At 43.0% G+C, this 61,593-nt stretch overlaps 3 protein-coding genes across 3 annotated transcripts; 2 read left to right on the top strand and 1 right to left on the bottom strand.

Moving 5' to 3' along the window:
* The first annotated feature begins 1,715 nt into the window (after positions 1-1,715).
* LOC116879103 (olfactory receptor 2A12-like) lies at positions 1,716-2,663 on the top strand. The gene has a single exon (XM_032877033.1). The coding sequence runs from the start codon at positions 1,716-1,718 to the stop codon at positions 2,661-2,663; it is 948 nt and encodes a 315-aa protein (XP_032732924.1).
* Positions 2,664-9,293: 6,630 nt separating this feature from the next.
* LOC116879102 (olfactory receptor 2A12-like) lies at positions 9,294-10,242 on the bottom strand. The gene is given in 2 exon segments (XM_032877032.1): positions 9,294-10,172; positions 10,174-10,242. Coding segments are annotated over 2 exon segments (948 nt in total).
* Positions 10,243-29,068: 18,826 nt separating this feature from the next.
* Positions 29,069-35,295, top strand: LOC116879101 (L-amino-acid oxidase-like). The gene is made up of 7 exons (XM_032877031.1): positions 29,069-29,099; positions 30,735-30,949; positions 31,381-31,493; positions 32,582-32,783; positions 33,300-33,368; positions 33,585-33,721; positions 34,218-35,295. The coding sequence occupies exons 1-7, from the start codon at positions 29,084-29,086 to the stop codon at positions 35,041-35,043; spliced, it is 1,578 nt and encodes a 525-aa protein (XP_032732922.1). The 5' UTR covers positions 29,069-29,083; the 3' UTR covers positions 35,044-35,295.
* Positions 35,296-61,593: the final 26,298 nt, after the last annotated feature.

The raw sequence follows: 61,593 nt of genomic DNA, 5'->3' as shown, positions 1-61,593 counted from the left end.
TTTTTTTAAGATTTTATTTATTTATTTGACAGAGAGAGAGAAAGAAAGAGATCACAAGTAGGCAGAGAAGCAGGCAGAGGGGGAGTGGGGGAAGCAGGCTCCCTGCTGAGCAGAAAGCCCGATGCGATGCGGGGCTCGATCCCAGGACCCTGAGATCATGACCTGAGCCAAAGGCAGAGGCTTAACCCACTGAGCCACCCAGGTGCCCCCCTGTACTTATTTGTATTAGCAATTATCATTTGACTGCCATTCATTGCTTACCAGTCTCCTTCCTATGCGTGGTCTTTGAGGGCAGAGAGTTTTATTATTGTATTCCTAGTGCTTAGCAAAGAGGTTTGACTGCTAGCACATATTTCCATCATAGTGCTTAACACATTAGAATATGGTTTATGTCTCTATTCCTCTATTTCTCCAACCAGATTCTAAGCTCCTTGAGAATTCAGAATATAATTTGTTTGTCCTTGTCTCTTTGCCTCCTAGAACAGAACCTGGTACGTAAGACTTGCTCAATTAGTGTTTATTGACCATTTGATGAATGACACCATGAGGAAGGGAATTTGATGGGAACTTACATTACTAAGCTCCTGCTCTGTCCTAGTCATAGTGCTAGAGGCTTCACACCTATTATGTACTCCTTCTCACAAGATCTCTTCCTGGTAGGATTACACAGAACTTACAAAGAAGGAAATGGGTTCAGGGAGATTAAATTACTTGAATAGAGTCATAGTTGAAGTACCAAGACTTGAAGTCAAGTCTTCTGACTCCAAATCCCATGCTCCACTAGAACACACCACCTTCTATGCACCACAATCAAGGAAACAGCCCCAACTTTTAAGATATAAACTAAATCCATGCACAGTCTTTAAGTGTGTCTCTCTTCCAATCATAAACCTCAACTGCAAGAAAGAAAGAACTCCAAGGGATAGATTGGGAGGGGCATTCCCACCAGGCTTCAAGGATTCAGAGATACTGAAGCTGCCTTTAACCAAACAAACAAATAAACAAAAACAACAAAAACCTGGTTATTATTCTACCTCTCTTATAGTTTTAGGGTCAATCAGGCAGATTCCTCCCTTAATTCATGGGTAAAGCCAGGAGAAGACAGAGTGGTGAACAACTTCATCTCAAATAAAATCACATGTGAAGAAGCTTCCAGAGACTCAAAAGATTCAAGAAACACAGACATGGGTAAAATTTTCTAAAAACTTTTAACATTTCTGGATTCATATATCCTCCCATATTTCTGACTCACCCCCTTTATATATCTGTAATGATCAGAACGTTAAAGGACCAAAGAAAAGTGTTCTGAGTGTTTGGTTTTTGAGAAGACGGATGGGAGAGGTCCAGATCATCATCCCCCTCTATAGCCAGGCCTAGGGGAGAAGAACCCCAATGTACTATGTGATGGTAGCTCCTGAAGGACAAGAAAGCAGGTGGCCTTGCTGGGGCTGATATAATAAAATGAGTCTCTGGCAGTCTTAAAAAAAAAAAGATTTGGGCCTGAGAAATAGAGAATTCCAAGAAGGTTTCCTTCCCTTTACCCTCCCCAAAGTTAGCCTCATTCTGGCTAGACCTCAGTCTCTGACTTCATTTTACTTCCAAGTAGTATGCAAGTAATCACTGACTTTGTCAGCAAGTGATCGTCATAGTACCTGAATGTGCACCCTACACTGGGTTACTAGTAGTTCTCTTTCTCTTCCTGCAGCTGAAGGAGAATGCAGAAATTCCCCTGGGACAACCACAGCTTCGTGTCTGAATTCATCCTTCTGGGCTTCTCCAGGGATCCCTACATTAATGTAATCCTCTTCAACATCTTCTTCTTTCTCTATCTCTCTACACTTGTGGGCAATGGGCTCATTGTCACCTTGATCCACATGGACTCCCACCTCCACACACCCATGTACTTCTTCCTCAGTGTCCTCTCCATGTTGGACATGAGCTATGTCACCACTACTGTGCCCCAGATGTTGGTACATCTGATATGCCAGAAGAAAACTATCTCCTATGTTGGGTGTGTGGCCCAGATGTACATATTTCTGGTGCTGGGCATCACTGAGGGCTGGCTGTTCTCTGTCATGGCCTATGACAGATATGTAGCCATCTGTTATCCACTCAGGTACAAGATTATCATGACCCCATGGCTGTGTGGGGCAATGGTGGTCTTTTGTGGATTGTGGGGAATCAGCTGTTCCCTAGTCTACACTGTCTTCACAATGCGTCTGCCCTACTGTGGCCCCAATGAGATCAATCACTTCTTCTGCGAGGTCCCTGCTGTTTTGAAGCTGGCCTGTGCAGACACATCCCTCAATGACCAAGTGGATTTCATCCTGGGCTTCATCCTTCTCCTGGTACCCCTTTCCTTCATTCTGGCCTCTTATGTCTGCATCTTTGCCACCATCTTGAAGATCCACTCAACCCAGGGTCGACTCAAGGCCTTCTCCACCTGTGCCTCCCACATCACTGTGGTCACCATGTTCTGTGGACCTGCCATGTTTATGTACATGAACCCCGGGGTCAATGCCTCCCCAGAGAGGGACAAGAAACTGGCTCTGTTCTACAATGTTATCTCTGCCTTTCTCAATCCCATCATCTATAGCCTTAGAAACAAAGACGTGAAGAGGGCTTTCCTCAAGTTAACAGGCTGGGGCAGGGCCTCTGAGTGAGGCCACCGAGCACAGGAGGCCACAACCAGAACTGAAACCACAAGGGCCACCCATTCCATCCCATTACCCACTGGATAGGCAAGAATCACTGACTGAAGGGAGATAATACATAAGGAAGGTGCCTGGCTGTGACTTGTTGATGGCTGCAGCAACTGAGCTACCTTCAAACATTAAGAAACCCAACTTTACTGTAGACAAAGTGCCGATCAGGACTTATGTCTGATTCATTTCTCTTTCCCAGGGCTTAGCCCAGGATCTGGAACAAACAAAGCATCATTAACATTTGCTAATCAAATGGCAGATTTCCTAAGGATTGAGCCTATTAAATCAACTCAAGATGGCCAGGACAAGAAGACTGACAGGACCCATATCAGTGACTTTATTTTATCTCAATCAGGAGCATGAACAGATAGATCAAAGAAACACAGTCTCAGGAGAAAGGAAAAGTGGTCTTAGAAACAGGGTTCAGAAATCGGTCATTGTTCATACAGCACTTCCATGGGAGTATGGGTCCAAGGTACACAGAGAGTCCCTGCTGTGGCGAAGAGATATTTTGAGGGGCCCCCTTGTATACAGATAAAACATCACCCAAACCATATCACACTAGGTCAGAGTGCATACTTTGCAGCAAACCCTCACCTTGTAAGATTGCTGTGAGAAGTTAATGCAAGTAAAGTTCTCAAAATAGTGCTTGATGCATTGCACACTTTACATAAACATTGCCATTCTTTTTATGCTCTACTTCTCTTTCCTAATACCACAATTACCAAGCAACTGATCAAGACCATTTCAGCTTCAAAAGAGGGGCCACATGGCTCTCTGGAAAGGATAGCTAACATTATAAATGAAGAGGTTGGCATTTGTTTATACTTCATTCTGGTGTGGATTTAGTAAGTCTGGGTCTGTCACCAAGAAGCTCATGAACTCTGAATTGGCAAAACTACAGAAAAATTATGACACCCTTTCAAGATACCAAATGAAGAGAACATGATTACAAACAGCCAGCACTCCTCAAAAGATACCTTTACTGATATCCTCACATGGTAGAGCTTTTTAATTTTTTAAAAGATTTTATTTATTTATTTGACAGAGAGAGAGATCACAGGTAGGGAGAGAGGCAGGCAGAGAGAGAGAGTGGGAAGCAGGCTCCCCGCTGAGCAGAGAGCCCAATGCAGGGCTCAATCCCAGGACTCCTGGATCATAACCAGAGCCAAAGGCAGAGCCACCCAGGTGCCCCGGTAGAGCTTTTTACTTTTTTTTTTTTTTTTTAAGATTTATTTATTTATTTATTTGATAGACAGAGATCACAAGTAGGCAGAGAGGCAGGCAGAGAGAGAGAGGGTGGGGAAGCAGGCTCCCTGCTGAGCAGAGAGCCCAATGCGGTGCTCGATTCCAGGACCCTGGGATCATGACCTGAGCCGAAGGCAGAGCCTTTAACCCACTTAGCCACCCAGGCACCCCTGGGTAGAGCTTTTTAAATAAACATTTCTTCAAATCTAAACTGAGTAATAATGGTGTTACAAGAGTACTCGATTCAAGAGGATACTGATGGGAATGGCAGGATATAATGATCTTAATGGTGCTGGCTTGTTCTACCAGTGTCAGAACTCTTTGCCTATAGCTGTGGCCCCATAGACTGCCCAGCACCTTGGAGGAGGCACAGAAAAGTTGCTCCACAGAATCTCAGCAATTGAACTGACCACCCAGTGCCTATCAAAAGAGGCAGGCAATACTCCAGAAGCAAGAAAGTAAAGCAACACTTCAGTGAAGCCTGGATTAGAAAGGTAAGCTTTTATGAGGAGTCCCTACCGACCTTCACAAAATCTCCAAGTTTTGCCTTCACTCTTTCTACCACCAGGAAAAAAAAAAAAAAAGGAAAGAAGCAGGATTTCCTGGCATTAATTTTATCCTTGTCATGATTCTGAATTCCCATAGTCCACAAAACTATCCCAGCTTTTCCTGTTCCAAATTTGGCTTTGAATTTGAAATCTAAATCACCTAATGGATAAAAGTGACAGGTTATTCAGTGTAATGATGCCATGGAAAAGTACTGTTAGATTCTCGCTTTGAACACAAAGGAAATTTGAAACTATTAAGCCACCTTGTGATTAATATCAGGCCTCTTTAACCTCAGAATTATGGAACCGCCATTAACTGATAGTCCTCAATAAAACCATATTGGTTCCAACAAAAGTTATACAGAGGGGCACCTGGGTGGCTCAGTGGGTTAAAGCCTCTGCCTTCTGCTTGGGTCATGATCCCAGGGTCCTGGGATCGAGCCCGACATCGGGCTCTCTGCTCAGCAGGGAGCGTGCTTTGCCCCCCGCCACCTACTTGTGATTTCTGTCTGTCAAATGAATAAATAAAATCTTAAAAAAAAAAAGTTGTACAGATTCAACCCAACCAGATATCACTGAAGGTGTTTTGAACTCAGCAAATCAAGTAGTAATAATTGTGGTATTAATGGCAGTTATTACTATAACTTGAATTTGGGAGGATAATATTTGGCCTCACATTTCACAGCTGGTTATAAGACATTTACTGAACATATTTCAGAAAGCAGTAAGGAAGGGGGCTTGAGGAGAGATGCTGGGCATTGAGAGAGAGCAAGCAGATACCACACAGAAGGATTGACAGGACACACCAAGCCCCCAGATTACATGGGCAAAGAATGGATAGTAGAGCTATTACAGGAGTTAGTTATGCTTTCCAGGCTACTTCAAGATAATAGTGGTACAAAATGGGAGGAAATGGAAGGACGAAGGGATTCAATTAGGCCAGAGAACAGTGTCATGCTATTAAGGGTTAGAGAGAACTGGGGGAGTTCTGGAGGAGAGGGAGAATACGGGAAATTTAGACTTCAAGGTGCACAATATTCCAGGTGATTAGGAAAAAAATTAATGCAAGAGTGTCAATTTTTAAATAAACATTTATTTAGGGAAAATTCAAGGAAACTTGACTGGGAAGGCAGTAAAAACCAAAGCAAAAACCAAAAAACAAAAACAAAAACAAAACCTAATTCATTGATACCCAAATTAACAGAGAATTTATTTAACAATAATTTCTTTTCCTAAAGGTTTTGTTTATTTATTTGACAAAGAGAGTGAGTGAAAGAGGAAACACAAGCAGTGGGAGCAGCAGGCAGAAGGAGAAGCAGACTTCCCACTGAGCAGGGAGTCCAATGCAGGGCTCCATCCCAGGACCTCAGGACCACGACCCTATCTGAAGGCAGATGCTTAACCAACTGATTCACCCAGGCATCCCTAACAATAATAATTCTAACTCCATCCCTGAATATACATCTGCCTCCTATGAACTGTGGTGGTTTGTAGACCAAATTCCAAGAGGACAGGGGCTGTGACTTCTTTCTGCAGTGCCAGGGATCTGGGAATGACAATGGGCAATCAACTGGCTCCCATCCACGAACTATAGGGAAGCAGAGATGGAGGTGGCTGGCTTAAGTAAAACCTTGCTAGCTTTCTTGATTTCTCCATTTCACCAACACACCAAGGCATCACGTATCCTCCCTTCTTCCTTTGTCACATCTTTCAGCATCTCCCCATTCACTGCTGCCATCCACTACAAGTACCTTCACAAACCATGCCGAGATCTCCCTCAGTAAGTGCTCTTTAATCCAACCCCTCATCAGGTATCCCAAGCCATTCTTCTGAAAATATTGCATCACCACCTCTCCTCCACCCCATCCCTCACCCCTGATGCTTAAAAATATAGGTTGTTCATCATTGTTAAAATAAAATCCATTTTCACCCTGAATTACAAAACTGTAGCAATCTGTCCTTGTAGAAAAACTAATAAAACCTCATCACACTTTAGTCACAAGACTCACCTCTCCACTACCCTGATCCCTGACTGTCTAGTTGTAAAAGAGCCACCAGGTGGACATCCCACCTTCTAGAAGGAACTCCAACAGCCACGAAGACTTCTCCCCCATTATGGAGGTAGCCCACTTCCCCACAAGGCCTGAAGCAGGAAGCTCTCATCAGATACCAAGTTCCCTCCACCAATGCCATAGCTTCCTACCCCGTCCCCAGATGGGGGAAGGAAACACTTCAAAAACCCACGAGACCCTTCACTTTCTGCCTGAAGCCCTCTGGAACTGCTGCCCAGCTCTTTGTCATGCCAGATACTGGAGCCCATTGGTGCAGCTGTACCCACCCACCCAAATGCCCTGCCTAGCCCAGCACTCTTTCATCATTGAGTAAATGCTTTTGGACAATACTAGCACCCAAATCTGCACCTAAGTACCAGAGACAAAATCTCTATCACCCCAAAACCCTGAACTCTCTAGTCATTCATTATTCCCAGACTCTGCACAGCTCCCCCTCCATTTACCCAAGTCCCCACTTCTCCCTTTCCCCAGTTCTGCCTCTCTTTGCTATCTTGGCCTCATATTCAGCCACTGTGCCCACAGTATCTTCAACCTGGAATTCTCCCTGGGGACACCACACCCCCTGACGCTTTCTAAGAGAGAAGTGCTTTGTTCTCATTCCTAACCTGTGAGTTCCCAGACATTCTCAACCCTATGACCTCTTCTCCCACTTCCTTTCTGGTCATCTCAAGCCACACCCACAATGGAGTTCATCACCCCTAAAACTGCACTGCTCCTCAGTAAGAATCCAAACATTCCCACTGCACTGAGCATAAAGTAAACACTTTCTATAGGGCTCATTAGGACTATCTCTTTCCTACTTCTCAATGTCATCTCTACCTCTCCTGCTCACTTTATGGTGACCATGGGAGCCTTCTTCCAGTTCTTCAGAAAATGCAAAATCCTTTCCTGACCTGAGGCCTTTGTACCGAGTATCCGCTTGCCTGAAATGACATTTTCTTGGCTCTTTGCAAGGGTGACTCCTCTCATCCACAGGTATCAGCTAAACCTTAAACCTTACCAGGGCCTTAACCTGTTAGCTTTCAGTAAGTAGATTTCCCTCCATTTTTCTCTATTACAGAAACTACTTATGTCCAGAGACAACTGTAACTTCATTTCTCAATAACTGAGCTTATTTTCCATTTTGAGCTATCACTCCAGTGGTGAGAAAAACAATACTCATTTTCTAGGGATTTCTATCTCCCTCTCCCTGACTCCAAGTTCTGGAGAACTTACAAAGTGTTGGGGTATACAGTGGTGAATAGGAGTGGGACAAGAGGTAGTCTGATCTTCTGTGCCTGGCACCCATTGAGAGAACCTCATTCCTATGAGGTCATCAGCCCTTCAGAGTCACTATGGCATTGGGTTTGGCATTGTCATTTCATGACTGTAAATCTCTCCACATATCTGTTTTGGTTTCCCCAAGGCTTGATACTGGGCCAAAATGGATGCTCAAGAAATACTGGAAGTGAATCGACTCATCCCTGAGGCCTTTGGGCCACCACTGAGGCATGAAAGGAATCTGCATGTTCATGCTAACTCTGAGTCCCCATGCCAGGTTTCTTAGCTTCATATGTCATTTAAATCCCTTGAAAGAATGAGAGTCACTGCTATGTGTGCTGCCCACTGTAGTTTACAAAAGACAATGCACGTGCAGTGACTTTTATTCTTCTAGGTTCTCTTAACCCGTTTTGTGGTTCAGAGAGGATTCACAAGTTTACCGCATTCAAGTTTCATTTACTCCACCTTCTGTGGCATAGAATTTTAGAGATACAGAGGTCTTGGATACCATTACATTTAAGATGATCATTTTATAGATGAGGAAAGTGAGATTCAGAGAAAGAAAGTGAATTGCCCAGAGTCATAAAATAAGTTACAAGGTTGGAACTAGAACCCAGGTCTCTTAATATCAGATTCTGTGTCCTTCTGCAACACAATGCAGAATATACCATTGGCTCCATGAACCACATTGGTTCTGTACACCAAGTCAGGTATCGGGCTACCTTGGTTCCATATACCAGTGGCTTAATTTTCAATGTTGGCTACATATATTCACTGTTTGCATGTACCACTTTGATCGCCTACATCATCTTGGCCCTCTACTGTGTCCATGTACCATGTCATTTACAATTACCATGTTTCATGTTGGTTACATGTATCCTATTCCTATACCATTATGGTAGATTATATTACCACCCCCATTATTGCTGCTTTCACTATAGAAGAATTCTATATCCATACTGCTGCCACATGACATGCATTACTTTTCTGTGGGAAGAAAATACTTCCTGCCCTTTTGCTATTGGGTTTGACCATATGATTTGCTTTGACCAGTAGGATATCAGCAAAGAGATGTGTTTCACTTCTGAGCAGGAGCTTTAAGAGCCATCATGTGTCTTTCTCTTTGTCACAAGAATGGGATATTCCAGATAGAGCCTCCCCTTTCAGATTGGATCCAAGAATCCAATGGCAGAAGGCCAAAGTCCACCTACAACAGACAAGGAAAATGAGCAATAAATGAGCTTCTGCTATTGTGAGCCAGGAAGATTCGAAAGTTCTTTGCACTGTACCACAATGTAGCAAGTTCAGCAAGACGGCCCTGTTGGTTTCATGCACCACATTCGTTCCACTGACTAGGTGCTATATTTGTTCCAATGTGCAGTACTGTTTGCAGACATTATAAATGCTGTCCTTTTCCTTAGCACTGGACACTTTACTTCAGGCCTCTCCTGTCTCCTAATTTACCATGCCACCCTACCCCACCCCATCACTTTGAAAAAAGCCCCTTTAATGTCCTTGTTCCTCAGACTGTAGACCACAGGGTTGAGGAAGGCAGTAAAGACATTGTAAAAGAGTGAGATCTCCTTGTCTCGCTCAGGAGAATAGCTGGAGTTGGGCTTCATGTAGATGTATATGGCTGGAGCATAAAAGAGTGTGACCATGGTCAGGTGGGAAGCACAGGTGGAGAAAGCCTTGCAGCGGCCCTGAGTAGACTTGATCTTGAGAATGGTCTGGCCAATACGGATGTAGGAGGCCAAAATGAGGGACAGTGGGACAAGAACCATGAAGATACTGATGACCAGGTCCACCGTCTCAATGAAGTGGGTATCCATGCAAGCCAAGCTTCGTACTGAGGGGCCTTCACAGAAGTAGTGGTTGACCATGTTGGGCCCACAGTATGGCAGCCTCATGGTGAGGAAAGTATGGATCAGAGAGAAGAAGAAACCACAGGCCCAGGTCCCAGCTGTCAGCTGTGTACAGAGGTCCCAGCTGAGGATGACAGTATAACGCAGTGGGTGGCAGATGGCCACATATCGGTCATAAGCCATGACTACAAAGAAAATACACTCAGTTAGGCCCAGGGCACCAAACACATACATCTGCAGCCAACAGCCAGCGAAGGAGATGGTCTGAGAGTGAGCGAGGAGATGCACCAACATCTGGGGGATGGTGGTGCTGACATAGCCCATATCTAGCAGAGAGAGGATGCAGAGGAAGAAGTACATAGGTGTGTGGAGCTGCATGTCCAGGCAGATCAGGGTGATGATGAGCGCATTGCCCAGGACTGAGCTCAGGTAAAGGAGAAGGAAGGCAATGAAGAGGACTCTGTTAGATGTGGGGGTCACTGGAGAAGCCAAGAAGAATAAACTCAGAAACCCAGCTTTGGTTCTGCCGTGGAGGTGTCCACATGGTGGGGCCTATAAGGGAATCACACTCGTTTAAACATCATCTGAATCCAGCAAGAATGTCAGCCCTCGAGGCAGGGATTTTAATTCTGACCCCCATGACTCTACTGTCTTGAACAAATTACTTAACATCTCTGAGCCTCAGGCTCCGCATCTGTAAAATGTCGCTCGCAATATTCATCTCTCAGGGGCTTTATGAGGAGTAAAGGATATATATATATATATATATATATATATATATATACACATCTCAGAGGATATATATTATATATCTAAAGCATCTGATACAATGCCTTCAAAGAATACAGAATGCCAAGTGCTCATACGCAATCACCCCAGTCTTACTCCCCACCCCTCGACGGACAAATTGGTTGCCCGTGTCTAGCGACAATCGATGTACATCATATCAGCTCCAGCCCTCAAACCTTTAGAGGTGGAGTTCGCCTCTGCCCTAGTGATCCTTTGTCTGGAAGTGCTGCTACAAGCCTCTCCTCATTCCGCAAACCTTTCTCCTTGGCTGGCAGTCAATGTGAGGCTTTGTCAATAGAGGGCGCTAGAGAGGCACTGTGATGTGCTAACCCCGGGAAGGCACTGAGGTTGGGACTTCAGTCCTTCACTCAGCTTGAGAGCCAGTGGACTGGTGGAAGGGCCAGTAGCACTCACCTCAACTGACCTCAGTGGACCAACTGTAGTCACACACTCAGGCCACACGCTCCCCATCCAGTGGCCACTCCTATGCAAACCCTGGCCACAAGCAGCTGACAGGTATCCCTGTGGTAGCCACACCCTCTTTGAAAAAGTATGAAATCCATCTTTTGGGGGGGGGGCAGGAGCGGGGGTGGAAGAGAAAGAGGTTCTAAATAGTCAGTTCCCCCTCCGTGTGTCCTTTCGTTCAGCCATGAGATAGGAGCTGCTTTCCCCCCCACCCCACTTGCTATTTCTGGATCTCTTTCATCCTTTTTAGTAGTTACCCACGTTTTACCAGTTAATTATTCTTTATATTGAATTTTCCCTGTTCACACGACTGATGTGTTTTGTTTCCTGACAGCACCCTAACTGGTATGGATGCTAACTCTATGTCAAGTGAATTTGATAAGGAATGGAATGGGACATAGTTACAGGCTCTCTATCTAAAAAGTATTATTAACTACCTAAGTAAGAAGTAGTAGCTCTCAGTGGAGAAACTGGGCAATATCTTAACTGAGCGATTACAGTTAACATCACCAATAAGGAACAGATAGACACACTGTGTCTCCATATCTGAAATCCTAACAATATAGCATCTATATATTAGTTCAGGCCCAAACGCAAAATCTGAATCTAATTATGAGGAAACATCAAAGAAACCTAAATTGAGGGATACTCTATAAAAATAACTAGCTTTTAATCTTCAAAAATATTTTCATCACAAAAGACAAAAAGAGGCTGAGAATCGGGGTGCCTCAACGGCTCAGGCCGTTGAGGCTCTTACGCTCAGGTCATGATTGGAGGGTCATGGGATCAAGCCCCAAGTTCCCCTCAGAGCTGAGCAGGGAGTCTGCTTAAGACTCTCTCTCTCCCTCTGCCTCTCTCCTCACTCATCCTCCCGCCCCACACGCGCCCTCTCGTGCTCTCTCTTTAAAAAAAAAAAAAGAAGAAAGAAAGGAAAGGAAAGGAGAAAGGAAGAAAGAAAGGCAAGCCGAGAATCAATATAGGTGGAAGGATACTGAAAAACAAAGCATAACAATTAATGCAATGTGTAATTTGGGACGGGACGAATGGCATAAATAACATTACTGTGACAACTGATAAAATTGAAATATGAATTAGATTAGATAAATGTGTCATTAAATTTCCTGAATTAGACAACTACTATATAAGAGAATATTCCTTTATTCTCAGGAACTATTTACGAAAGTATTAAAGGGTAAAGGAATGTGATGTCTGGAAATTAATCTCAAATCATCTGGAAATTATAACATTAACATGACAAATTATTAAAAATTAATAAATCTGGGTGTGGGGCATACGGGATTTTTTTGTAGTATTCTTTCAGCCTTTCTATAAATTTGAAATTATTCCCAAAAAGTCTTTTAAAAATTAAAAAAAATATTTAAATGTGAAATAACTTTTTCAGACAAACAAAAAGTAAGATTATGTGAAGGGAGTTCTTCAGGCAAAAAGAAAGTGATAGAAACATGAAAATGCAAAAAAGAAGGGCAAGTCCTGCAAGGAAAGGATAAATATGTGGGTAAATATAAATTTAAAATGAACATAAAACAATAAGAAACTCTTGTGGAATTAAAAAAAATGAAGGGCAAAGATCATGATAACAATAACACAAGAAATTGAGGGGGAAATAAAGTCAGAGTTTTCTAAGTATGCAGTGTAACTGGAAAAATGGTAAAATTAATTATTTGCATTAGACTTTAATATGCAAGATTTAGGTTGTACCTCTAAGGAGATCATTAAAAGACTAAATAATGTGGGGCGCCTGGGTGGCTCAGTGGGTTAAAGCCTCTGCCTTTGGCTCAGGTCATGATCTCAGGGTCATAGGATCGAGACCCGCATCGGGCTCTCTGCTCAGCAGGGAGTCTGCTTAACCCCCACCCCGCCTGCCTCTCTGCCTACTTGTGATCTCTGTAGGCCAAATAAATAAATAAAATCTTTAAAAAAAAAGAATAAATAATGCATTACTAACAATCGAAAGTAGTAGAAAATGGACAAAAAAATGTTTACTAATCCAAAATAATGCTCTTTTGAGAGAGGGAAAAAAATCAAACAGAAAAGAGGTAGACCAAATAGAAAATAAATAGAAAGATGGTAAATATGAACTTAAGTACTTAAGCAATTACTTCAAATGCAAAAGGACTAAATATTTTAATAAAAGTCATATTTTCAAACTGAGTTTTAAAAAACCCTACATATTGCTTACAGGAAAAGCACCTTAATCATTTTCCAATATTTCAATGTATCGAATCAATGCACACCTTAAACTTACACAATGCTATGTCAATTATAGCTCAATAAAGGTGGGATGGAGGAGAGGAACACATTTTAAGGACACCGGTGCACTAGGAAGAAAAGAACAGAAGAATATATACCATGCAGAGACTAATCAAAAAAACATGTCGCTTCATGAAACATTTATCAAAATTGACCATATGTTGCATCAGAAATGTAACATCTGGGGGTGCCTGGGTGGCTCAGTCAGTTAAGTGTCTGCCTTTGGCTCAGGTCATGATCCCGGAGTCCTGGGATTGAACCCCACACTGGGCTCCTTGCTCGGCAAGAGCCTGCTTCTCCCTCTGCTTCTGCCTGCCCTTCCCCCTGCTTGTGCTCACTTGTGTGCACGCTCGCTCTCTCTGTCAAATAAATAAATAAAATCTTTTAAAACAGAAAAAGAAAAGAAATGTAAGGTCCCAAAATCCAAAGGATGGAAGTCATTTAGAGTATATTCTCTGATTATCGTGAAATTGGCTAAAAATCAATTTCAAAATAAATACAATAGGAAGCACTGTTTCTCCCCTTACTAAAAATCCTTTAATCGTTCCCCATGACCCCTCACTTTAGACAGATTCACAGAGCCCTTCCTGAAAGATCTGTCCCCCACCCCTGACTTCTTCAGCCTCAGGACCCAACCCTCTCCCTGCGCATCTCCTTCCCTACAAGTCTAGTCTCCATACAGGTGTGCCCAATTTCCTGTATGTGTCTACCTCTGTCACACCTTCACAACTTTGCCGAGGTCTTCAGCGTGGAGGAGTACCACCTGCTGCGTCCCTCCACCCACATGCACTCTGATGTGGTCCAGCCCTTATTCCTACATCAGGTTTCAACTTAGGTGTCATCCCACCAGGAAGCCTCCGCCGCTGACCTACACCGCCATCTCCCACTCCTAAACCTCCACTAGATGCTGCCTCTATTTCTCCCAGGACGCCTGTGCTTACCGGCAAGTTATAATCCCAGCAATCCTAGAGGGTTCTGATACGCAGCTGGAGATCTAATACCTTGGGAAATCTTTCTCCTGTTAACTTAATTCCCACCAATGGAGTTGGAATACCTGTAATAAAGTATGGATATATGGGTGAATTTATAACCTCCTTTTCAACAACAATAATAATAGATAATATTTAACTAATTAACTAATAGATAATAATTAACTAATTTCTGTGTGCCACGCACTGTTACACTACCTCATCTTCACAACAGCCCCTTGAGGTAAGTACGATGACCTCCATTTTACAGAGGGAAAAATAAAGGCACACAGAGAGAAGTGATTCAGTCCATATAACGGGGTCTGTGTGGTGGAACAGGGTTTGAGTAGAGGCAATGTGGTTTCAGGGCCAACTCTTAATTATTAACTTCACTTGCTTCCAGCAAACAGGCTGTACGTGGGAAGGGTGAAGAAAGCAAACTTCCCCATCAATGCATCAGTTTGATCTTGAGATTTGTCAGGAGCTGCTCAATGGAATCATGGCCTCAGGTTCAGACAGCCACCGGACAAGACTGGATCGGAATCCTCCAAAGGCAAAGGGCTAAAGTGGCAGCCACAAGCTCTCTCTCATCATAAAGCTCCCTCCATCTGCTCCCATCATATGGGTATGAGGAGCCACAGGATTGCACTAGAAGCAGACAGAATCCATGGAAGAGGGGGCGCCTAGGTGGCTCAGTGGGTTAAAGCCTCTGCCTTTGGCTCAGGTCATGATCTCAGGGTCCTGGGATCGAGTCCCACGGCAGGCTCTCTGCTCAGCAGGGAGCCTGCTTCCCTTCCTCTCTCTCTCTGCCTGTCTCTCTGCCTACTTGTGATCTCTCTCTGTCAAATAAACAAATAAAATCTTAAAAAAAAAAAAAGAACCCATGGAAAAGGACTTGGGAAAGTATTGCCATTCTGGAATTTAGCAAATCTTCATAAAAGCCTCTCTCAGAGTCATAGTTGATTTCCATGGGATGGGGGACATCATTTAGTTTCAAAAAAAAAAAAACAACAAACTTCTGAGATTCTGTCAGCCCAGTAGTCTCTGTCTTAATAGACAATACCCAAGCCAGACTTGCGAGAGCACAGAGGGGGGTCCTAGTCATCATGGCGACCCCTGGGATCATTGCAGGCTTCTCCCAAGATAACTATCATATTGTCCTTTCATGGATATAGCTCTCAGGTAGACTGGGAGATCCTTAAGCTTAGGAAATTATATGATTCATTTCTCTGTTTCTAGCCCTTAGAAAGTGGCTTAACACAGGGGAACTATGAATAAATATTTATTAAATAAATGAGTGAAAGAAGGGGGTCTAGGAAGAAGAAAGGAATGGCAGGGATTGAAGTGTGAAGTGGTGAGGTAAGAACACTAGGACATAAGGAAACAGGGCCAGGGGGTGTTGGAGGTCCAGAGAAGACCCAGGGACTAGGGGACTGGGTTACTTCTGATTCCTAGGCCCTATACATGCCTGGATCCTGACCACAGCCCCAAGCCCAGTGACCATCCCACCCCTCAGATAGCCACAGAAACAAGTCATAGAGAGGCTTTCACTTGAACTTGAGGAAAAGACTTAACAGGAGCACACCTGGGCAGTTGAGTCCAGTGTATCAGGATTCCAGACAACCTAGTCTCCAGAAAAGCATGAGACTTCTGAGAGGTTGGAGGCTGAACCCCCTGCCTTCTCTCCATTGTGCAGCTGTCTGCACCTGGCCCGGCAGCTCTGGCTCCTGAAGGCCTTGCCTGTATGGTCCTGGGGCACAGGAAAAGGGAGTTTTGGCTATCTCAGGCTCCCCTCAGTGGACCAAGCTGCTGAGGCTTTATGGACCTGCTCCTCACCAGGCTCTCCTAGGAGACCTGAAGAAGGGCCATCCCTCTGTCTCTTGCCGCCACCATCCCTGTCCCTGGTGAGGATGGCAAATGGTATTCTCTGAACATTAACAAGAACGTTACAAGGAAGAGGCCTTTGGGGACAAAGCAAAAGCAAACAACACCCAGGTTGGGGCGGGGGGTGGGGGAGGGTGGTAACCTGACTTTCCTTTTCCAGCCTTTTGGAGGATATGCTCAGCCAGAGGAGAAGGGGTTGGACCTGGTCAACTTGAGGAAATGTTAAGAACTTTAGGAAGGCCTCATTCTCATTTGCCTCTTACTTCCCAAACCCTGTTCCCCCAACTTGTCAATTAGACCATGTTTGAGTCACATCTCTATTGCCTACTGAACCACCTGGGACAAATCACAATCCTCCCCCAATTCCCCACCAGTCAAATACCTTGGACAAGTTACTCAGCCTCTCCGATGATAATTAAAGAGTTGACCATGAAGCACCTACCCTATGCCAGGTCTTGAGCCAGTCCTGGCAAATAGTATCTGGAAAGGAAATGGAGCAGTCTCATTTGCATATAAGGAAGCTGAGGTCCAGAGGAGTAAGGAACTTGCCCAAGGGCTCACATCTTATGAGTACAGAACCAGAACTCAAAGCAGGATCTATCAAGTTCTTGTGCCTGTTCTCTTAAACTTCCTGTTAGCCTGCCTCAGCTTTCTCCTCTGTAAAATGATAATAATTTCTTAATATTCCCAACCTTCTACAGTGGCTGGGAGAATTAAATATTTTGATAATGTGTTGAAAGCCCAGGCATGAGTCCTGGCCATGCTTCTTCCATGACTATGAGTTCTCACACCTGCCTTCTGTCTGGGCCTCCATTCCCCATCTATTCAGAATGAGGAGGTTGGGCTCTGATCACCTCCCCCACCAGCCACAGGCCACAGAGCCCATTTGAATGTTCAGAAATGTCATCAGATGGTTACCAAACAAAGCCATTATTAAAGTCAATCTATGTAAACAAGGATAAGCAAATGACACCAACACAAATGGCAATGGACCTTGAGGTTATTATGCTAAGTGTAATAAATCAGGCAAAGACAAATACTGTATGATCTCACTTATTTGTGGAACACTAAAAACATCAAGCTCGGAAACAAGAATGGTTGCCAGACCCAGCGGGGTGGCGGAGATGGAGAGGCTGGTTAAGAGGTACAAACTTTCAGGTTCCAGGGACCTAATGCACAGTGTGTGACTACAGTTAGCACTACTGTACTGTACGCTTGGAAGTTGCTATGAGAGTACAGCTATAACGTTCTCATGACAACAACAAAATGGTAATTACATGAGATGAGGATGTGTTAACTAACTTTATAGCGGTGAACATTTTACAATATATACCTGCATCAAATCATCACATTTGTATACCTGAGACTTATGCAATGTCATTTGTCAATTATAGCTCAATAGTTTGGAGCAAAAAATCAGCTTACAAAATGAAAAAAAAAGACCAAAAAGTGCTCAAAACTCTTCATACCTTAATTATTCTACATTTTAGCGTTCTCCATGTTCTAGAAGTTGTTTGCATGTGCTGGATCTGTATGATGGAAATACTCCATAATGAGGTAATTCTGTGCATTTCCTCCCACCTCTGGGTGCAGTGACATCATGTTTTTAGCTTGAAATTGGCCATGATGGGTTATTAATACCATAGAAATCCACAAACGATACAAATCAGAACCCCTCTCTCCCTTCCAGGAATGATAATTACACATTTACCAGCACACCACTGCTTCTAGTCCTGAGTCCTAATAATCTAGATATCTCAGGATAATCTAATGCTGGAGGCATTGGTAGGAGTCAGGAGAGCCCTGGAGGAGCAGCCTCATCCAGGAGAGGCACAGCCCACCATCTCCAGTCTTTCCCCCGCCCCAGCCCCCAACAGAGGCTCCCAGACAGTCTGGCATAGCCCCTGGCCCTTCCCTCCCTTCTGTCTGGACCTTTGTCAGCCTCCTCAGACCCATGGTCGAGGCCTTCTGATGCAGACCATGTAGCAGGCTGGCTCTGCCATTTGGCTGTTCAGCAAGTAGAAGCGCCTCCCAGGCCCCAGTGGAAGCAAAGGACAAAATCCCCCCAAGCTTAGTTTGCATGGGCACCACTTCAGCCTCAGGGGACAGGGATGTACAGGTGAAGAAACAGTAGGGAACTTGCCAAAGGTCACATGGCTGAGAAGCAGAGGAACACTGGGGCAGTGTCCAGGGCTGCCTCAGATGAGACAAGCTGAGTTCACAAGTCTCTAAAATAAGGAACACTTCCCTCTCCCACTCTGTTACGATGCAAATCAACAGATGGTAAGAGATGGTGCGGGTGCGTGTGTGTGTGTGTCTGTGTGTGTGTGTTGGAGCCCAGGGTTTAGCATAGAAGAAGCAGGTTAATCTCATCCCTGTATCTACTTCCTGATCTCCCCTCACACTCCCCCTGCCTCAAGTGACAACTGGCAGGGAGGGGACACATTCGTTCCTGCGTGGCATCTCTGGAGCTTGCTCTATTGCGTGCCCCTGAAAGGAGCTTTCCTTGGGCTAGGAGCATGGAATTTGCTTTGTGGTTCCTTGGGAGGGGTGGGGTGAGGGGAACTGTGATCCCAAACCTCTCTCCAACCCCCAGCTCTTCCTCAGCCTCAGCTACACTCTCAGGGGACTGCCCTGGGGTAGTCTTCCCCTGTACCCCAACCACATCCCCCCACTTCTCCCAGCCCCTCCTGATGAGCTCACAGATTCAGGGGAGGACCGAGTTTGGGTGAAGAACTCAGGATGATAAACACATGCCTCATTCAATTCTCTTTCTCAGAACCATGATGCAAACGATAAGCACCCCTTGCTCGGACCCAAGGCCCTGAAGTACTTGTCTTGTACCCTCACCTCAGATGTGAAGAGGTATCCATGCCGGTGCCCACCTTCTCACTAAATGGAGGAGAAAAACTGAGGCCCAGGCAGGTACACTGACTTGCCCCAGGTCAGAAGCAATCTAGGGTCATAAACAGGATGAAACTCGGGACACCCTGAGTTTTCCATGATGGAATTACTTAAAGACTGCCAAGCATAGTCTACCCTCTGTTTCCCAGAAAATGAAACATGGCCAGAAAGAGCCAAAGGATTTGGCCAAAACCACACAGCTAAACAATGGAACAGCCAGCACCGGAATCCTGGTGCCTGCCTCCTGGGCTGAGGCTGTGTCCACAATATCACATGCTTCAGTGCTCCAATCTGGACTGATGGCTATACAGGACCTCTAACTGAAATCCTGCCTGCTGTCCCCAGAGCTGGTTGCAGTCGCTAGTGGGGGAGAGGTCAGCCAGGGGTTGGCATGAGAGAGAAGATTGTACTCCAGATGCTTGATTCTGGACCCAGGGGCCCGCAGGCCTCAAAGAGCAGAGGGTGGGCTCTTGAGAAGGGGAGGGCTGGGGCCCACAGTGCTAACCACCTGGGCTGTCTAATTGGCCCCAGGAGGAGAACACCTCTGGGAGGGACCCTGTGGGAATTGGCCCTCATTTGCTAAGACAGGTGACCCAGAAAGTTTTCTGGGTTTGTGTCTAGGAGAGAAGCTGAACAGATAGTAGGAGGTGGTGATGATTCTAATGATCAAGATTATCTTATTGGTGCTTTGGGACAGGCTCATAGCACTTTACAGTTTATAGAGCACTTCACATGTGTTGTTTTTTTTAAAGATTTTACTTATTTATTTGACAAACAGAGATCACAAGTAGCCAGAGAGGCAGGCAGAGACAGAGGAGGGGAAGCAGGCTCCCCGCCGAGCAGATAGCCCGATGTGGGGCTCGATCCCAGGACTCTAAGATGACCTGCGCTGAAAGCAGAGGCCTCAACCCAGTGAGCCACCCAGGCGCCCTCACATGTTTTTTATCACCAGGTCCTCTAAGCACTCCCGTGAGGAAGGTGTTATGGTCCTCATTTTACAGATGATGAGAACAATGGTGACAGACACTTGCTGGGCACTTGTCACAGGCCAAGTCCTCAAGTAGGCATTGATAGTGGTTTTGGTCACTTCACTGCTGAGGTCAGAAGGGGCCTTCAAGGTCAGCATGCCCAGCTCCCCACTCCTCTTCCACAGCCAGGAAAATTAAGCCCGGAGACGGAAAGTCATGGGCCTACGTGACTTAGTGGAGGAGACTAGAACCCAGACCTCCTGCCTCTTGGCCATGGGTCCATTCCATCATCTCCAAGCTTCCTTCCCTGCTCTGCTCTCTGAGAAATTGGAAGAACGAGCTGTCCCTCTGACCAGCAATAATGAATCACTCGCAGTGACCCAACCATGCATCCCCTCAGCATCTTGACTCCTGGGTGTCTGTATCCCCCCAAGGCTATGAATCTTGTGTGAGTCAATGGCAGCCACCCAGACAAGCTACAGGGATAGAATAATAGTAACAGCAAAGACAGTGATACTGATCATGGTAATGATAGTAGTCACAGCCAGCCCTTATGAGGTATTGCTTCCTGAGTGACTGGCACTCTTCTAAATCCTTTACTTACAGTAACTCATTTAATATTCAAAACATTCTTATGAAATAGATGGTGTAATCTTCATCATTTTGCAGATCAGGAAACTGAGTCATGGAGATTTATAATATGAACAATGTCTGAGAGCCACTAACTGACAGTGTAGGTACTAACAAGTGGTATAATGTTAAATGTTTAACAACCAACTCCCTAGAAAGAAAGGAAGGAAGACATGCACCCAGGTCAGCCTTGGTGAGTCAAAGTCCAAGTCACTAAGCCCATGCCTATCCTTCCTCTTTGCTACCATGGCCACTTTGTTCATGAACCCATTAAGCAGTGATTGTGGTGGCTGGGGAAAGAGGCTGACTTATAGATAGAACAGATTGTTCTATCCACTTGATTATTAAAATCCAGTTCTGGGGCGCCTGGGTGGCTCAGTCAGTTAAGTTTCTGCCTTTGGCTCAGGTCATGATCCCAGGGTCCTAGGATCTCTGCATCATAGGGCTCTCTGCTCAGCAGGGAACCTGCTTCTCCCTCTGCCTCTCCCCCTACTTGTGTTCTCTCTGTGTCTCTCTCTGAAAATAAATAAATAAAATCTAAATAAATAAAGAAAGAAAGAAAAAAAGAAAGAAAGGAAGGAAGGAAGAAAGAAAGAAAGAAATCAAGAAAGAAAGAAATCAAGAAAGAAAGAAATAGAATCTTCTGCTGGGGACACCCTTTGGTGAGCATTCATATGGAACGCAAAATCATCACATTCTTTGTTAGCTGGAAGAGGACTATCCTCAGACCTGGTCTCTCCAATTTTCATCCAAGTCCAAGTCCCCAGCCATCTAGCCAACCCACTGGCTAAAGTCCACTAATTAATATAGATTCTTACCTCTGGCCATTTTTCCTTCCAGATGAAATGAACAACCAAGTACCCGGCTTGATGTTCTACCACGTAGGAGGATTTCTTTCCACCGTGGGCCTTCAGGGGTGTCCCAGAAAGGACCCAGAAAGTAGTACAGCTGCCCACTTCCAGATGGTGCCTGTTCATCATGCAGACCCATCTGTAAACTGGGCCTGAGTTTTCTCTTCCTCATCAGTTAATCACAGGGGACCCCCACGAGACCACAGGCATTTGGGCCACTTTCTCGTGCAAATTACTTGTACCTTCAGGGATTGCTGGAGTCCAGTTGCACACATTTCACTTCTATTTGATGGTGTGATATTACTGTGCATGACAACGTTGGACTTGGTAAGTCAGACAACAAGACCAAGTTCACAGTGGGAATTTAGATGACAAGCTCATTTGGTGGTTCATGGTCAAGACTTCAGTCTCTATGAGAGCCCAATAGCAAGCCAAAGGCTGTTTTTCAAAAAGAGAGTAGTTATCCTCAGAGGGTATCAAAGCTTTACTCCAAAATCCTCAGAGTCTGTGTTGTGATTCACCTTTAGTGGCCTGTCAGAGGCCCCAAACAACATCCCTATCTGCTGCTGACTTTGAGCTCCACGAGATCTGCTGGACCATATGGTTCAAATCGCAGAGCAGCTTGCATGGCAGTCTGGACTTGCTGCAGAACCTTATCTTGTCTTGGGTTTCACTCAAAACTAAAGGCTTCTTAATCTCATCACCAATTTAACCCATCTTCAGATTATATTCTATGCCCTTAGTGCTGCTCCCCCAAGATAGTCATCAAGTGGGGAAGTTTAATCAAATCCCTATCACTCCGTTTCAAAGAGTGGAGAGAGAGACAGTTGCCCAATGCATTTTATGAATCAAATTTACCCTTGACACCAAAACTAAGTAAGGGCAACACAAGAAGAGAAACTCATTGACTAACCCCCAAATGAATATAAGTACAAAAATCACAAATAGCAAAGTCTAAAGTCCCTCCTCCTCAATTCTAAAAACAACAACAAAACTCTGAAAACCAATTTCTTTCATAACTTATTTAGAGGCAAAACCTGGAACAGATTGATCTGACCTAACCTGGTTTGAACATTTATACATTTTGGTGCTGAAATATTTAATTACAGCATGCTGTCCTACACCCAGCTGTGTTCTGTAAGTTAGGATTTGGAGGAGCCTGAAGAGACAGGACAACTAGAAGTGGTGGTATCCTGGCTGATCTTGGAAAAGAGAAAGGACATTTTGGGGAGGACAGTAAAAATAAGGAAATCTAAATATAGACCAGTTAATAGTGATACATTGATGTTGGTTCATTAATTGCAACAAATGTACCATAATAACATAAGATGCTGATAACAGGGGAAACAGGGTATGGCGTATATGAGAACTCTTTATACTATCTTTGTAATTGGGTTTATTCAAAACAAAACAAAAACAAAAGCAAACAAAAAAAACCTCTTCTGATTCCACTTCATCCTGCAACTACCTACCTATTTTTCTGCTGTCCTTTACAGCAAATTTCCTCAAAAAAGCTGATCTACTCACTATCCCAATTTCCTCCTATCTTTCTCTTATGAATCCACTGTAATCAGCCCCCTGTTTTTATTTTTATTTTATTTTTTCAGTGTTTCAAGATTCATTGTTTATGCACCACACCCAGTGCTCCATGCAATACATGCCCTCCTTAATATCCACTACCAGGCTTACCCATTCCCCCATCCTCCTCCCCTCCAAAACCCTCAGTTTGTTTCTCAGAGTCCACAGTCTCTCATGGTTCGTCTCCCCCTCCAATCTCCCCAACTCTCTTCTCCTGTTTTTAAACCAATTCTTGGTCATCATTCCCATTGACAGCACTTATACAACTGATCACTCCTTCCTTGAAACACTTTCTTCATTTGGATTCCTGGACATGGACCGCTCACTTCCTGTATTCCTCCTACCTCTCCAGTTCCCCTTCTCAATCTCCTTTGCAGAGTCTACTTCTTAAAGATGGTGTGCACCTGGCTCAGTTGTGGAACTTGTTCTCTCCTCTCTCTGCTGAACGCTTTGCTGTCTTCAAACATTTGCTCCTCTTCAGGAAAAGAAAGAACACCTCCAAGGGCAGTTGTAGAGAGGAAAGCAGAAGCAGAAGGCAGAGCTACAGGCCCAAAGGGTGGAGCAGTGAGGCAGGAGAGCAGAGCATCAAGCCATAAAACATTTTTTCCAGCCTTGAAACCTAATGGAATTTGCTGTACTGGATCTCAAACTTGCTTGACACCTGTGACACCTTTATTTCTTCCACATTCTACTTCTTTAAACAGGATGTTTACTCTTTGTCTTTCCACCATTGCATTTGAAAGCATGTAACTGGTTTTTCAGGTTCCCATGTCCACCATGGAAAGGAATTTTGTCCTACAATGGATCATACCCAGAGTCTTCCCCATACCAGATCTAGATGATTCAGAAAACCACATTTGGGACTTTGAGTTGACAATATTTAGACGAGATCTTGGATTAAGATGATACCGTCAGGTATCAAAACTTTGAGGGACTTGAGGCCAAATATGTTTGGACGTGAGGCAGACATGAATCTGGGGGGGGGGGCAAAAGGTAGACAGTAGTGAGCTAAAGAGTGGCCCCCCAAAAGCAATGTCCAAGTCTTAACCTTTGGAACCTGTAAATGTGACCTTATTTGGGAAAAAGGTCTGTTCAGATGCAATCAAGTTAAAGATTTTTGAGAGGAAATCATCCTGGTTTAGGATGGGACCTAAATCCAGTGATGTCCTTATAAGAGAAGGCAAAGAGAGATTTGAGACACTTAGACATAAAAGAGGAAGACCATGTGAAGGCAGAGACTGGTGGTAGGCAGCCCCAAACATAAGAACACCTAGAGTCACCAAAAGCTGGGGGAGGCAAGAAAGATTCTTTCCCTAGAGCACTAAGGGAAGTGCCCAAAGAGCATGACCTAGGCAACCGCTGTGATTGAGAACTTGTAGCTTCTATAAATGTGAGAGAATTAAGTTTCTCAGGTGCTAATCTGTTATGGCAGCCCTAGGGAACTGCTAGAATAGCCAAAATAACTGAAAATAAGTGCTCAAATAATTGTTAAACAAATGTACATAGCAGCACTATCCACAATAGTGAAATGGTGGAAACATCCTAAATGTCCTTTAAACGACGAATGGATCAACACAATATGGTGTACATATACAATAGAATATTGTGCAGCTATTAAAAGTAAGGAAGTACACACAGATACATGCTATATGTGGATGAACCTCTGAAACAGTATGTTAAGTAAAAGAAGACAAACACAAAAAGTCACATTCCATTTATATGAAATATCCAAAATAGATAAATCCACAAAGAAAGAAAACTGCTGGTGGTCAGGAAATGCAGGGATGGAGGAATGGGGAGTGGCTGCTTAATGGGTACAAGGTCGTCCTTTGGGATGATGAAAATGCCTGGAACTTTTGATAGAAGTGTCAGTTGTACAATACTGTGAATGTGTTATGAATACATTGTTAATGTGCCCCTGAATTGTACACTTTAGAATAGTTACTTTTATGTTGTATGAACTGCACCTCATAAGAAAAAGTTCTTTAAAAACAAAAGTACAAAAATAATACTCTGAAAACTATAAAACATTGTTGGAATAAGTAAATACTATCTAAATAAATGGAAAAATACCCTGGTTTATGGATTGAAAATAATATTGTTAAAATGGCAATACCTCTCAAATTGATCTATAAATTCAATGCAATCCCTATCAGAATCCCAGCTGACTTCTTCATAGAATTTGACAAGCTGCTTCTAACATCCATATGGAAATTCAAGGGACTTGGAATAACCAAAACAATTTTCAAAAAGAAAAATAAGGTAGGAAGACTCACTTCCCAATTTAAAAACTTACTATAGAATGTTCATCAAGACAGTAGGAGAGTCCAGAAATAAAACCACATGTCCATGCTCAACTGCTTTTCAACAAGAATGCCAAAATCATTCAATAGGGGAAAGACAAGTCTTTCCAACAAATGGTGCTGGGACAACTGATAGTCTCATGCAAAAGAATGAACTTGGACCCCTACCTCACACCATATAAAAAAAAACAACTCAAAATGGACCGATGACCAAAATATAAGAGTTTAAAATTAAAAAAAAAAAAACATTAAGAGGGGTGCCTGGGTGGCTCAGTTGGTTAAGCATCTGCCTTCAGCTTGGGTCATGATCCCAGAGTCCTAGGATCAAGCCTGGCGCTGGGGGACTCTGCTTCTCCCTATACCTCTGACCCTGTTCCTGTACTCTCTCACTCAGTCTCTCAAATAAATAAATGAAATCTTTTTTTAATTTAAAAATTGAAAAATAAAAAGCCATTAGGAGAAAATATAAGGGTAAATCTTCATAACCCTGGATTTGGCAATAGGATTTTATATATGATATTCAAAGCACAAGCAATAAAAGGAAAAATAGATAACGCGAGTCTCATCAAAATTTTAAAATTCCATGCTTCAAGAAAACATCATCAAGAAAGTGAAACCTGGGGCACCTGGGTGGGTCAGTTGGTTAAGCATCCAACTTCAGCTCCAGTCATGATCTCAGGGCCCTAGGATCGAGCCCCATGTTGGGCTGTATGCTCAGTGGGGAGTCTGCTTGTCCCTTTTCCCCCACTTGTGTCCACACTCTTGCTCTCTCTCTCAAATAAATAAATAAAACCCTTTTCCGGGGGTACCTGGGTGGCTCAGTGGGTTAAGCCTCTGCCTTCAGCTCAAGTCTTGATCTCAGGGTCCTGGGATCGAGTCCCACATCGGGCTCTCTGCTCTGCGGGGAGCCTGCTTCCTCCTCTCTCTCTCTCTCTGCTTGCCTCTCTGCCCACTTGTGATCTCTCTCTGTCAAATAAATAAAATCTTTAATAAATAAATAAATAAATAAAAGCCTTTTCCAAAAAAAAGAAAGAAAGAAAATGAAAACCTATAGAATGGGAGAAAACATTTACAAATACATGTGCATCTGTCTGGTAAGAGACTTGTATCTGGAGTATATAAAGAACTGCCCCATAATAGAGAGACAAATAATCAGATGTAAAAATAGGCAAAAGATCTGAATACACATTTCTCCAAAGAAAATACACAAATGTTCATTATGCACATGAAAAGATGTTTAACATCATTAATCATGAAGGGAATACAAATCAAAAATACAATGAGATATCACTCCATACCCACTAGGATGGCTATAATCAAAAGCAGATAGTAACAGGTGTTGTCAAAGATGGGGAGAAACTGGAGCTCTCACTTGCTACTAGTGGGAAAATAAAATGGTGCAGCCTCTTTGTAAACCAGTCCGGCAATCCATCAAAAGGTTAAACATAGAGTTAACATGTAACCCAACAATTCCATTCCAAATATATATACTTAAGAGAAATGAAACTCTATGTCCACATAAAGTCTTATAAAAGAATTTTAGAGCAGCATTGTTTATAGCAGGCAAGAAGTGGGAAAAACCCAAATGGCCATCAACTGAAACATGGATCAACTTTATGGTGTAAATGAAATATTATTCAGTCACAAATGGAATATTATTTGGTCATTAAAAGGAATGAAGTACTGATGCATGTTACAACATGGGTAAATCTTGAATACATTATACAAGCAAAAGGAGCCAGTCACAGATTACTTCATATTGTATGATACCATTTGTAGAAAATGTCCAGAACAGGCAAATCCATCAAGACAGAAAGCAGAATAGTAGTTGCCTAGGGCTGGGAGGACAAGGAGAATGGGCAGTGATGGTTAACAGGTACCATCGTTCTTTCTGGAATCTTGAAAATGTTTTAAAATTGATCATGGTGGGGAGCCTGCTTCTCCCTCTCCCTGCTATTCTGCCTACTTGTGCTCTCTCTCTCTCTAATAAATAAATAAAATCTTGAAAAAAGATTGATCATGGTGATAGTAGCACAACTCTGTAAAGACACTAAAAACGACTGAATTACTCACTTTCAATGGAAGAAATGTAAGGTATGTGAATTATATCTCAATAAAGTTATTATAAAAATTAAAATGGGAATGGAATAAAAATAAATTTTCTTTTAAAAAAATGAACAAAATAAAAATAAAAAATGGTTGAGTCTACAGAATTTTATATACTTAGTTCCTATTATCTGTAAATAAATACGCAATTTTACTTCTTTAAAAAAATAAAAATAAAAAAATAAACAGAAGCAGAGAGAGTCCTTGACCTGTGCCTAAAACCCAGCTGTTCATACTGTAACCTCCATGTGTTATTTTCTTTGGTTCTTCCAGCCACCTTGTGGTAAAGGAATAACCTCCATTTGAAAGATATGAGGGCACCTGGGTGGCTCAGTGGGTTAAGTCCTCTGCCTTCGGCTCAGGTCATGATCTCAGGGTCCTAGGATTGAGCCCCACATCAGGCTCTCTGCTCAGCAGGGAGCCTGCTTCCCTTCCTCTCTCTCTGCCTGCCTCTCTGCCTACTTGTGATCTCTGTGTGTCAAATGAATAAATAAAATCTTTAAAAAAAAAAGAAAGATATTATGATTGTGTATGATCTGGTATCAAATCAGACCCTATCTTCACAAAAGAAAAAGGAAGCCAGTTTAAATGCCTATAGAGTGTAAGGTGCTACACCAGGCTCTTCACAAACATTATCTTGTATAATCCTGAGGTACCCTATAAAGAAAATGTTACAGCATCATTTTACAGATAAAGAAACCCAGGCTCAGACAGATATAAGCCTTATACCCTAAGACACACAGCATTGATATACTAAAACAGGATTTGAAACCAGTTCTGTTGGACTCCATTGCTGCTGTCCTTTCCCCTATGCCACCTGTGGTTCCCAGTATCTGAATCCTGTATCCCTGATACTGAGTGCTCCTACCTGCCCTCCTCCCCAGCCCCATGCTGCTAGATTGGTGCATGTTTCCTGTCCACTTCTCTCACCAGCCAGACTGTCTCCACTCGCACCATATACAGAAAGAACAAAGAGCTAGTCTTGGTGTCACAGCCAGCTGGCCTGATTCCCCAGGAGAAGGAATTCCAGTGCCAGAGAAGCCTGCTTGTGTCTATGGAAACCCCAGAAGATCTAGAGGAAGAGGGGGAAAAATGAAACACTCCTCAGCCAAGATGTCTGCCCAGCCTGCTGGAGGAGACCCTGAGAAGGGCAGGAAGGGCAGGTCCTCCATGGGAGCTCCTGGCCAGAATCCCGACCTTGGACAGATGTACAGTGGAACAGAAGGCTCACAGTGGGACAGTAGTAGGACCAGACATTCTCTGGTAGGAGCAGTTGGGTGCTCTGACCTGGGCGAGGATCCCGGACACTGGCCTTCCAAAGAAACCCAGACACATTAGCCTCAATCCTCACTCATTTCCTGGAAGATTGTTCCAGCAGGCTTGGGATGGCCCAAGGCTCCCACAATGCCACCTCCCCACTGGTACCCAGGAGCTGGGGGCTGATCTGGGAGAAGGGGTTTTCCCTCAGAAGCAAGACAGTCCAGGAGGAAGATGAGGCCAGGTATGGGGCTGAGTCATCCTGGTCTTTTCACCATGAGGGCAGGGCTTCTCTGCTTGGCCCAGCCCTGGGGGCAGGCTGGTGGGACGTGGCCAGCCACTCCTGGAGTAGAGCTGGCTCTTCATAAGGAGAGGAAGAGCTGCCCCAGACTCAGTAGGAGCTGCACGGCCATGACCAAGATGAGGGGTAAGTGTGGTGCTCCCTCGAAGTCTGAGAGTGAGGCATCTGAGGGTTGAATGTTGGATGCTGAAACAAGGCAAGGAACTAGATGGAGGGAGGGGGTGAAGATGGACCAGAGGAGGAGTCTGGGCATGGAGCCATATGGACTGAGACAGGACAGGGCTAGATCAAGGGTTGCACATAGGTCCAGGTGTTGAAAGTGAGTCAAGAGAATGGTTACAGGTCTGGATAATGAGTCTAGGGGTTGGGCCCATTCAGGGAGAAGGAGAATGGGGCCTGAGACACGAATGGTGGTAGCTCAGGGAGATGGGAGAGTTTGTCAGGTTAGAATAGATTTGGGAGGTTGAGGTAAGCCTGGAAGGTGGGGAGAGTGGGTGAGGGTTGGGGAATCTCTGCAACAGTGTGTGGTCACCCTCTCTTCTTTTCCGAGGAGTCACCCCAGCAGAAGGCTCTCCTGGGATTTGGAAGGGCCTGCACTGGGAGCCCGCTGGGTCTCCTGCCCCTCTTCAGGGGAGGCCCCTGAAGATCTCTTTCCTTCTGTGTGCCTCCTGTGTCCAGCATGGACAAAGGCTGGACAAAGGGGGTTCTCACACACCCAAAAATCCTAGGGCTAGTGCAAGGGGGTACAGTGCATCACAACTCAGAGCAAGTGACACCCAGGAAACCACACAGGCTCTTGTTACAGACTCCCAGGTGAATTCTCTGTGCACCAGAGCAGTTAATTGTGGAGACGAAAACCACGTCACTCTGGACTTGTTGCACGTTACATATTAACTATGGTTTCCTGTCTTGGCTGCACAGTAGGAAAGCTGGAGGGATTTGAAAAAATACCGTGAGGCTGGAGAAGAGCAGTGGGCCTGCCAAGATCCCATGGGGCACTGGTGATGCCACTGAGAAACTGGCCACAATTCCCCCTAAAGAGAAGCTTGCCTCACATTCTCCAGCTTCCACACACCCATCCTCTCACAAATGCACACATTCTCAAAGAACAGACACCCTCCGGCTCTGCCACCCAGCCTCACACTCAAACACACTCACAGAATCACACACAAGAACACCAGCAACCACATTCCCTCTCAAACTCCAGCAAATGCACACATGTCACGCGCACTCTTCAGACCCAGGCCACACACACCCACCTCACTGTCCCATACAGATTCATCCATACATCTGCTCAGGTGCCCACACCACGCCACAGACACACCTTCTTCCATGAAATCACAGATGATCCACAGTCTTATAGGGCAACAATCACAAATTCACAATTACTGCAACTTAGATCACAGACAGGTTCACATACACACACTCACCAGCAAAAGCAGGCATATTCATAGTCAGAGATGACCCTGTACACATTCATGAGTTTCCAATCACGTGCACATACATGAACACAGCATTCACATCTACCATCATACAGCTAACACCAGCACGGCTCACCCATACATCCGTACCCCACACAACACAATTGCCACCACATAGACACAACCAGAAATAGACATGTTTACAACCACACATTTGACATATACTGCCTGACCTCACCACCCCACCCCCTCATTCACACAGCCAAGCTCATCCTGGGTAGGGCAGGACACAGAGCCTGAGTCCCAGAAAGGCAGCCCTCAATTCCCCTCTCTACCACAGGAATCCTGATCCTGGGGCTCTTGATGGCTACTTCCAGCTGCCTTGGCTTCTTGGAGGACCTGTTCAAGTGCTTTCAGGACCCCGAATATGAGTCCATCCTTGTCACGGCGCAGAAGGGGCTCCACACCTCCCCGCTGCCCAAGCGCGTGGTAGTAGTGGGAGCTGGCATGTCAGGCCTAGTGGCGGCCAAGGCCCTACAGGATGCTGGTCACCAGGTGAGCAGATCTTGGAGGGCTTCAATCCTTTGCCTCTGGTTTGCTTTCTTGGGTGGGAAAAAGAAAAAAAAAAGAGAAGATACAGCCAATTCTTAGATAGCTGCTCATAACTGGCTGGGTCTCTTAGTTACGTTCCTCACAACTCCTGAGACTTGACCCTAACTTCACTTATGTTCTCATGGGAACAAAAGTGGAGAAAAGTTACACTAACAAGAAAAGTTTAAGAGGCACTCAGTCCCCCACCCCCACAGTGCATTCTGCCCCACTTACATTACTCAGGACCTTGCCAGCCTCCTTCTGGTTATCCTGCACATTCAGGGAACCCACTGCTGGGAATTCCAGACTAGAGCCTATGGCAAGAAGATGGGTGTACAGGGTGGGAGAAGGGAAAGCATGATGCTGGGAACAACAGCATGTTCTTTGGACCCCAGGTAACCATCCTGGAATCCAGCAACCGCATCGGGGGTCGAGTTAGCACAATCAGGAACAAGGAGGAGGGCTGGTACCATGAACTAGGGCCCATGCGAATCCCAGAGTCCCACAGGTAAGTCCCAGGGAAGGAATGGGCAAAAGGTAAGCAAGAGAATTAGGTGGTGGAAAGGGGGGAGGTGAGGGCGGTGAGGTGAGGGGCCCTGGGCCACCGTGTCAGAGCTTCTCAGATCCGCTGTCTCCTGTGGTTCAATCATGCAAGTTGGGACAAACACCGGTCTCCCATTTGACAGGGAAGACTGAGTCTCAGAGCCCAGAAAGTGGTAGGTCCCAAACTAATAATAATAGTTACCATTAATTCATCAAATTGTATACTTTGAATATGGACAGCTTCTTACATTGTCAATTATACTCCATTAGGCTACAAACTAATAATAATTAATAATCCCATCAGTTGCATTTTTTGAGCACCTCTATGTGCCAAGTGCCCTGCTGAATGCCACAGGTGCATTATTCCATCCGATCCTCTTATCTTCCCCAGTTACAAATCAAGAAACTAGGCTCAGAGATATTAAGTGACTCACCCAAGCTTCTCCTAGGAGAAAGTGACAGAGCTCCTCTTCAAAATCAAGGAGGCAACTGGCCCAAAAACATATGCTCGACCCCTATGCTCTAACTAGCTCCTGGAACAGAATCCAGCCCCTGGTTCTGAAGTTTCTAAGACAAAAGAGGTCCTTTGCCTAGTGTCCCACGTACCTGAATACATGGGACAGGACGACTTTTTTGCCTTAAGTGTAAACTGAACCCAAGACTTGCCTCCAAATGCCACCAAAAACAAAAACAAAAAGAACTAACCCAAACTAGATTTGGCCTCACCTTCCTTAAAAATGGAAGATGGGATTTCAAATACTGTCTGAAACCAGAGGCCTTGGTCTCTACTTAAATCCCATACTTGGGGATTTCTTACAGGGCATTCTTTGGGGAAAGGGTAAACCCTGTCCTTGCCATTTTCCTTGGGGGCAAAAACAGAAGGAAGAGAATGAATACCACAACAGGAGGAAGCAGGGTTAGAGTTTAGGAAACAGACTGAGCTTCCTTGGCACATGAAGGAACTGGTTTCCCTGGAAATAGGTTCCATAGTGAGGACAGCAGGAACAAGTTGCCACTGGGAGAGGTGCCATGTCATCCCTGTTTCTGCTTCAGGTTGATTCACACCTACATCAAGAAGCTTGGCCTGAAGCTGAACAAGTTCATACAGTATGATGGCAACACCTGGTACCTCATCAACGGGCGACGCCATCGCAGCAAGGAGGTCCAGGACCATCCAGAGATCCTGGGCTATTCCTTGAGCCCAACAGAGGAGGGAAAAAGCCCTACAAAGCTCTTCCACCAGTCCATTGCCCAGGTGCCTCCTGCCTCACTCCTAGTAGGGTTGGGAAAGAACAAGTTCTGGCCCAAGGTCACCTGGCAAGTTAGTGGACAGACCCAGTGACCTGGTCCCATCTAGCACTCTTGTGATGGGTCTCTCCTCTAACGTCCCCTAAGAATGCTGCCACCCTGTCCTAGGCCTCATGCCATCTTTTCCCCATCCCTGTTGGGCCAATGGCTCACTGCTTGATGGTGACAGTGGAAGGAAAGGGAATCACCAGATAACCCAATCCTTGGTAATGAATCAAGCTTCTTGAATTACAGTGAATGTCTCCCCCTTAAATTTTAGTCTCCAAATGTCCTTCGATGAAGGGGAGACTTGGGAGGAAAAAAGAACATTTAGGAGATCTTGGAAGCATCCTTTCCCTGGTCTTTCCATCCCCTATCTCTGTGTCCCCCCACCCCTTTAAAGGGACATCCAGAGAATGCCGGAGTCCTCCCACTGGTTCTATGGCTTCAATCTAAGCTGCTTCCCCGTTCTCCCCTTTTGCAGCTCAAAGAAAAATTGAAAAATTTCAACTGCAGCCAACTGCTGTCCTTTTATGATTCTTACTCCACCAAGGTACGTGAGGCACATAAATCCCAGGAGAGGGGTGGAGGGGGTCTGTGCCCAGCCTAGCCCCTAGGGTTGTCCCCTGATGACCAGAACCTTTTCATCCCACCACCAAAGACTTCACCTTCCTGGAGTCCAGTGCTGCCCCTCGCCTGCCCTAGACCCCTGCTGAAGCCCCTTCCTACATGCTGGGTGCCCCCATCTGAACCTTCCACCTCCCCACAGGCTTACTTGGTGAAGGAAGGAAAACTGAGCGAAGGAGCAGTAAAGATGATCGGAACTGTGATGAATGAGGATTCTGGATACTATAAGTCCCTCCTAGAGTCCCTGCGGAGTAGCGTCATCTTCTCCCAAAGTAACAAGTAAGGCCAACTGGGACCAGGGCTGGAATCTGCCCCTCCTCTAACCCTCAGAGCAAAGAAATGGAACTACGGTTCCTGAATAGGCACTATGTGCCAGGCACAACGACACTTTCCACAAACAGTCCCATTGAATCACCTGGAAGATTGGTACTATTATTCAGACCCATTTTACAGGCGAGGATGCTGAGGCTCAGAGGAGTTCTATAATTTACTCAAGTTCACATAATGGGTGAAAGCTGGAGCCAGAATCCACACCCAAGTCTGTGGGGCTCCTCCTGGGATCCAGGACTATGGTAGCTGAATCCATGGGCTGTGGGCCTAGGCTATGTATGCCATTCTGGGAAAGTTCCTCTCCATCAGGTATCAGTTTCCCAAAGTATAAAATTAAGCAATGATCCCTCTCTCCCAGAGACTAGTTAAGGAGATATATATGAAGCATCCAACATGGACTTCGGGCAGCTACACTCACCATCTGCCCTCCTCCTTCCCCCTGCAGCTTTTCTGAGATCACTGGTGGCTTCGACCAGCTCCCCAAAGCCCTCAGCACTACCCTGAAGCCTGGAACCATCCGCCTGGGTGCCAGCGTGGAGACGGTAGTGAGGGATGGGTCCAAGGTCCGGGTTTCCTACCAGGTGGGCAAGCCCGGCTCAGTGCTGAACCACCTCACTGCGGACTTTGTCATCATCACGGCCTCAGCCAAGGCCACACGCCTCATCACCTTTAAGCCACCGCTCTCCCAAGACAAGAGGGAAGCACTCCGCTTGGTGCATTACACCAGTGCCACCAAGGTGATCCTGACCTGTGAGGAGCCCTTCTGGGAGAGGGATGGCATCCGGGGTGGGTACTCTATCACCGACCGGCCCTCGCGCTACATCTACTACCCCAGCCACAGCTTCCCCAATGGCAAGAGCATCCTGCTGGCCTCCTACACTGTGGATGACGACTCCCTCTTCTTCACCTCCATAACACATGAGCAGATGGTGGATGTGGTCCTGGAGGACCTGGCGGCTGTGCACCAGATACCCAAGGACGAGCTGCGGCGTATATGCCCCTCTTCTGCGGCCAAACGCTGGTCTCTGGACCCCCTCACTTTGGGCGCCTTTGCTGAGTTCACACCCTACCAATTTATTGACTATTCACAGGAGCTCTTCAAGCCCGAGGGCCGCATCCACTTTGCAGGCGAGCACACCTGCACGCCTCATGGCTGGATAGACACTGCCATCAAGTCCGGCCTGCGGGCAGCCAGGAATATCCAGGCCGCTGTAGATAAGGAAGCCACAGGAGAGCAGAAGACCTTCCCTAACACCCAGAACCAGGTCTAACCCAGAAAGAAATCCCCGAGGGAACCTGGCAGGAAAAGTGCTGGGAGGTAGGAGCTGGAGGCAGAGACCCAGGAGAGAGGTCACCATTCATCCCCCTGGTCCACAAGCAAGAATCCAAAAATGCCAAAGAATCAGCTGGCAAGTCCACAAAGAATCACACCTTTTCCTGTTTTTCTCCCATGCCCGGCCTTGAGGAGGGAAGCAACGGAATCAGCGTATATGGAGCGTAAGGAACAAATCAAGGATGGTAAACACTAGCTAGCATCAGCTGTTAGCTTGGATTACAAGCAAAAGAGAAACACTCCAATAAACCCAAATTTCTGTCATACACAACTAGAAGCTTCTAAAGGAACAGACAAACCCCAAACTGCAGCAGTATTAAACCCATAGTGCACATAAACCCCATTATTGGGTGCCTGAGCTGGGGTCCTCACATCTTGGCCCAACATGGAGTCTAGATGGATGGGAGAGTTAAGGGTTCTTCTCTGTTCTTTTTGAGCTTGCAAGAGCAGGATCTTGGCTTCCCAGAGACACCTCCTGGCCCATAAACTTTTCTTCTCCACTCTTACCTCCCCATCACCAACCAGACACCCCTCCCTACCTCTGCCTGTCCAGCCTACACATCTCCCTGAGAGGAGACAAAACTCATTTTCCATACTCCACTCTGCTCTTCTTTAACAGAAGAGTCCTGTCCTTCCAGACCCAGCTAACTTATTCCCCCTCCCCAAATCCTCTCTTAATAGCCACAGCCAAACTCCAGGGATCTTTCTCTCTCTTAAACCTCCACCCTTCCTCCTTAGAGTCCTAAATGTTTGGACTGTGGATCTTCTTACATTGTTACACAATTACTTTGTGAGGGCATATTAACTGCCCATCTACCCTGAGAGCCCCAAATGCTGGGATCATATCACGTATGCTTCGGTTAATTTTCCCCCATAAACACTACGTATATGCTCTTTCCCTCACCCTCTCAATAAATATTCATTTTGCATCTACCATATGTCGGGCAATGTGCTGAATGCCAGTTACAAAGAATAAGCAAAGTTATGCCATTGAATCCAACCTCCAACCCTACCTGGGTCCCCATACCTCCAATGATCAGCTCCCAAACACAGCTCATTTTTTATCCCAATTTCTTGGGTATCTGGGCCCAATCATGCAAAATGAAGAAGTAAGTAGAAGGGTAATCCCTCTCCTTGGAGAATATTTCTACCAGGGTGGCCCTGGAAGACTCTGAAGACCAGCATGATGCAGGGAATGTTATGTCTTGAGACTGGCGTATTGCGTGGAAGGAAGGGAATAAAGAAAGAAGACACATTTTCTTACTGCATTGTTAAAATCCCAGCTGGCTTTATTCTGGTTTTTCACTCACCCCTATATTAGTCAGAGCCTTTTTGGTTACAAGTGCTGGAAACCAAACTCAGACTAGCTTAAAGGAAATGAAATGTTTTAGATCACCTATCTGGAAAGTCCAGGGTAAAGCTCACTTCATCCAGGCTGACTGGGTTTAGGGGTTAATTCATTGTCATTAAGGTTCTCTCTCTTTCTGCTTCTTTACCCTTAGCTAACTTAGCTTCCGTATTGAGTTAAATAATGTTCCCCCCAAAATTCATTTCCACCCTCCCAAACCTGTGAATGTGATCATATTTGGAAATGGGGTCTTAGCAGATTTAATCAAGTTAAGATGAGGTCCGTACTGTAGTAGGGTGGACCCTAATCCAATAACGGTATCCTGAGAAGAAGGAAGTTTGGACAGAGACACACACAGAAGGAAGACTGCCATGTGAGGATGGAGGCAGGTGGAAGTGATGCATCTACAAGACAAGGAATGCAAACGATTGCCAGCCACCTCCAAATGCCAGGAGAGAGGCATGGAACAGATTCTTCCTCAGAACTACCAGAAGGAACTAACCCGGGTGACACCCTGATTTTGAACTTCTTTGAGTACCGTGAGAAAATAAATTTTTGCTGTTTTAAGCCATTGGATTGTGTAGTAATTTGTTATGGCAGCCCTAGCAAACTAATACAGCTTCCTTCCTTGTTCTGCTAACAAATGTTCTGAATCCATTTGGAGGTCAGAAGCAACTCCAAGGTGGTATCTTCATAGGTTGTCATCCAAGGGGAAAGAAAGGGCTCTTCTCTCCCAATGCATTTTTTTAAATTTATTTCTTTTCAGTGTAACAGAATTCATTGTTTATGCACCACACCCAGTGCTCCATGCAATACGTGCCCTCGGTAATACCCACCACCTGGCTCCCCCAACCTCCCACCTCCCGCCCCTTCAAAACCCTCAGATTGTTTTTCAGAGTCCATAGTCTCTCATGGTTCACCTCCCCTTCCAGTTTCCCTCAACTCCCTTCTCCTCTCCATCTCCCCATGTCCTCCATGTTATTTGTTATGCTCCACAAATAAGTGAAACCATATGATAATTGACTCTCTCTGCTTGACTTATTTCACTCAACATAATGTCTTACAGTCCTGTCCATGTTGATACAAAATTGGGTATTCATCCTTTCTGATGGAGGCATAATACTCCCTAGGGTATATGGACCACATCTTCCTTATCCATTTGTCCGTTGAAGGGCATCTTGGTTCTTTCCACAGTTTGGCGACCGTGGCCATTGCGGCTATAAACATTGGGGTACAGATGGCCCTTCTTTTCACTACATCTGTATCTTTGGGGTAAATACCCAGTAGTGCAATGGCAGGGTCATAGGGAAGCTCTATTTTTAATTTCTTAAGGAATCTCCACACTGTTTTCCAAAGTGGCTGTACCAACTTGCATTCCCACCAACAGTGTAAGAGGGTTCCCCTTTCTCCACATCCTCTCCAACACATGTTGTTTCCTGTCTTGCTAATTTTGGCCATTCTAACTGGTGTAAGGTGGTATCTCAATGTGGTTTTAACTTGAATCTCCCTGATGGCTAGTGATGATGAACATTTTTTCAAGTGTCTGAAAGCCTCCCAAAGCATTTTTTTTAAGTATTTTCACACTACCTGTCCACCTGCTGGATCAGGAGCCCACTCCTTGGCATTTGTCTTGTGACTGGTAGCCCCAGCCACCAGTGGAAGAGGAGAAAGGACCATCTCTTAAGAAGAGTATTTGGGGCAGGTAAAAACAACAGATGTACACTACAAATGGCAACTCCTCCAGACCCCAGGGTTGGGCTAAAAGATGTTGCAGATAGCCACGCTAGATAAAGAACCAGACTACCTCCTTTGTTTCAGAGATCTCCATTGAGTTTGATAACTGACCATTTGGGCCACGTGTCTTTCATCTTCCTAAGCTTTAAATTCCTGCTCTTCTGTTTTAAATTCACCAAAAAAAGAGTATACCTATAAAACCTAGTTTCCCCACCCTCAACCCCAATAAAAACAGAACTCCAGGCCCATGTGTTCCCTCTACCTGCAACTTTCCTATGTGGACCCAGGTGTGCTGTGTAATTCCCAGGTCTTATAAGAAATAAATCTTCATTTTTTCAACAATTTCCTGATGCTCGTTACTGAAAGGTGCCTTATAATCATAAGAACCACAAGGGTCAATCCAGTCACAACACTGGTTTGGAAAGGGGAAATGTCTGCGGGAAGCTCTCCAGGGCCAGGTGAGTGCCTCCTGGCATTTCTAGCCAACACTGGCACAAAGCAGAGGCAAATGACTCCCAGGATTTGGAAGGGAGCATTAGGCAGAAAACGAAAAGGTTCAGAAATACCAGAGGACTATCTTTGGGGACACACAGCTGCTACGCAGAGTTCTTGATGACAAACAATAGAAACCAAGTCTGAGTGACTTAAGTTGAAGAGGAACTTGACCTGTTACTGTCAGAATGAATTCTCAACTGTCCACTGCTTCTTTGTGTCATTTCCCTCAGACTCAAAGTACCAGATGGGAGCATCCAATTGGCTGAGTTGAGGGCGGTGCTCACTCCCCGCCTGGGGGTCAGGGAGAGCAAGCAGCCAACACCACTCTGTCTTTTGAGGTGGGAGGGGAGGCACTGCCTTCCCTCAAACCTTATTGTGCTGGGTTCCCCAGGCATAGGGAATAAGTGTTGATGCTGGCAACCATAAGACAGAAGTCAAGGTCAGGCCCAAACTGATGATGGGGCACAGAACACCGCTACTACATTAGCCATCGAATACTCTAAGCCTCAGCCGGTCAACAAGGACAGCACCCGCCACATCATGGGTGAAGGGATTAGAGATTGTGCTTGAAAGGCACCTGGAGGGTCTGTGTACAGAGCACATGCAGTAAGTCCTTGCACTCTAATGCTCTGAGAGAGGAGTTATTCCCAATTTAAAGATGAGGACACTGAGGTTTAGCAGGGCTGAGGGACTTGCTGAAGGTTTAACCGTGACCGGCACAGAGAGGATTTGCAGCCAGGGCTGCCTGACTCAGAAGTCTAGCTTCTTCCACAGCACAACGTTGCTGGTCTAGCAGAGAGAGGAATGACTGGCCTGAAGGAGATGGGGCAAAATCCAGACCAACAGATGCTGAAGAAGGCAAGGTGGCAGGAGCTCCACGAAGGCCTAGAAGAGTGTGGGTAGAATGGACCACCTCTCTGGGTGATACATTATTCCTAGAATGTGACACTCCCTTATTTCCTTTCCTACATGCTTTCTTGAAAAGGGAAAAAAGAATGGTGTTACAGCTCATAAAATCAACAGCCTCTCTACAGATCTCTGCTTCAAATTGTAGTAAGCCGCTTTTTTATCTTATGTATCAAAATCTGAGAACACTATAGAAGTGTGAGCACATATAACAGTATATGTAACATAAACCTTAACAGAAGGTTTAAGCAGTTGATAATGACTCAATAACTATTAAGAGGTGAAAGCACGCCCCATACCTCCCCAAAATGCACCAGCCACACAATCTATCTGGAGGCCTAACTTCTGATCATTCCAGGCTGAAGCTCACTTGGGAGCATGGAGTACCTTGAACTAAACCTCACTTGGGAGTCCTTGGGCCTGACATCTTCTCCTTCTGCCCACAGACATCTTCTTAGAACCTATAAGGACATCAAGGATCAGGTTCCAGAACTCTGATGAAGAATCAGGGCTGGAACTTGGAGCTGGGCCCCTTGGATGCCAAGAACCCACTAATCAGCCCCAGGAAAAAGGGTGAAGCAGGAGGGGCAGAGAAGGAAGAGGAAGTGGACCCTGCCAGGAGCAACAATTCAGCCCCTCTACACCTTCCTTTTCCGAGCCATTTTGTATTCATCACTGAATGTTAGTCATCCTTTGACAGACAAGGAATTCAGGCCCCAAGAGTGAGATGGACCCAGTATGCAAGTGGAAGAGTTCAGACCAGATGATAATAAGAATAGCCTTCACTACTCAGTCTCCACTTGCAGGTACTGAGCTAGAACCATACATTCATATTCTAACTGAATCCCCACTCAAAAACAAACAAAACAAAACCAACAAACCCTCTATGAAGTAGACACCATTATCATCTCCATTTTACAAATGAAAGAATTAAGAGCTAGAAAAGTTATTTTTCTAGAAGTTCCTCAAATGACCAAACATAGTTTCCATACAACTCAAAATTCTATTCCGAGGGTAAGAAATGAAAATATGTGTGCACATAAAAACTTGTACTTGAATGTTTACAGCAGCATTATATTCATACTAGCCAAAAGTAGGATTGCCTGGGTGGTTCTGTCCGTTGGACATCTAACTCTTTATTTTGGCTCAGGTCATGATCTCAGGGCTGCAAGATTGAGCCCCATGTCAGGCTCCAAGCCCAGCATGGAGTCTGCTTAGGATTCTCTTTCTCCTTCTGCCCCCACCTCCACTTGGGCTGGATCGATCTCTCTCTCTCTCTCTCTCATAAACATTTAAAAATTTAAAAATAAATAAATAGGGGTGCCTGGGTGGCTCAGTGGGTTAAAGCCTCTGTCTTCGGCTTGGGTCATGAACCCAGAGTCCTGGGATTGAGCTCTGCATTGGGCTCTCTGCTTAGCAGGGAGCCTGCTTCCTCCTCTCTCCCTCTGCCTGCCTCTCTGCCTACTTGTGATCCCTGTCTGTCAAATAAATAAAAACAAAATCTTAAAAATAGATAAATAAATAAATAACCAAAAGATAGAAACCTCTCAAATGTCCATGAACTGACAAATGGATAAATGTTTAGCAGTTATAGAATGGAATATTATTCAGTCATACAAAAAGAATGAAATACTGACAACTAGAACATGAACCACTAAAGCATTATGCTAAGTGAACGAAGACAGTAACAAAAGACCACATATTATAATTCCATGTATATGTAATGTCCAAAGAAGGAAATTTATGAGATGGAAAGCAAAGCAGTGGTTGCTTGATTGGGAGGGAGGACGGGAGGGAATTAATAGCTAAAAGGTATAGGTTTTCTTAAGGTAATGAAAATGAAAACTGACTACAGTGAGGTTGAATAGATGACTATACTAGAAACCATTGAATTATATACCTAAATGGGTGAATGTATGGTATGTGGATTGTATCTCCAAAAAAAACTGTTTAAAAAAAAGAAAAGTCATTTTGTTCTAAATTGCATAAATAGACATTTCTCTTTGGTGTCCTGTATGTCCACACAAATTTAAAGTTTTAGTCTGATAGGTAAATTAAATCAAAAGATTGCCCAGATCCCCTGTAATAAAATGTGAGCCAGTACAAACCAGAGCCAGACTTAGTACTGTCTTTGAAGCCACTTAACTCAAAAGAATCAGAATGCTGCTTCTTCCTTGATCCTCTAGCTGTCTGAAGAGTTTCTCTTCAATACAAGGGGTATGGCCTTGACCATCTCTCCAAGACTAGAGAAGAAGGAAACAAGCTCTCTGGTGATACTGGAAGGAGGTGCAAATTGACTTTGGAAAGTATGTTCATCTGTGTACCTGCGAAGATTGGAAAATTGCTTTCATTAGAAATGGTCCCCATCTTGATACCCCATGGGTATGGAAGTGGAGAAGTGAGTCAGCCACTGCCCCAAGGCTGTTCTGCACTTAGCAAGCAGATGGGACTGAAGATTTTCAGGCTTAGCCAGTGCAATGAAAATGCTGGGTCCCTAATGGGAGGTGGCACCAGAGTAGGACTTCTAGACCAAACTTGGCATCCTGAAATACCAAAAAGAGAAGGATATTTCAACAGAAGAGCTCTAACCTAAAAGCCGATCACCACCAGCATGCCACACTCCACCCAAGAGGAAGGTAGGGAGTGTTTATGGATTGAAAGTGTCCTTAAAATACATGGAGCCCAACCCCAATTTTTAAAATAGGAAAACTGAAAAGCTCAGAGGAACTAAAAGCATGATCAAGGGAAAGAGAATATAAAAAATTCGATGGCCTGGTGGGAGGAGTCAAGATGGTGGAGAAGTAGCCAGCTAAGACTACATCAGGTAGCAGGAGATCAGCTAGATAGCTTATCAATCCATTGCGAACACCTACAAATCTAAAAGGAGACCGAAGAGAAGAAGAGCAACAATTCTAGAAACAGAAAATCAACCACTTTCTGAAAGGTAGAACCGCGGAGAAGTGAATCCAAAGCGACGGGAAGATAGACTGCAGGGGGAGGGGCCGGCTCCCCGCAAGCGGCAGAGCAATGGAGCACAAAATCAGGACTTTTAAAAGTTTGCTCCACTGAGGGACATTGCTCCAGAGGCTAAACCGGGGTGAAGCCCACGCGGGGTCTGTGTGACCAGGTCCCACGGGGTCACAGAAGGATGGGGGTGTCTGAGTGTCGCAGAGCTCGCAGGTAGTAGAGCAGGGAAGCCAGCTACAGGACAGAGCCAAGGAGTGAGCTCTCAGCTTGGGGTTACCTTGAACCAGTCTCAGGCTGGGTGAACTCGGTGTGCAGCTAGAGCAGCCAGAGGCCAGGGAGAGGGGAAGGATTGAGCGCTTTTCTCTGAGGGCGCACTCAGGAGTAGGGCCCCGAGCTCTCTGCTCCTCCAGGCCAGAGATTGGGAGGCCGCCATTTTCATTCCGTCCTCCAGAACTCTATGGAAAGCATTCAGGGAACAAAAGCTCTTGAAAGCGAACCCAAGCGGATTACTTAGCCCGGCCCCTGGTAAGGGTGGTGCAATTCCTGGGGTAAAGACACTTGAGAATCACTACAACAGCCCCCTCCCCGAGAAGATCAACAAGAAATCCAGCCAAGACCAAGTTCACTTACCAAGGAGAACAGCGGAATTCCAGAGGAGGAGAAAGCAAAGCATAGAATTCATGGCTTTCTCCCCATGATTCTTTAGTCTTGCAGTTAATTTAATTTTTTTTAATTTTTTTTCTTCATCTAAATTTTTTTTTAACTTTTACCCTTTCCTCTTTTAACGTTTTTTAACTAGTTTATCTTAACAATACCTTTCATAAAAAATAATAATAATCTTTTTTGAACCTTCATTATTATAGTCATATTTTATCCTTCATTGTATCTAACTTTATTTTTTGTATACACATAGGGTTTTTTCTTCTAAAAAATTTGGGGTACAACTTCTTCTAATAGATCAAAATATACCCTAAATCTAGCTCTGGGCTTGTTCTAGTCTCCAGCCCGAGCAAAATCTCTCCACTTTCTTTTTCTTTATTCTCCCAACCAACTTACTTTATCAACTCCTTTTTTAGAAGTTAAAAAAATTTTTTTTTTCATCTTTATAGGCATATTCCATCCCTTCATTGTGTTTGCCCTTATATAAGTTTTTTATTCTTTAAAATTTTGGGAGGTAGTTTCTTCTAAGAGACCAAAATACTCCCAAAATTAAGTGGGTGACCCTGTTCTAGTCACCAGTCTAATATATATATATATTTTTCTTTTTTATATTTTTTAAAATTTTCTTTTTAAAAATTTTTTTTCTGAACTTTTTTTTAACATTTTATTTATTTGACAGAGAGAGATAACAAGTGGGCAGAGAGGCAAGCAGAGAGAGAGAAAGAGGAGGAAGCAGGCTCCCTGCAGAGCAGAGAGCCCAATGTGGGACTTGATCCCAGGACCCTGAGACCATGACCCGAGCTGAAGGCCGAGGCTTAACCCACTGAGCCACCCAGGTGCCCCCTTTATGAACTTCTTTTTATCCCCTTTCTCCCCCCATGATTTGGGGTCTCTTCTGATTTGGTTAACGCACATTTTCCTGGGGTCTTTGCCACCCTTTTAGTATTTTATTTGCTCCTTCATATATTCTTATCTGGACAAAATGACAAGGTGAAAAAACTCACCACAAAAAAAAAGAACAAGAGGCAGTACCGAAGGCTAGGGACCTAATCAATACGGACATTGGTAATATGTCAGATCTAGAGTTCAGAATGACGATTCTCCAGGTTCTAGCTGGGCTCGAAAAAGGCATGGAAGATATTAGAGGAAACCCTCTCTGGAGAGATAAAAGCCCTTTCTGGAGAAATAAAAGAACTAAAATCTAACCAAGTTGAAATCAAAAAAGCTATTAATGAGGTGCAATAAAAAATGGAGGCTCTTACTGCTAGGACAAAGAGGCAGAAGAAAGAATTAGTGATATAGACGACCAAATGACAGAGAATAAAGAAGCTGAGCAAAAGAGAGACAAACAAATACTGGACCACGAGTGGAGAATTCAAGAGATAAGTGACACCGTAAGATGAAACAACATTAGAATAATTAGGATTCCAGAAGAAGAAGAGAGAGAGGGGAGCAGAATTATTGTAGAGAATTTCCCTACTATGGCATAGGGAACAAGCATCAAAATCCAGGAGGTGCAGAGAACCCCCCTCAAAATCAATAAGAATAGGTCCACACCCCATCATCTAATAGTAAAATTTACAAGTCTTAGCGACAAAGAGAAAATCCTGAAAGCAGCCCGGGAAAAGAAGTCTGTAACATACAATGGTAAAAATATTAGATTGGCAGCAGACTTATCCACAGAGACCTGGCAGGCCAGAAAGAACTGGCATGATATATTCAGAGCACTAAACGAGAAAAACATGCAGCCAAGAATACTATACCCAGCAGGACTATCACTGAAAATAGGAGAGATTAAAAAGCTTCTAGGATATCAACCTTTTGTCTGTACTGTCATTTGCAAATATCTTCTCCCATTCCAAGGGTTGCCTCTTTGTTTTGTTGACTGTTTCCTTTGCTGTGCAGAAGCTTTTGATTTTGATGAAGTCCCAAATGTTCATTTTTGCTTTTGTTTCCTTTGCCTTTGGAGACATATCTTGAAAGAAGTTGCTGTGGCTGATATCGAAGAGGTTACTGCCTATATTCTCCTCTAGGATTCTGATGGATTCCTGTCTCACATTGAGGTCTTTTATCTATTTTGAGTTTATCTTTGTGTATGGCGTAAGAGAATGGTCGAGTTTCATTCTTCTGCATATAGCTGTTCAGTTTTCCCAGCACCATTTATTGAAGAGACTATCTTTTTTCCACTGTATATTTTTTCCTGTTTTGTCATAGATTATTTGACCATAGAGTTGTGGGTCCATATCTGGGCTCACTACTCTGTTCCACTGGTCTATGTGTCTGTTTTTATGCCAGTACCATGCTGTCTTGGTGATCACAGCTTTGTAGTAAAGCTTGAAATCAGGTAATGTGATGCCCCCGGTTTTTTTGTTTTTCAACATTTCCTTAGCGATTCGGGGTCTCTTCTGATTCCATACAAATTTTTGGATTATTTGCTCCAGCTCTTTGAAAAATACCAGTGGAATTTTTATTGGAATGGCATTAAAAGTATAGATTGCTCTAGGCAGTATAGATATTTTAACAATGTTTATTCTTCTGATCCAAGAGCATGGAATGGTCTTCCATCTTTTTGTGTCTTATTCAATTTCTTTCATGAGTGTTCTGTAGTTCCTCGAGTACAGATCCTTTACCTCTTTGGTTAGGTTTATTCCCAGGTATCTTATGGTTCTTGGTGCTATAGTAAATGGCATCGATTCTCTAATTGCCCTTTCTGTATTTTCATTGTTAGTGTATAAGAAAGCCACTGATTTCTGTACATTGACTTTGTATCCTGCCATGTTACTGACTTGCTGTATGAGTTCTAGTAGTTTGGGGGTGGAGTCTTTTGGGTTTTCCATATAAAGAATCATGTCATCTGCGAAGAGAGAGAGTTTGACTTCTTCATTGCCAATTTGGATACCTTTTATTTCTCTTTGTTGTCTGATTGCTATTGCTAGGACTTCTAATACTATGTTGAACAAGAGTGGTGAGAGTGGGCATCCTTGTTGTGTTCCTGATCTCAACGGGAAGGCTGCAAGCTTTTTCCCATTGAGGATGATATTTGCTGTGGGTCTTTCATAGATAGATTTTATGAAGTTCAGGAATGTTCCCTCTATCCCTATTCTTTGAAACGTTGAGAGCCAATTATCATATGGTTTCACTTATTTGTGGAGCATAACAAATAGCATGGAGGGCAAGGGGAGTTAGACAGGAGAAGGGAGTTGAGGAAAATTGGAAGGGGAGGTGAACCATGAGAGACTATGGACTCTGAAAAACAATCTGAGGGTTCTGAAGGGGCAGGGGGTGGGAGGTTGGGGAACCAGGTGGTGGGTATTGGAGAGGGCATGTATTGCATGGAGCACTGGGTGTGGTACAAAAACAATTAATACTGTTACATTGAAAATAAATTTAAAAAATTTAAAAAAAGGCTTCCAGGACAAACAAAAACTGAAAGAATTTGCAAACACCAAACCAGCTCTACAGGAAATATTGAAAGGGGTCCTCTAAGCAAAGAGAGGCCCTAAAAGTAGTAGATCAGAAAGGAACAGAGACAATATACAGGAACAATCACTTATAGGCAATACAATGTCACTAAACTCATATCTCTCAATAGTTACCCTGAATGTTAATGGGCTAAATGCCCCAATCAAAAGACACAGGGTATCAGAATGGATAAAAAAACAAAACCCATCAATATGCTGCCTACAAGAAACTCATTTTAGACCCGAAGACACCTCCAGATTTAAAGTGAGGGGGTGGAAAACAATTTACCATGCTAATGGACATCAGAAGAAGGCTGGGGTGGCAATCCTTATATCAGATCAATTAGACTTTAAGCCAAAGACTATAATAAGAGAGGAGGAAGGACACTTTAGCATACTCAAAGGGTCTCTACAACAAGAAGATCTAACAATTTTAAATATCTATGCCCCTGACATGGGAGCAGCCAACTATATAAACCAATTAATAACAAAATCAAAGAAACACATTGACAATAATACAATAATAGTAGGGGACTTTAACACTCCCCTCACGGAAATGGATGGATCATCCAAGCAAAAGACCAACAAGGAAATAAAGGCCCTAAATGACACACTGGACCAGAAGGACATCACAGATATATTCAGAACATTTCATCCCAAAGCAACAGAATACACATTCTTCTCTAGTGCACATGGAATATTCTCCAGAATAGATCACATCCTGGGTCATAAATCAGGTCTCAACTGGTATCAAAAGATTGGGATCGTTCCCTCCATATTTTCAGACCACAATACTCTGAAGCTAGAACTCAATCACAAGAGGAAATTTGGAAAGAACCCAAATACATGGAGACTAAACAGCATCCTTCTAAAGAATGAATGGGTCAACCAAGAAATTAAAGAAGAATTAAAAAAATTCATGGAAACAAATGATAATGAAAAAACAATGGTTCAAAATCTGTGGGATACAGCAAAGGCAGTCCTGAGAGGAAAATATATAGCAGTACAAGCCTTTCTCAAGAAACAAGAAAGGGGGGCACCTGGGTGGCTCAGTAGATTAAGCCACTGCCTTCAGCTCAGGTCATGACACTGATCCCAGGGTCCTGGGATCGAGTCCCACATCGGGCTCTCTGCTCATCATGGAGCCTGCTTCCTCCCCTCTCTCTCTCTGCCAGCCTCTCTGCCTGCTTGTGATCTCTCTCTGTATAATAAATAAATAAAATCTTTAAAAAAAAAAAAAGAAAAAAAAAGAAACAAGAAAGGTCTCAAATACACAACCTAACCCTACACCTAAAGGAGCTGGAGAAAGAACAAGAAAGAAAGCCTAAACCCAGCAGGAGAAGAGAAATAATAAAGATCAGAGCAGAAATCAATGAAATAGAAACCAAAAAAACAATAGAACAAATAAATGAAACTAGGAGCTGGTTCTCTGAAAGAATTAATAAGATTAATAAACCCCTGGCCAGACTTATCAAAAAGAAAAGAGAAAGAACCCAAATATATAAAATCATGAATGAAAGAGGAGAGATCACAACCAACACCAAAGAAATACAAATAATTACAAGAGCATATTATGAACAACTCTATGCCAACAAATTTGACAATCTGGAAGAAATGGATGCATTCCTAGAGACAAATAAACTACCACAACTGAACTAAGAAGAAATAGAAAACCTGAACAGACCTATAACCAATAAGGAGATTGAAACAGTCATCAAAAATCTCCAAACAAACAAAAGCCCAGGGCCAGACGACTTCCCAGGGGAATTCTACCAAACATTTAAAGAAGAATTAATACCTATTCTCCTGAAACTGTTCCAAAAAATAGAAATGGAAGGAAAACTTCCAAACTAATTTTATGAGGCCAGCATCACCTTGATCCCAAAACCAGACAAGGATCCCATCAAAAAAGAGAACTACAGACCAATATCCTTGATGAACACAGATGCAAAAATTCTCACCAAAATACTAGCCAATAGGATCCAACAGTACATTAAAAGGATTATTCACCACGACCAAGTGGGATTTATTCCAGGGCTGCAAGGTTGGTTCAACATCCGCAAATCAATCAATGTGATGCAATACATTAATAAAAGAAAGAACAAGAACCATATGATACTCTCAATAGATGCTGAAAAAGCATTTGACAAAGTACAGCATCCCTTCCTGACAAAACTCTTCAAAGTGTAGGGATAGAGGGCACATACCTCAATATTATCAAAGCCATCTATGAAAAACCCACCGCAAATATCATTCTCAATGGAGAAAAACTGAAAGCTTTTCCGCTAAGGTCAGGAACACGGCAGGGATGTCCATTATCACCACTGCTATTCAACATAGTACTAGAAGTCCTAGCCTCAGCAATCAGACAACAAAAAGAAATCAAAGGCATCCAAATCGGCAAAGAAGAAGTCAAACTATCACTCTTTGCAGATGATATGATACTATATGTGGAAAACCCAAAGGCTCCACTCCAAAACTGCTAGAACTTGTACAGGAATTCAGTAAAGTGTCAGGATATAAAATCAATGCACAGAAATCAGTTGCATTTCTCTACACCAACAACAAGACAGAAGAAAGAGAAATTAAGGAGTCAATCCCATTTACAGCTGCACCCAAAACCATAAGATACCTAGGAATAAACTTAACCAAAGAGGCAAAGAATCTATACTCAGAAAACTATAAAGTACTCATGAAAGAAATCGAGGAAGACACAAGGAAATGGAAAAATGTTCCATGCTCCTGGATTGGAAGAATAAATATTGTGAAAATGTCTATGCTACCTAAAGCAATCTACACATTTAATGCAATCCCTATCAAAATCCCATCCATTTTTTTTCAAAGAAATGGAACAAATAATCCTAAAATTTATATGGAACCAGAAAAGACCTCGAATAACCAAAGGAATATTGAAAAAGAAAGCCAAAGTTGGTGGTATCACAATTCCAGACTTCAAGCTCTATTACAAAGCTGTCATCATCAAGACAGTATGGTACTGGCACAAAAACAGACACATAGATCAATGGAACAGAATAGAGAGCCCAGAAATGGACCCTCAACTCTATGGTCAACTAATCTTCGACAAAGCAGGAAAGAATGTCCAATGGAAAAAAGACAGCCTCTTCAACAAATGGTGTTGGGAAAATTGGACAGCCACATGCAGAAAAATGAAATTGGACCATTTCCCTACACCACACATGAAAATAGACTCAAAAGGGATGAAGGACCTCAATGTGAGAAAGGAATCCATCCAAATCCTTGAGGAGAACACAGTCAGCAACCTCTTTCACCTCAGCCACAGCAACTTCTTCCGGGGAACATCGCCAAAGGCAAGGGAAGCAAGGGCAAAAATGAACTCTTGGGATTTCAAGATCAAAAGCATTTGCACAGCAAAAGAAACAGTTAACAAAACCAAAAGACAACTGACAGAATGGGAGAAGATATTTGCAAACGACATATCAGATAAAGGGCTAGTATCCAAAATCTATAAAGAGCTTAGCAAACTCAACACCCAAAGAACAAATAATCCAATCAAGAAATGGGCAGAGGACATGAACAGACATTTCTGCAAAGAAGACATCCAGATGGCCAACAGACACATGAAAAAGTGCTCCACATCACTCGGTATCAGAGAAATACAAATCAAAACCACAATGAGATACCACCTCACACTAGTCAGAATGGCTAAAATTAACAAGTCAGGAAATGACAGATGCTGGCGAGGATGCGGAGAAAGGGGAACCCTCCTACGCTGTTGGTGGGAATGCAAGCTGGTGCAACCACTCTGGAAAACAGCATGGAGGTTCCTCAAAAAGTTGAAAATAGAGCTACCCTATGACCCAGCAATTGCACTACTGGGTATTTACCCTAAAGATACAAACGTAGTGATCCAAAGGGGCACATGCACCCGAATGTTTATAGCACCAATGTCCACAATAGCCAAACTATGGAAGGAACCTAGATGTCCATCAACAGATGAATGGATAAAGAAAATGTGGTGTATATATATATATATTATGCAGCCATCAAAAGAAATGAAATCTTGCCATTTACCACAACATGGATGGAACTAGAGGGTATTATGCTTAACGAAATAAGTCAATCGGAGAAAGACAACTATCATATGATCTCCCTGATATGAGGAAGTGGAGATGCAACGTGGGGGGTTTGGTGGGTAGGAAAAGAATAAATGAAACAAGATGGGATTGGGAGGGAGACAAACCATAAACAACTCTTAATCTCACAAAACAAACTGAGGGTTGCTGGGGGGAGGGGGTTCGGGAGAGGGGGGTGGGGTTATGGACATTGGGGAGGGTATGTGCTATGGTGAGTGCTGTGAAGAGTGTAAACCTGGTGACTCACAGACCTGTACCCTTGGGGATAAAAATACATTATATGTTTATAAAAAAAATTAATTAAAAAAAATTAGATGGTCTGATTTTAAAAATAACTAAGAACTTCAGAGGGAAGAACCATAAATGCAATTAGAAAGACAAGGAATAGGGCTGCCTGAGTGGCTCCGTCATTAAGTGTCTGCCTTCAGCTAGGGTCATGATCCCAGGGTCCTGGCATCGAGCCCACCATCAGTCTCTCTGCTCCATGGGAAGCCTGCTTCTCTGTCTCCCACTCCCCCTGCTTGTATTCCCTCTCTTGGTCTCTCTGTCTCTCTGTCTCTGTCTCTCTCTCTCTTTGTCAAATACATAAATAAATAAATCTTAAAAGAAAGAGAGAGAGAAAGAAAGACAAGGAATAGATTAAATAGATTCATCTGGAAAGATAACCAGCAAACTAAAGGAAAAAGCTAAAAGATGACAAAAAGATAAAAACTATGAAAAATAATTTAACAATCACATAGGACAGAGGGAGAATATCCAGTATAAAACTAATTTGGTATATAGCAGGAAAGGCCAGAATGGGAAAAGGCAATACTCGAAGAAATAATTACTATGAAACACCTAAAATAAGAGACACAGGAAGTCTTGCAAATTCCCAAGCTGGCTAAGTGGCTAAGTAAAAAGAAGTGCACTCCTCACTACATCATGGTCAAACTGCTGAACACACACACACACACACAAACCCCAAACATGTAAAAAGCATCCAGAAAAGAAAGATCACCCACAAAGGACTGCCAATTAAATTGATAGCTGAATTCTCAATAGCAACAATAAGACTACAATACACTGAGAGTATTACCTGCAAAGTGATTAGAGAAAGTAAAATTCAGCCTAGAGTTCTAGACCCAGCAAAACTATCTTTCAATAATAAGGGTGAAATAAAAACATTTCTGGGGTGCCTGGGTGGCTCAGTCAGTTGGGTGTCTGCTTCTTGATTTTGGCTCAGGTCATGATCTCAGAGTGGTGAGATCGAGCCCCATGTCAGGCTTGCACTCTGTGCAGTCTGCTTAAGATTCTCTCTCTCCCTTTTCCCCTCCCCAACTCATGCTCTACATAGATAGATAGATGATAGAGAGATAGATAGATAGACAAAATCTTATAAAAAATTTTTAAATTAAGACATTTCTACACAACAAAAACTGGACAGGCTTTCCAATGAACAGAACCTCACTGAAAGAACTTCTGAAAGGTATACCTCAGGAAGAATAAAATGAGTCCAAAGTGAACATCTGCATGGAGAAAAGGAATAGTGAGCAAATCTAAACAAACACCAACATTGTTAAGACAATAATAATTATGACCAAAGGGGTTTTTTTGGTTGTTGTTTTTTTGGGGGGGTTTGTTTGTTTTTGTTTTGTTTTGTTTTTTGGTAGCAGAGGAGGCCAGAGGAAGAGGGAGAGAGAGAATCTTAAGCAGGCTCCATGCTGGGCTCAATCTCATGACTGAGATCATGACCTGAGCCAAAATCAAGAGTTGGATGCTTAGCTGACGAAGCCACTCAGGCGCCCCTCTTAGTGTTCAAAGTTTTAAGGTAGAACCAAATTCCCAGACAAGAATAACCTATAAGTCAAGAGGAAAGTGATTTGAGAAAGAAATACACCGTGTATCTGTAAACGAAGTAACACTGTACAGTCCATACCAAGATAAAGACTTAGCAGAGTTAATTGAACTTCAAAAATATAAAACTATGTGACAGATTACCTACCCATATCTATTATCCCTTTATTAGTAATAGGTCCCTACACTATTTAAAGATTTTATTTTAAAGTAATCTCTACACCCACTGTAGGGCTCAAAACTACAACCCCAAGATCAAGAGCCACACGTTTCCCTGATTAAGCCAGCCAAGTGCCCCAGATCCCTGTACTGTTTAATGGTAATGTGCCCAGCTAAAACCCCACATTTCCCAGCCTCTTTTGAAGATAAGCGAGGCCAGTGAAATATAAACCAAGTCATTGGATAAAGCATCTAGAAAAGCTCCTTAAAGGAAGATGACGCTGAGGGACGCTGTCTCCCCTTTTGTCCCTTGCTCTTTCCCTTCTTGTCTACAATTCAGTGAGATGGCTAGAGCTCTGGCAACCATTCTGTAAACAATAGATAGCATCCAACTTAAAACATTAGGGCAAACAACCAATAGACTAAACATAAGGAAAACAGAAGAAAGAATTTAATAAATCCAGGGCCAGGAATATCTAATTAATAAATATACTAATTACAAAGTAAGACATGAATATTAATACATGCAAGAGCTTTCTGAAATAACAAATGTAAGTTATTAGCTAACCTATTCAAGAAAAAATAGGAGGAAGCACAAATGCATAACATAAAAAATAAAAATGGGGTATCACTAGCATGGAGTAACTAAAAGAATCATACCTAGACTACTTTTCCCACTGATATGGAAGTAAATTTTATACTTGAATAGATAATTTTCTCAGAAAATGAAAATTAACAAAACTGGCCTTAGGAGAGACAAGAAAGTTTAAACAGAACAATCACAGTAATTAAAATAAAGAAAGATGTAAAAAGGCCAACCCTCCCTCAAAGAGCACCAAACCCTGATGTTTTCACATAATTTTACCAAAACTTCAGGAAACAGATAATTCCAATGCTATGTAAACTGTATCACAGTGAAAAGGAAAAGTAATAATAGAATTTTTAAAAGGGTGATAAGTATAGACAATAGAAGTTTTTCTTAATCATAAGAGAATACTATGAATAACTTTAGACCAATAAATTTTAAAATGGATAACTGATCAAAAGAACACAATTATTTAAAAAATAATTTGGTGGGCACCTGGGTGGCTCAGTCATTAAGCATCTGCCTTCCGCTCAGGTCATGACCCCAGGGTCCTGGGATCGAGCCCTGCATCGGGCTGGGCTCCCTGCTTGTAGAGAAGCCTGCTTCTCCCTCTTCCACTCCCTACTTGTGTTCCCTCTCTCACTGTGTCTCTCTCTCTCAAAGAAATAACTAAAATCTTTTTAAAAATAAATAAAATAAAAATATAATTTGGTTTGATTTCTTGATGGCTAATGATGAATGAACATTTTTCCATGTCTCTGTTAGCCATTTGTATGTCTTCTTTGGAGAAGTGGTCTGCTCATGTCTTCTGCCCATTTCTGACTTGATTATCTGTTTTTTGGGTGTTGAGTTTGAGAAGTTCTTTATAGATCTTGGATACCAGCCCTTTATCTGTAGTGTCATTTGCAAATGTCTTCTCCCATTCTGTGGTTTGCCCCTCTGTTTTGTTGACTATTTCCTTTGCTGTGCAGAAGTTTTTTTATCTTGATGAACTCCCAAAAGTTTGTTTTCACTTTTGTTTCCCTTGCCTTTAGATAGGAGTTTTTGAAAAAGTTGCTGTGGCCCAGGTCAAAGAGGGTACTGCCTATGTTCTCCTCTAAAGTTTGATGGATTCCTGTCTTACCATTGAGGTCTTTCATCCACTTAGAGTTTATCTTTGTGTATGGTGTAAGAGAATGGTTGAGTTTCATTCTTCTGTATATAGCTGTTCAATTTTCCCAGCACCATTTATTGACGAGACTGTCTTTCTTCCACTGGATACTTTTTCCTTCTTTGTTGAAGATTAGTTGACCATAGAATTGAGAGCCCATATTTGGGCCCTCTATTCTGTTCCATTGGTCTATGTGTCTCTTTTTGTCCCAATACCATACTGTCTTGGTAATCACAGCTTTGTAATATAGCTTGAAACAGGCAACATGATGCCCCTAGCTTTGTTTGTTTGTTTGTTTGTTTTTTCCAATATTTCCTTGGTGACTTGGGGTCTTTTCTGGTTCCATACAAATTTCAGGTTTGTTTGTTCCAGCATTTTGAAAAATGCTGTTGTTATTTTGATTGGGATGGCATTAAAGTATAGATTGCTCTGGGCAGCGTAGACATTTTAATGATGGTTATTCTTCCGATCCATGAGCATAAAATGTTTTTCCAACTTTTGTGTCTTCTTCAATTTCTTTCATGAGTGTTTTGTAGTTCCTAGAGCATAGCTCTTTTACCTCTTTGGTTAGGATTATTCAAAGGTATCTTATGGTTTCAGTGCTATTGTAAATGGAATTGATTCTCTAATTTCTCTTTCTATAGTTTCATTGCAAGTGATTTCTGTGCATTGATTTTGTATCCTGCCACATTACTGAATTGCTGTATGAGTTATAGTAATTTGGGGAAGGAGACTTTTGGGTTTTCCACATACAGTATCATGTCATCTGCGAAAAGAGAGAGTTTGACTTCTTCTTTCCCAATTTGAATACCTTTTACTTCTTTTTGTTGTCTGATTGCTGTTGCTAGGACTTCTAGGACTATTTTGAACAACTGTGGTGAGAGTGGGCATCCTTGTCATGTTCCTGATTTCAGTGGGAAGGCTCTCAGCTTTTCCCATTGAGAATGATATTTGCTGTGGGGTTTTCATGGATGGATTTTATGAAGTGGAAGAATGTTCCCTCTATCCCTATACTCTGAAGAGTTTTAATCAGGAAAGGATGCTGTATTTTATCAAATGCTTTTTCTGCATCAATTGAGAGGACCATGTGGCTCTTGTCTCTTCTCTTATTTGTGTGTTCCATTACATTGATTGATTTGCAAATGTTGAACCACCCTTGCATCCCATGGATAAATCCCACCTGGTCATGATGGATAATCCCTTTAATGTACTGTTGGATCCTACTAGCTAGGATCTTGTTGGGAATTTTGGCATCCACATTCTTGAGGGATATTGGTCTGAAATCTCCTTTTTGATGAGGTCTTTGCCTGGTTTGGCGATCAAAGTAATGCTGGCTTCATAGAAAGAGTCTGGAAGTTTCCCTTCTGTTTCTGTTTTTTGAAACAGCTTCAGGAGAATAGGTATTATTTCTTCTTTAAATATTTGGTAGAGGGGCACCTGGGTGGCTCAGTGGGTTGAAGCCTCTGCCTTCGGCTCAGGTCATGATACCAGGGTCCTGGGATCAAGCCCCACATGGGGCTGTCTGCAGAGAGCAGGGAGCCTGCTTCCTCTTCTCTCTCTCTCTGCCTGCCTCTCTGCCTACTTGTTATCTCTGTCTGTCAAATAAATAAATAAAATCTTAAAAAAAAAATCTTTGGTAGAATTCCCCCAGGGAATCCATCAGGCCCTGGACTCCTGTTTCTTGGGAGGTTTGTGATCACTGCTTCAATCTCATTACTAGTTATTGGCCTATTCAGGTCGTCAAGTTCTTCCTGTTTCAGTCTTAGAGGTTTATAGGTTTCCAGGAATGCATCCATTTCTTCTAGGTTGCTAAACTTACTGGCATCTAGCTGTCAATAATAATTTCTGATGATTGTTTCTTTTTCCTTGGTGTTAGTCATGATCTCCACTCCCTCCTTCACTCATAATTTTATTAATTTGGGTCTTTTCTCTTTTCTTTTGGATAAGTCTGGCCAGTGGTTTATCGATCTTATTAATTCTTTCAAAGAACCGGCTTCTAGTTTCATTAATATGTTCAAATCAAAACCACACCAAGATACCACCTTACACCAATTAGAATGGCAAAATTTGGCAAGGCAAGAAACAACTGATGTTGGAGAAGTTGTGGAGAAAGGGGAACCCTCTTACACTGTTGGTGGGAATGCAAACTGGTGCAACCACTTTGGAAAACAGTGCAGAGGTTCCTCAAAAAATTAAAAATAGGGCTACTCTATGACCCAGCAATTGCACTACTGGGTATCTACCCCAAAGATACAGATGTAGTGAAAAGAAGGGCCATATGCACCCCAATGTTCATACCATCAATGTCCACAATAGCCAAAATGTAGAAAGAGCCAAGATGCCCTTCAGCAGATGAATGGATAAAGAAGATGTGGTCCATATACACAATGGAATATTAGCCATCAGAAAGGATGAATACCCAACTTTTGCATCAACTTGGATGGGAATGGAGGAGATTATACTAAGTGAAATAAGTCAAACAGAGAAAGTCAATTATCATATGGTTTCACTTATTTGTGAAATATAAGGAGCAGCATGGAGGACATTAGGAGAAGGAAACAATGAAGGGGGAGAAATTGGAGTGGGAGACGAACCATGGGAGATTATGGACTCCAGGAAACAAATGGAGAGTCTTAGAAGGGATGGGATGGGGGGATGGGTGAGCCTGGTGATGGATATTAAAAAAGGTATGGATTGCATGGAGGACTGGGTGTTTTACACAAACAATGAATCATGGAACAGTACATCAAAAACAAACGATGTACTGTATCGTGACTAACATAACACAATAAAAAAAGATTTTAAAAAATATATAATTTTGAAGAAATGGGCAATTTCATAACGATGTAATTTACTGGGGCACCTAGGTGGCTCAGTCAGTTAAGCATCTATCTTCAGCTCAGGTCATGATCTCCTGGTCCTGGGATCCAGCCCTGCATCAGGCTCCCTGCTCAGCGGGGAGTCTACTCCCTCTCCCTCTGCCTCTCCCCTGCTCATGTTCTCTCTCACTCTCTCTCAAATAAATAAATAAATAAACAAATAAATAAAATATTTTAAGAAAGAAAGAGAGGGAGGGAGAGAGGAAGGAAGGAAGGTAGGTAGGAAGGAAGGAAAGAAGGAAAGAAGGAAGGCAGGCAGGCAAGGCAGCAAGAAAGAGAATATACTTTACCAAGGGGCTCAGTTGGTAGAGCGTGCAACTCTTGATTTCAGGGTTGTGGGTTTGAGCCCCACATTGGGTGTAGAGATTACTAAAAAATAAAATATTTTTTAAAAGAATATAATTCACGAAAACCAAATGAAGAGAATCTTTAAAACCTGCATTGATCTGTAACCTTTAAATACATAGAATGAATAGTTTATAATAACTTGTTTCCTTTAAAAAAAAAAAAGGCCCTAAAATTTTAAAGCTAACTTCTGCCAAATGTTCGACTGACATATGATCCTAACTTTATACAAAGTATTCAAAAAAAAAAGTTTTTTTAAGGGAATGTTCTCAAATTCATTTTAGACGGCCATTTTACTTTGCTACCAAAACCAGAAAGAAAAAGTTGAAGAAAGAAAAACTATGGATCAATGTCACTTATAAACAAAGATGTAAAGAGCACTGATATAGGGGCGCCTGGGTGGTTCAGTGGGTTAAAGCCTCTGCCTTCAGCTCGGGTCATGATCCCGGAGTCCTGGGATCGAGCCCCGCATCGGGCTCTCTGCTCAGTGGGGAGCCTGCTTCCCCCTTACTCTCTCTGCTTCCTTGTGATCTCTGTCTGTCAAATAAATAAATAAAATCTTTTAAAAATAAATAAATAAATAAATAAAAATCTTTAAAAAAAAAAGCACTGATATATTAGCAATCCATTTCCCATGTATTAAAAAAATCTCTTAACAAATAAGATTTGAAGGAAACTTCCTCAAGCCAAAGGGTATCCCCTAAAAACTTATAGCAAACGTCAAACTTCATGGTGAAATATTAGATATAACCCCCCTATAATTAGGGATAAGGCAAAGATGCTCACAATTACCACTTCTCTTTACATTCTCCTAGTTGTCCTAGCTAGTGCACTAAGGTAATAAAGATAGATATAGGGGCGCCTGAGTGGCTCAGTGGGTTAAGCCTCTACCTTCGGCTCAGGTCATGGTCTCAGGGTCCTGGGATCGAACCCCACATCGAGCTCTCTGCTCAGCAGGGAGCCTGCTTCCCCCTCTCTCTCTGCCTGCCTCTCTACCTACTAGTGATATCTCTCTCTCTGTCAGATACATAAATAAAATCTTTTTTTAAAAAAGAAGAAGAAAAATAGATGTAAAGTATAAGAATTGGTAAGTAGCAAAGAAAACTGTTAGCACTCACAGATAATATCACTGTCTATGTTGATATTATACCATTGTCTATAAACACCAAGAGGAAATAAAAGTCTAAAAATTATTAGCATTAGCAAAGTCACTTAAAATAGGTCAATATACAAAAACAAATTATATCTTTATACCAGCAAAAATTTTAAGATGGAATTTTTTAAAGATATAATTTATAATTGAATTTCAAATACCTATGGATAAATCTTACAAAAATTGTGTAAGACCCTTACACAGGAAAGGGTAAGTTGTTTTTGAGAGAAATTTTTAAAGATCCAAAGAAATGGATATGAAAATATTCATAGACTGAAATACTTAGTTTTGTGAAGATAGCATTTCTCCCCAATTAATTTGTAGTTAATGGCTACCAAATCCAAATTCCAAGTGTATGTGCATGTGAATGCATGTGTATGTAAGTAATTTTACAAGCTGATGCTAAAATGTTTGTGGAATTGCTAGGGGCCAGGAATAGCCAGTGACACATCCTTGAAAAGGAACAAGATGAGCCAACTTGCTCATCTTGGGATATTATGGGATATTGGGATATTATAACTTTATCTAAAGCTACAGCAATTAAGACTGTGTGGGACTGGCACCGAAACAGGCAAAAAGACAAATGGAACAAAATAGAAAACCTAGAAAGATGCTTGATTTATAACCATAGAGAAGTAGAGGAAGGATGGTCTTTGCAATAAATGCAACTGACATGAGTAAGTATGTGTGAGGGAAATAACTTGCTTCCTACTACACATAATACACAATGAATCAATTTCAGACAAAAAATAAAGCTTTTAGAAGAGAGCATTAGAGAACATCAGCATTTCACTGGGGTAAGGGAAGATTTCAAAAGCAGAAAACATAAAGGATTAACTGTTGATAAATTCGACAGCATTGAACATAAGATAATGACCACAGGCATTATCAAAAGATAGCTTCAAAAAAGTAAAATGTAAGTCAGAGGAGAGATAATAACTTGAAATACATACATCAAAGGATCTGCATTTAAAATATATAAATAATTGAGGGATGCCTGGATGGCTCAGTTGGGTAAGCATCTGCCTTTAATCCACTCATCCTCATCGATGTGGATGGAGTATCACATCGGCTCCTTGCTCAGCGGGAGCCTGCTTCTGCTTCTACCTGCTGCTCCCACTGCTTGTGCTTTCTCTCCCTCTTTCTGACAAATAAATAAAAAATCTTTAAAAGATAAAATATATAAAGAACTCATACAAATGATGGGGGGGGGAACCCAATAGGAACACGAGCAAAAAATGTGAACAAATATATCATAAAGTTAGAAACACAATTTTCTAATAAACATAAAAACATCCTTAACCCCAGCAGTCATCAAAGAAATGCAAATCAAAACCACACTCTCGGCGTGCCTGGGTGGCTAAGTCAGTAGGCATCTGCCTTCGGCTCAGGTCATGATCCCAGGATCCTGGGATCAAGCCCTGCACTGGGCTCCCTGCTCAGCAGGAAGCCTGTTTCTCCCTCTCCCACTCCCCCTGCTTGTGTTTCCTCTTTCACTGTGTCTCTCTCTGTCAAATAAATAAATAAAATCTTAAAAAAAAAACAAAACACTTTCCAGACTAGCTACAATGGACAAATGACCTTTTTAAGTCTAAGAAGGAGTGTTGCAGAGGATGTAGAGTAACAAAGGTTCTCTGCACTTTGTAAAAGTTACAGAGGGTAAAGAAAATAAAAAACAGTGGGCATAAAGGAATCACTCGGTCAATCAACATCTATTGAAACCTACCTGTAGCAAGTTCCGTGCTGGGAGTAGGACGTACAAAGATGTACAAGATAGTCCTTGTCTTCAAAAGCCTAATGATCAGGAATCTTCCCCACTCAATACAAATCCATGTGGGCTTTGGTTAAACATTAACAAATTCTCATGTATATACCCAACAACTAGATTTCTAAATTCCCTGAGAGTAGGGACCATTGTGTTCTATTTCTCTGGTGGTCTCCAATGACCACAGGCACCTAGCTGATCTCATTATGGATGGATACTATATGAGGGTTCCAGAAGAAACTAGAAAGGAGGTAACGCCAAAAAATCAAAAGTATTAAAGGTTTTCATGCAATGCTGGGGTAGGGGTGAGGGGAAGAGGGACTGGGCCATTCACAACATAGTAGGTTTCATGCTATAACTTTTACAAAGGTGAATTCAAATTCTATAATCTGGAGGCAAACTGAAAGCTTTTTTTTTTTTAAGATTATATTTATTTATTTGTCAGAGAGAGAGCACACTAGCAAACAGGGGGAACAGGAGTCAGAGGGAGCCTGAAGCAGGCTGGGATCCTGGGATCATGACTGAGCCACCCAGGCATCCCAACCTAAAAGCTTCAATAGCCAGCCTTAGCATCAAGAACATAAGTGATAACAACAAAAATGTTCTCAAGACTTACTTTGAGATCAGGTTCACAGAGAAACATATGATGATATCGTATTCACCAATCCTGGCTCTACACCTGATTTCCAAATCAGAGAGAGCCTTAGGGGGACCCTCCACCTATCTCTGTTTAAACACTCTGTAACAATGGGTTTGGCCACAAGGATAAAGTCACAGGATCACAAGCAAAATTCACAGATCAAATTGCTAAACTCAAGAGAATCATAAATGTTCAATGGCATTCTACATTAACTCAGTTACTCTTTCCAAGAGCTAACTCTGATTTATGCAACACTGAGAATTGATACATGGCGCACACGGGCTTCAAA

This window comes from Lontra canadensis, unplaced genomic scaffold (genome assembly GCF_010015895.1).
Source record: "Lontra canadensis isolate GAN:19392208 unplaced genomic scaffold, GSC_riverotter_1.0 scaffold60, whole genome shotgun sequence".
Taxonomy (NCBI): domain Eukaryota; kingdom Metazoa; phylum Chordata; class Mammalia; order Carnivora; family Mustelidae; genus Lontra; species Lontra canadensis.
The sequence above is the reverse complement of the archived record's forward strand: the minus strand, read 5'-3'. Positions and strand labels throughout refer to the sequence as shown.

Bases quoted from the DNA above. Each gene is read 5' to 3' on its own strand.
- LOC116879103 (XM_032877033.1), top strand. From the start codon at position 1,716: ATGCAGAAATTCCCCTGGGACAACCACAGCTTCGTGTCTGAATTCATC.
- LOC116879101 (XM_032877031.1), top strand. The intron at 30,950-31,380 runs GTGAGCAGATCT...TTTGGACCCCAG, and splicing joins TACAGGATGCTGGTCACCAG to GTAACCATCCTGGAATCCAG. The intron at 33,369-33,584 runs GTACGTGAGGCA...ACCTCCCCACAG, and splicing joins ATGATTCTTACTCCACCAAG to GCTTACTTGGTGAAGGAAGG.